General features: G+C 43.2%; 1 long non-coding RNA gene across 1 annotated transcript; it reads right to left on the bottom strand.

Annotated features, from left to right (window-relative positions):
- Window positions 1-21,606: 21,606 nt before the first annotated feature.
- Window positions 21,607-51,034, bottom strand: LOC147917018 (uncharacterized). The gene is made up of 3 exons (XR_015552360.1): window positions 50,926-51,034; window positions 24,329-24,431; window positions 21,607-21,807 (listed from the first exon to the last, which is right to left on the bottom strand). It is a non-coding gene; the product is annotated as an uncharacterized LOC147917018 (long non-coding RNA).
- Window positions 51,035-72,089: the final 21,055 nt, after the last annotated feature.

The raw sequence follows: 72,089 nt of genomic DNA, 5'->3' as shown, positions 1-72,089 counted from the left end.
CATTTCCCAGGAGCTATTCATACATGATCTCACGTAATCCTCACAGTAATTCCAAAGTTAGGAGTGATTATCTCCATTTCTCAAGGTCACTCAAGGTAGAAATTATAGAGCTAAAATTCAAGTCCAGGCCTCCAACTCTGGAGCCTCTATGTTGTCACAGTTGCATGCTTCCCTAAGGATGAGCCCTTGAAGTATTTAGAATCTCCTTCCTTCCTCTTCTATCTGCAGCCCGAGACCCTCCCAGTCCAGGAGGGCCATCGTGTTGAGCCACTGTGGTTGGTCAGGTTGGGGTGGAGGCCCAGATCACTGGAAGGAGGCAAAGCTGGAGCATTTTCATGCATAAGCCCCTTTCCTTTCCCCTTACCACGACCACAGGGCACCAGCCTCCTGTAGGACAACATCTTTGCCCCCACCTCCACCCCACCCAGATGTATCCTGGATTCACTGATGGAGCCTCTTTCATGTGCTGGGGACCATTGCCTCAGAGCTCAATTAGCTACAATAGCCAGCATTTATTGAGCAGTTACTGTGACAAGGTTGTTACTTTTGATCCCCCTATTTTATAAACCAGGGAACAAGGCTCACAGGTGGAATAAGGTGTCCCAGAGCCTAAACTTGAACCCACTCCAGCCTGGCCCCAGCACCCAAGCTCTGGAGCACCAAGCTTGGCTGCCCCCAGAGAGAAAGAGAAATGGGCCATCATTTCCTGGGCAGGGTGTTCCCTCCTCTGATTCCTTTCTTGGCTCTCTCAGGAGAGAGCAGACCCAATGCCCACGAGCAGTGGTGCCAAGTGTTTGCTGGAAGAGAGCGGGGAATCGGCCTCCTTATCAGTGCTTAGCTGTGCAGCCTCCCTGTGGTCTTGTCCCACCCCAGCCCAGGCTCCTCCTGCTCTGAACTGTGTGGTCAGGGTTTACCTCTGCATGCTGGAGAGCATCTGCAGGGTGGAAGTGTGTGTGTGTGTGTGTGTGTGGCAGGAGTCACCATGCCTGCCTGCCACCTGTCCTTCATGCCAGCTGCCCCACCTCTCTTGAGTACAAGTGGGCTCCCTGAGCCTTTGCACACTGGCAGTCATGTGGCCCACTGCCATTCCCTTGTCTTCAAAAGCATTCAGTGAGCTGTGCCAAGAGGTGAGAAATTTCAGGGGCCCAGAATGGTGACCAGCTTTCCCAAGGTCACAGAGCATGACCTGCGGTAGCCACCTGAGACTTCCACACCTCCCTTTCCTGTTCCTAAGTGAACCAAGAGTGCTGTCTTTTCCTTCTGTGGGAGACCACTCACCCCAACCCGATGATGTCTTGTTACCCAGAACCAGGCCCCACCCCACAAAAAGCCTCCTTGTTCTCCTGCCTTCAAGCTGCTCCTGGTTAAGGAAGCCCAGCGAGTGTTTCTGTTAAGGGGCTTCCCAGCCCTTGAGCCTGCCACTCCCTGACTCTCCTGGAGTTGAGACCCCTCCCTCACCCCCACACCTAGGCCTGGGGTGTGTTGCCATCTCAGCCAGGTAAATGGCTGTGACCCAGGAGGCTGGGAGTCAGGTCCAGTATTCCTCATGGGACACCCACCTGGCTCCAGCCATAGACGGAGTCTACTTCATTCCACACAAGCCTGAGCTTCAGTGTGAGGCATTACAAGCCTGAGTCTTTGACAGATTGAAACAATTCCTCTGTAATCACTGCAACAGCCTCTTGGCTCTATTTTTACAATCCCTGCTTTGGATCTCTTTGAGGCAAGGCTTTCCTGGGAGCTTGCTGAGTCACAGTCCCCAAGGGAATGCAGGGGAACATTCACCAGGCGAAGCCACCAGTGGAGGCCCTTCCTAGTGGGCCCTGTGGTCGCTAGCTCCTCCTGCACGCTTCCCAGAGACGTGGAGGGGGAGCGCTACAGTCAAAGAACCTTGACCCTTCACTGACCCTGGATTTGGCTAAATCCACATGCCACAGCCTGGAGAGTCTCCTGTGGGCTGGCCCCTGTTATGTGTGCTGGGACCTCCACGAGCTGGTGCACACCCCTGCCGTGACAGGTGAAGACACTGAGGCCCGGACAGGGTCCAGTCTCCACTGGCCAGAGCTTTCCTGTCTGCCCCACAGCCCCTCCTTGCAGGAGGCTGGGGTTCTTCCTGCATCATCTCCTCCATCATCTTTCCCTCAACTCCAATTTCCCTTCTTTTATTTTTTTGTAAAGAGATTGATGTGGAGCCAAACTCCATTTGCTACGTTTAATTTGTGTTCTATTCATGTGGAAAGCTGGCCTGGCTGTGTATCCTAGAGAAGAATTTTGGGCTTGGTTCTGCTCAGGACCCACTCCTGTTAGCAGCCACTTTCTGGGCTTCTGCCGGAGGAGCAGTGCCTTTGCCCTCGCAGCACTGAATGTGCTGGGGTGAGTAGGCTTCGGGTGTTGATTGAATTCTCTGAGGCTCGAGGGCCCATATGACTAAACCAGGGAGAAGGGACTTGGGATGGTCTCATAGCAGGGAGGCACCACTCCCAGGCCACCAGGCTCCCATCCCATCCCATCCCATCCCAGAGGGCATAATTGCTTCTGCCTGGTATAAAGGGAAGTTTTAATTGAAGCGAACCATCAAGTTGGTGTGGACAGCTCACAAATCACAACAGGAAGTACATTACACCATTGGGAACAAATGCTGTGGAAATTTTCTTCAGAGAAAACGGAGGGAGAATGTTGCATCCTGCCGGACGTCTGTACAAAATGGTTAGATGAGGAAACAATCAGCTAATTTATGTTTTTCAGGTTTCAAGTTTCGTATTTGTTTGTTTTGCATTATTCTAATGTAATTCTCTTTAGTATAATGGCATGGTATTTATATATAAATGTGTCTGCGAGCCTGCCGATTAGAAGGTCATCCTCCCCTCAGAGGTTTTTCTTCTATTCTGCAACCAGCAGGCAGCGATGAGCCCACTGTCTCTGGAGACCGTTTGGCCTCACTCCAGGATCTCATCACACTCCTGACTTCTGAGGGAATGTGATCCCTGTGCTTGGCATGGGGACCATCTTGGACCCTCTTGATGCCATTTTCACAGCCAAGCACATTGAATTTGCATTATTTCTTGCACAATGCTGTTTCATTTAGTATTTTCTAAAATGGGGTGAGAAGAAAACCAGCTATTAATTTAATTAATTAGTTAATTAATTTCTCTCTTGGTTTGGTTTCTCCCCCAAAACAAAGCCTGAAACAAGGACTTAGGTGCTGGTAGTTTTTTGAAAGGTGATTCCAGGAAGTAGAAGTGAGGAAGTGGGGAGACGAGGATAAGAGAAAGAAGAAAAGCCAATAAAGGGTGAGTTATTGAAGTAAATAAAAACTGGTTATTTCCACGGGCACCTGGAATGCAGTCTCTCTGGGGACCCTCTAAGGAATTGCGTAGAATACACCTCAAAATTGTCCCTTTGGCCAACAGGAGGCTGGGGCATTTATATACCAATTCTCATCCTCCTTTGATTGAGGGTTTCTTCTGGGGATGCCAACTCCCCAACCCTCTGGGCTGCGCTCATGTGGACTGAGTAAGCCCTGGTTGCTTTGGAAAAAAGCTCCAAGGCAGAAAACCTGAGAGAAGCTCAGCGAGTTGGGATGCTGTTTCATGCAAGGATTAGTCCATCACAGCTACGAGCTGAAGTTGAAAGTTACAAACACATCTGCTGCAATTCTTCTCATTTGAAAGAAAAAGAAAACAAATTTGCAATGGTGTACACAAATACCTACAGTACAAGACAAAAAAGGCGTGAAGAAATTGGGCAATGAAGGGAGAAAAGAACAGAGCACTATTTCCCTCAGGTCTTCCCAGCAGCCAGTACAAGGAGGGAAACCAATCAGTTATACAATTCAGTGTCCATGAAACAAAAGCAAATCTCAGGCAAAGTTAAACTTCCCCCTTCGTCCTCAGAGCAAAGGCAGTGTACACCTAGGTGATACTGACATCTCAAAGGTGAACACAATGGCTGCTCTTCTCTGTGTATAGTCTGGTGGATGAAGAGTTGGCCCTCAAAACAACAAAGAGCATAATATTCTCAAACCCATTGCTTGGACAGCACTCTTTCAATTAAGTGACAGGAGCCCAGCTCAAATTAACCTTAGCAGGTAGGGGCATTTGTTGGCTTCTGTGCTTTGAAAGTCAAGAGTGCACTGACTTCAGGCAAAGCTGGATCCAGGAGTTCACATGTTTTCACCAAGACTCAGTCTCTGTCTACTCATTCCTTGGTCCTACTTTCCTCAGTATGGCTTCATTTTCCAGATACTCTCTTCCTGTGGATGGAAAGTGGTCTTTGGTGGCTGCAGGCTTACATGGTTCTAGAGACACCCAGTCTCCCATCATCTGTATGTGAGATCTCATGAAAAGATTACAACTGGCCCTGTTTGAGGCACATTCTTGCCCCTTAAATATTTAATCATTATGTAAGAGCTATGATAGGCCTGTCCTGGACTACATGTCCACCTCTGCAGCCAGAAGACAGAAGACAGCCAGAAGTAATGCAGGATGGCAAGAAGAAAGCTGAGCAGGCCAATGCAACAAATCCACTGTACCCACCATAACTTTTCAGAGTCCAGGTTGACTTCAATACTCTAAGGGAGGGAATGACAGGATAACTGTTCTCACCATGTATCATGATTGGGGATGATTTTTGAAATGATCCAAGTGATGTAAAAACAAATCTCCTGCTTGCTTAAGGAAATGGATGAAATTCCAGTCTAGTAATAATAGGGGGGTGGCAGAGCTATTGGTGCCCTACCCATAGTCCCTTGGTGTTACCGTTCCCATATATATTGACAGCACTTGCAACTATTCTAAGGGCTTTCTCTTGCCAGAGTATTGTGTTTGACTTATTCATGGGAAGTGTAGGTAGTTAATGTCTTCAGGAACATCCATCAACAAATGACAGTTGGGAGTTGGAGGACAAATACCCCAGGTCCCCCATCCCAATGACACTGAAGCATGGTCTACATTGTCTCCCAGAGGATCGTAGTAGATTGAGCCACAGTCAACTATAGCTGTACCCTGCTCATTGGTACTTCCTGCATTGGCTTCCTTCCCTTCTCTCTCACCTTCTCATCCCATACTTGTTCATTCCTGGGATGCTTCCTGGGATCACCTCCCATATAGACTACTTGTATTAAAATCCTTGTTTCAGGATCTGTTTCCAGAGGAACCCAGCATAATCACAGGTACTCTTATTTCTTCCTCCCTTTTCCAGGAATGTTAATTCCACCCTCTCCCGACCTCCCCACCACACACACCAGTTTTCCAAGGTTAATAAAGTTCACTCTCTGACTTGGCAGATTTGTGTTGTTTGCTTAGAGATGAACTAGGTCTCCCAAAGGTAGGAAGAGGTCAAGATAATGCCTCTTAGATCTGGAACCCCCGGCAATAGCAGATTCCTGAAAGACAGAGAGATGGCCCACCTCTAGCAAACATACCTCCCATTACAGCTTACGGTCTGAGTTTTTTGCTCAGTGTCCAATTACGGTAGCAAGACTTACTACTTGGCTTTGAACTGCTATTGGTTATTTTAGATACAGCACAGCCAAAGAAAGAGTGGAAGTCAGCCCTCAGCAAGGGTTTACAACCTGGATTCCTAGCTGAGAGACCAAATTGGCACTCTGTTCCTAAAGGCACAGGGAACAGCAGATTTGTAATAATTTCCAATGGCATCCAGACAGGTTATATTAAGAGAATGAAGATAACTCCTCTGCCTGAAATATACGGATTTATTTGTAGGCATGCCTCTATCTGGTTGAAGTAGGATCTTCATCTAAATGCAAATGTGGGTTTTCAATGTGCTCCTAGAGAAAGAAAAGTACTGAAGCTGATGACATCCAGGGCCTGGGAGAAGGTGCTCAGGGTAGCTTGTGTGAACTAAAGCACAAGGGACAAGCAGTAAAAAAGACAAGTAAAATGAAAAGGGAAAGATAGATAAACCGAGGACCAGAAAACAAGACAATTTATTGTAGGATGAGGAGGCTGCAGGGCCCTAAGGAAGGAATTCATGGACTGACTAGAACAGCATTGTCCAATAGAACTTCCTGTGATGAACAAGTTCTCTACGCTGTTCACAAGAGGCTATTGAGCACTTAAAATGTGTTACTGAGGAACTGAATTTTTAATGTTATTTAATTTTAATTAATTTAAATTTAAATAGCTGTATGTGCCTAGAGGCCATATTGGACAGCAGAGGACTAGAAGCTTGTAGATTAAGGAGGGCTTGAAAACAAATCATCCACCCTGGGATATTAGGCCTCTATGGCGATTCTCCATGTAGGTAGAGGGGGGTAGATCAGAATTACTTGGAGGTCTTTTTCAAGCAACACACACTCTTATTCTGGTAAGCACCACCTCCCACCACAAGAAGAGACTTTCATAATTCTGCAGTGAGCCACTATTATCTAAGACAGTGTGAGCAGCAAAGAAGATTGAGAACTCCTGGCTTAGTGGGCCAGAAAAATGGAAGTCTCCTTCCTCTATCTGTCCCACAGGGTCTGGGAAGGACTAATCTTATTTAGAGTTGATCTGGGTCTGGAGGATCCTTAATGATTGATTTCAGTTTTCTATAAAACAAGGTGGGAAGCCATATGTATCCATCCTGTCTATGTTGAAGGCCTACTGTGTGCTCAGCTCTGTTTTAGGCACAGGGCCTATCATGGAAGAGGTGGGGAGGTAGGGAGGCGAGCCATCTGACTCTGGCCACACATTCATGAAAATCCTCAAATTGACACTTGTAATTTATTCTTATTTATAAATCCAGGCATTCTCTTGGGAATGTCACAGTTCTATTTCATTTTATTTATGTGAGTTAGCATAATTTGGTAAATATAAACACTAAAATTATATCAAAATATTTGTGAACCTCAATTGGGCATTTCTTCCCCTCTTGGCTAGATTCAGCTGATCTTGGCTGGGCTCACTCACGCACTCGTGGTCACTTGGTAGGTCTGCTGGAGCTGACTTTGTTCATTTTGACTGTTCTCTCTTATATGTCTGGGACCTATGCTGTGATAACTAGGTGGACTCTGTTGTTCCTCATCCTCCAGCGGGCTAGCCTGGGCTTGTTCACATGGCGGAAGCCAAAGGCTCCCAAGGGTGAGCAGAAGTATACAAGGCCTCTTGAGACCTAGTCTTGAAACTCCCACACATTGATTCTGCCACATCATATTAGTCAAAGAAAGTCATGTGGTCAGCTCAGATTATAGGAGTGGGGAAATAATTCCACCCTTTGATTGGAGGAACAGCAAAGTCACATTGCAAAGGGGGTGTGGATATGAAGAGTTGAATAATTGTGCACATTTTTTGCAAACAACCTATACCCAAGGCTCAGTGGAGATCATTCTGATGGGAGTATAAGGTGATCCAGAGAAGTGGTAATATTTGAGGTTTTAACAAGAAATTTGCATTCAGAAGAGGGAGAGATACTCTTGTGCAGAAATGTACGATTTAGCTTAGAAGGAAAGCAAGTACACGTGGCAAATAAAGACCCGGGCATTGACCCTACCCTCATCAGGAGAGCATATCTGGAAGGTTTTCTTGATAGAGGGGAGGGTTTAAGTTAATCCAGCCTTGTATTTCTTCCTGTCTCCTTTTTGAACATTGATACAAATTTAGACTTTTGCAAGACAGCTGGCTATGGTTTAGATTTTCCTAGACAACTCTGGAATAGAAAGAAATTGATATATTTGGGAATTAAATTCCCTTAAGGTCCTAGAGACTTAGCTTTTATTTATTTCCTTTTGTTTTAATGACTTTTGGGTTGCTGTTGTTGCATCATCATATCTATTTGTGTGTTTTGTTTTTTTTTTTAATTTTCAGCTCATTGGTTCTCCTTTTTGGGCATTGATAAGATATAGATAAATAAATTAGAGCAATAGTAAGAAAGTTGAGTAGGTATTGTAAAGCAATATAATGGTTACTGCAAATTTGGAAAGAAGGATTTATGCCTAATTTGATAAGAAATAGGGAGATATGTGTGCTCAGGAGAAGACATGATCAGCAGTCAGTGTCTTGAACGCTTGGCAGACTGCAGCCCTCTGTAACCACCAGCTTCCTTACCCAGCATGAGATGGTGGTCCCTGGATCCACTGGCTCACAGGCACTGTCTCTTTAATTTCTTATAGGGAAAACATCTCTGAAGTGTGGAATCCTCCTCTGAGTAAAGCACCTTAAAGAAACAGAAGGGAGCAGCCCTGGCTGATCTCTGGATTTTGAATGACATCAACTCTACCCAGATACTGGGGAAATAGCAAAACCATTTCCTCAGCAGGTTTTAAGGGAATTTGTTTAGACAGATCCAGGAAACACAATTTGATAACTCAGGGTTTATCTCACCCTCCACTGTCAAATTGTGATCTTTCCTAGAGTGAGAAACGCAGTCAAGAACTGCAGTGTGAGTTAAAGTGTGTAACTGCACAGGAAGGAATCATCGACTACATCTCTCATTGGCTATTGGGGAGCAGGTGTTCTAAGGCTGGAGAAAGAAGAGGGCAGAGGCCAGAAAAATCTCTTTCTTAGTCCCTCCCACATTGTTTTTGGGATTTGAGCTTATACTGGGTAACGGAGACCCTCTTTCTCTGATATAGTCTATGAAAGCATTTGTTTTTATGTCAGCTAGACCCTTGCTTTTAAGTGGGACCCATGGACCAGCAATAGCAGCATCACCTGGGAGCTTGTTAGAAATGCAGACCCTGGACCCTATCCTATACCTGCTGAAACAGAATTCACATTTTAAAAGATTCTCTGGTGATGAGCATACACATTAAAGTTTGAGAAGCCCTGGTTTAGAGAAGTCTTTTTGTTTGAGAATTAAAGATAGAGCCTATTCTAGATAGGATTTAGCTTTGATTTGGGTTTGAGTCCCAGTACTGCCCATCACTAGCTTCATAACTTTGAAAACATTTCTTTGTCCCAGACACTGTGCCAGGCAGTGGGATGCTTTAGCAAGCAGAAAACAGTCCTTCTTTTCAAGGAACATATAATCAGAGAAGTAAATGGATCATTGAAAGTCATCATGATGAGAGGAAAAGTCAAATGTTATGGGAACATAGATAAGAGCTATGTAACCCAGTCTTAAGGTCAGAGATCGCTTCCCAGAAGTGATATTTAAGCTAAAACCTGATTGATGAGTTGTAGTTTTTGAGTTAAGGAGTGTGGTAGGGGGTGGCAAAGGGAAGTGGTGCACATTCAGCAAAGTGATTGGAACAGAAGCCACATTGATAGAGTTGAGGAAAAAATGGGAGGTGAGGAAGTGGAAAGCATTTATAGACAAGACTTTTTAAATGTTTGGCTCTGAGGATTAGGTGGAGAGAACATGGGTTGTCGGAGGATTTATTTGTTCAGATGGAAGAAATCCATTATGTATGAATACTGATGGAAAAGAACCAATGGAGTGGGGTAGAGGATAATTGACTGGGGGAGATCCTAGAAGTTGGAAGGGGAGGGATCTAGAGCCCATGGGTTTGGGACTGGTCTCAGGCAAGAAAGTGGCTCCTACATTTTAACTAGAAGGAAGGAGAAGAAGATGGGAGCAGATGTAGGTACGTTTGTAACTTCAGTAGCAGGAAGTCAAAGGAGTCCCTCTCTGATGTGTTCCATCTTCTATAGGGAAAAGGAAGTATTTGCCAAGAGGGAAGAGGTTTAAAGAGAGTGGACTACCATATGATCCAGCTATTCCACTGTTGGGTATTTATCCAAAGAACTTGAATACACCAATTTGCAAAGGTACATGCACCCCTGTGTTCATTGCAGCGTTATTCACAATAGCCAAGACTTGGAAGCAACCTAAATGCCCATCAAGGGACGAATGGATAAAGAAGCTGTGGTATATATACACAATGGAATACTACTCAGCCATAAGAAACGATGAAATCCAGCCATTTGTGACAACATGGATGGACATTGAGGGTATAATGCAAAGTGAAATAAGTCAGAGGGAGAAAGTCAAATACCGTATGATTTCCTTCATTAAGTAGTAGATAATAACAACAATAAACAAACACATAGGGACAGAGATTGGATTGGTGGTTACCAGAGGGGAAGGGGGGAGGGAGGAGGGCAAAAGGGATAATTCGGCACATGTATGTGGTGATGGGTTGTAATTAGTATTTTGGTGGTGAACATGATGTAATCTATGCAGAAATAGAAGTACAATGATGTACACCTGAAACTTTTACAATGTTATAAACCAATGTTATTGCAATAAACAAAAAATTTTAAAAAAATAAATAAAAAAAATAAAAAATAAAAAAAATAAAAATAAAGAGAGTGGAAAGAAATTGAAATAGATGCAGTGAAAAATAGAAAAGGGCTGTTCAGGGGCACATAGCAGTCTTTCTGGGCCCCTCTGATGTTGGAGAAATTTCCATGGCACCAATTTGTGAGGTGGAGTGATTTTCTTTAAAAGTGATCAGCAGCTCAAGTATAGGCTAAGAGAGTTAGACTGATATAAGGTTGGATATTTTTTCCAGGTCGATAAAAAGACAATGATACAGGGGTTGAAGATTTGGTGAGAGAATGATGGACATATTATGAGCAGTCATAACAGCCCAATATTTCCACCAGGACGGGATGTGGGAGGGAATTGAATGACTGAATCATGTCCTCTTCAAATTTGTATGTTGAAGCCCGAACACTCAGTACCTCAGAATGTGATTGTATTTGGAGATAGGGTTTTTAAAGAGGGAATTAAATTAAAATGGGGTCATTAAGGTGGGCCCTAATCTGATATAACTGGTGTCTTTACAAGAAGAAGAGATTAGGACTCAGACAACACAGACAGAGGGATGACCATGTGAGGACAAAGCAAGAAGGCAGCCACCTAAAAACCAAGGAGGGAGGCCTCAGAAGAAACAAACCTGCTGACACCTTATCTTGGACTTTTAGCCTCCAGAATTGTGAGAAAATTAATTTCTATTGTTTAAGTCACCCAGTCTTTGATACTTTGTTATGGCAACTTGAGCAGACTAATACACGGTCAATATGTGCTGTTGCATGAGCTGGATCACATGACCGTATCTCCCTGATTGAGCTGTTGGTGAGAGGCAAAGGTGGGCACCTGACCCAACTGAGGCCTGGCTACAGGCTAACCATCAACCCATGGCATGGGAACTGAGTCATCAGAACCTCTACTTTGGGAATTTTAATCAAAAGACATGGGCATGTGGACATTGCTGGTCTGTGCTGAGCACTGGGAGTTCTATTAGGCTTGATGCTGGAATGGCCATCTGGGGGCCCTGGACAAGTGAATGAGTTGGTAGAAGAAGCTGATTTGTAGAGAGAGGAGGGAGCTGATGGGTAGAAAGAAGCAGAGGTGAGAAGACAGTCCCTAAGATATGGAGAGTGTGGCCCTGACTCCTAAAACTTCACTCCACACAGCCCTAGCTCAGTTTCCTGACTTTGAGTTCAATAAGGCCTCTCCATAACTTTATAGTAACCTTCCCTGCATCTACTCCTTAGATGGATGGAGAAGGATGTGAAGGGAAAGGATGATTTACAGCAAGAAAATGGAGAAATCAAGGGCCTAAAGTTCCCAGTGAGGTTGAGAACAGGAAGAGTAGAGGTATCTGAGTGACACATTCTTTCTATCAAATCTGCCACCTCTGAACATCTGTGCCTGTTAAGTTCCATTGGCCCATTATCATCCCCATGTGCTATCCCTTACAAAAGTATCATTTTTTACAGGACAAATCTTTTATTTCAAAAGAGGCAAATCAGAGATTTTGGAATAAAGAGTTTCTCCGGTCTCAAAATCAGGCCAAGTGGGCCACTGTCCTTTTTTCCTTTGTATAAGTGGCGTTCATCTCATCTGCACTTCCTGGAACCAATAAGCCAGCATCTATAGAATCTCTATGGGTCCCCATAGTCTCCACAGGGAGATCTCCTACATCCTGCGTAAGTGTTGTTAGCAGGGAAGGGCTGTGGTATTACAGGAACATCCCAGTAGTAGGGCCCACGTCAAATGTAGGGGTACAGGGGTTGGTTCACACCCTCTGGTCCAGGCTTCTGGGTTGTGTGCCATCCCCAGCACTTCCTTAGTGCCTGTGTCATTTCCTTTTATGGAATTAACATCTTATGCTTCATATTTTATAGCTGGTTGAATACTACCTTGGTCCATGACTAGACTGCAAGCTCTGTGAGGACAGGACCATGTCTTTCATTATCACTGTGGCTCCTTTAGTCAGAGGACAGGACTTTACTTGGAGCATGTGCTCCATAAATATTTGCTGACATAAAAAGAATGCCCTGTTCCCAACTATTGGTCAAGGAATAAGATTGTCTGATTCTTTACTGGGAGCACCACAGTTGTCAGAACATCATCCTCTGCTCCCCAAATTATGTCCTCTCCTCCGTTTAACGCATTCCCGTCAAGTCTTGAAGAATCCACGGAAAGAGATAATGGCACCCACAATTTGTTTATCTGCTTTGAAACACGCAGGTACTTTGTGGTTATGAGGCAGTAAATTTGCCGTCGTTCTTATTGGAAATGGTGACAAGAAGGCAGTGATTAGCTTTCATTGCTGCCCTGGGATTTCCTTCATGATCGATGGTGCGGCCACTTTTCCTGTCACTATCAAATATTGCTTGGCCTTTTGCCGTGGGAATTATTGAAGTAGGGGGAGTGAGAAGGGTCATATCCAGGCCTACCTGGATTTATCAACCTGGTTTTCCAGCAGAATATGGGTCAAGTTTCATGATCAATGAGAGACTATTTTGCCCACAGCCCTGCTGTGTTCAAGTGGCTCCTAAATGTTCATTTGGGATCCTGGCAGGCCACAAGAGCAGACCATAGTGGAATGTTGGCTGATTGGTGGCATTGAACTTCTGTTTGGGAAAAAGATTGGCTCTGGAAAATGTAATTACCTTTGAATCCCCCAGTTCTGCAAATTTGTGTAAAATCACACAGGATCAAGCTGGTTTGTCCTCAGGATAGCTGTGAAGGAAAGGTTTGCTAACAAAACAAAGAGATTAAACAAAAATGCAGGTGGCATGTTCAGACATCTTAGGGAATCATTTTTCAAGCACTTTAGCAAAGGCTATATGTAAATCAACAGTGAGTTATAATATTAACTTATTAAAGCAGCTGATTTTTAACTTTGCTTTTTTAGACAGGGAAAAAATGTTTTTAAGTCTTAAACATAGCAGAAAAAGGGGAGTTCTTTGAGGTCAAGGTGGGCTGTGGGACCCTGTGAGCTCAGATGCCCTCTTACCATCTTGTCCTCCTTCCACTGCCAGTGTTGGCCCCTCAAATACCTCTGCAGAGACCTGGGATGCCAGAGAGGCCAGTTTAAAAACCACCAATCTGACAGGTAAGACCTATATTTGGAGCTATTTGATGAGCAGTTAGAGGCACTGTGCATGCTTTACAGAAACAAGATTGTTTCTGCAAAAAAAAATCCTCTAACCATGGTTTTTCTTTCACTAGAGACTTGTCCTCATTCAAATAATTCAAATATCCTTTGCAATTAGCCCAAACAATCATTTGGAGCTCTTCAAATAAAACAAGTACAGAGGAGGGGCAGGAGAGATAATAATAAGCTGGACTGCAAGTGATGGAAAGTTCTTGGAAGAGCAGCAAAGTGAAAGACAGGTTACTTGTGTCTGTGTCTGTGTTAGGAAAGGAGGCAGGAAGGAAACAGGGGGTATGGAGTTAAGAGATTTGAAATGGTTATTCCCTGGAGCCAACGTGAATACATTTTCAAATGCAGTCAGTCAGCTAGGAGCATGGAGCAATGTCACCAGGAATGGCAGCTGGCAGCATGCCTGTGCCATATGCCTCCTGGAGGTTGTTCCGGATTACATGGTCCCAGGGCCGGAGATTGAAGTCCAGCAAGGAAGTGCCTCTGGCCAAGGAGCTACAGCTCCTGCATACCCATGCTTGGATCAGCCACCTAAGCTGGAATGCCAGGCAGCATAGACCAGGGCCCCTGGTCTGGTTGCTCTGATCTTGCCTGAAGGATTAGAAAGGACACTGTGAGGGACAGCCTGACCAGCATTCCAAAGCATCTGTCTGCAGACAAAGTCCCCAGACCCTCCGAAGACTGTGGACACTTCCATCCTCATGTCTCCACGTGGCCACCAGGATTTACTGCCGATATGCCCTGGAAGATCAGGGGATCAAGTGGTCAAGGATGCTTAGGGTGTGTATTGTTTAAATAACTCTCGTATTCTCTGTGTGTTAGTGTGTCCGCTCCTCAAGAGCAGGGCAATGCCTTATGCCTTCTGTCTCCGCAGGATCATTGTGTGGGATATCCAATGTATGTTTGAGGATGAATGGAAGAGAAGGTAAGAAGTGGGACAGGAGAGTGGGGGGAGACAGCGTTTGGATCCTCGTCTTTAAGCAATGATCAGCCTGGTAGGCCCCCTTTAGGACTGGCTTGCCCAGTTGTTGCACAAGCTAGCGCCCCATCTGCCTCAATTTTTGTGCTCACTCTGCTGCTTTGAACACCCCCACCCCCCACCCCACCACAAAGTAAGGCAGCAGAAGGCTCTCAAGATTCCCTTCCTGAAAAGCTGCAACTCTCATAGCACTTTCTTTCTGTTTATTTGGAAACTTACTCTGGAAATTTTCAATGTACACACAAGTAAAGAGAATAGTATACTGAAAGCTCGTGAACACATTACTCAAGTATCAACATTTATCAACATTTTGTTAATCTTGTTTCATCCATATCCACTATTTTTGCTAAGGTATTTAAAAGTGAATCTCAGAGCCAGCCCTGTGGCGTAGTGGTTAAGTCCAGCATCCTCTGCTTCAGCAGCCTGGGGTTTGTGGGTTTGGATCTCTGGGGGCAGGAGGGCTACACCACTCGTCAAAACATGCTGTGGCAGCGACCCATATACAAAATAGAGAAGACTGGCACAGATGTTAGCTCAGGGCTAACCTTCCTCATGCAAAAAAAAAAAAAAGTGAATCTCAGCTATTTCATTTTAGACGGATAGATATATAGAAAGATTATAGATAGATATAGATAGATAAAGGATTTTTGTTTTTAACTTATCTATAATATATTATCACCAAGATTATCTAACAACCTCTCTTTGTCCAAATTTCCCAGATTTTCTTAAAAAATTTTTATAGTTAGATAAGATCAGGATCCAAACTAGGTCCATACATTATGTTTTTAAAATATATCTCTTAAGTATCTTTTAATCTATAATGTTCTCGCCTCTTCCATGTTTTCAATGTCATTTATTTATTTATTTATTTTGTGAGGAAGATTGGCCCTGAGCTAACATCTGCCAATCCTCTTCTTTTTGCTGAGGAAGACTGGCCCTGGGCTAACATCCATGCCCATCTTCCTCCACTTTATATGGGACGCCGCCACAGCATGGTTTGCCAAGCGGTGCGTCAGTGTGCGCCCGGGATCCGAACTGGCGAACCCCGGGCCGCCACAGCGGAGCGCGGGCACTTAACCACTTGTGCCACCGGGCCAGCCCCTCAATGTCATTTATAAATGAGGGGATAATGTTCTTTGTCCCATTTGAGTTCCCCATTTTCTGGATTTGGCTTCTTTCTTCCTTGTAATGTTGTTTAGCACGTTCCTCTATCTCCCAAATTTCCTGTACACTGGCAGTTATATCGAGATGCTTGATTAAATCCAGGTTTAATTCTTTCTGGCTAGAATACTTCTTAGGAAGTGTAGTTGTATACTTCCATTGCATCATATGAGGAGACACATAATGCACATGGCAGCTTCTCAGCTCACACCCTTATTCCATGCATGCTGCTGTTTTTCTTAAACTTAAGATATTTTTCTTAAATCACAATCTGGCCCCACTTGTAGGTTCTTACTGTTGACTTTAGGTTTTAGTTCAGAACCATCAGGAGCCACTGGGTACTCCCGGCAGCTGGACACTCTTGAGATCAGCATGTCTAACATAGGAGACTATTCCTGAAGTTCATTTATTGTCCACATTTATCATTATACCATGCTGCTGATTTTTAACCTCTCAAGCAAAGACGAACTTCTGCTTGGAAGGAAATAGTTCATCGCATCAAACCAGATGCTTGTGTTACATACTCATCCTCAGAGCTCCAGAGTCAAGCATGTTCATATAAACAAAGCAACCCACATTCACAGATGTCAGTTGTTGATACTGATAAATAGTTTGTAAGTTTGCATATATTAGTTAAAAATTCCCAGCTACATCTAAACAAGTTTGCATAAATTGATTAGCAACAATTCCTAGCCATGATAATACATAATTATTGTCCTGAAAGTCACAACTATAGTTTTGAGAACTAGATCCAAAAATGTCTTTCATCCTGCCAAGATTTTTATTGGTGTCTCCAGAAATTCAGGCAGACACGTGAGGGCTGTGGTATCTTAAAGCATAATGCTTCTGCAACTGCAAAGAACAAGGCAACTGTGAGCTTAAGCCCAGGACCTGCTTGTCTTCTTTCTTCCTACCCAGGAACCAGGAAAGTAATTTTCACTTGTTAGGGAAAGTTAACCTAACCACTCAAATTAAATGGATGCAATTCTCACAATCAAGGGCTTAAAATCCGCATGTAGCTTCAAATGGTCTACTGTGCAGACCTGTCTTATGGAAACATGATCCATTCACAGAGGAGATGGGATCCCTCTTCCGGATGCATTTTGAGTTTTATGAAGATTCCCTTGGGAATTTGGAGCCACCAAGGAATGGGGCTATCAGGCACTGGAAGGGGATATTCGCCAACCAACCCAGGTTAGATAATCTTTGCAGAAGAAGTTGGTGCTGTTTACTGTGCTCCTAGAGTCATATCGGACTTGGACCCTGGACTTTGCTTTGGTTGAGCATGTTCTTGTGACTACATCGGGAGGCTGAATCCAGAGAAAACTTCTAGAGGAGATGTGCATTGTCACAATCAGCTGCTAAATCCCAAAGTGGGTTTTCAGGGCCCTTCTCCAGGTCATGGGGCAAGTTATCTTTGTGTCTTAGTTTTTCCACTATCACAGCGATAACAGCAGCCTACTTTGGAGGAGAAAATGATTGGATAAGCAAAGAGAGAGTGTTTACCACCACATTACTCACAATTCTCTGAACCTTAGGGCTCCGGTGCACCACAGAGGAAAGTTTTGTTTACCTTTCCGTGATCAGAAAACACTCACCCCTAATGGCTTCGCCAGCTCCCCGCCTTCCAGATTGAGTCAAACTGCATTGGTGGGAAATGGCTGGGAAGCCGGCTATGCAACAGTGAACAAGTGTCTTTGTGAGAGAAGAAGGCTGGCCTGGGCAGTGCCTAACGGGCCTGCACAGTGGAATTTTTCTCCCTTTTTAACCAGACTGAGCCTTGCTCCTTTCTGGCAGGCAGACAGGCCTCCTCTTCCAAGTACGCAGGAAAGTTCTGTTTTGACAAGCACACACATTCTTTTTCAGAAAGCCACAGAGGCAAACGCCTTTGTTGCAGACAGACCAACTCCCTTCCAGTCCAGGAGGTGAAAACCCTTTCATGAGCCACATAATGGGAGCAGCAGTTGCCCTGGCTGATGCAGTCCCCGAAAAGTACATAACTTCCATTATGCGGCTTCCACATACGGAATGTACTTCCCCTCGCAAATCCAAACGCTGGCAGGGCTGTTTGTCCAGCACTGGGACTGGCAGAGAGCAGGGGCTTGGCAGGAGTCATGAGGCATTTTTCTGTGGGCTTTCGTTTCCTGGCCAGTTGAACTCAGTCCAATTATTGTCCCAAGGTTCTGCCAGATAAAACAAGGAGAAATCTTTTCTAGATGCCTGGTGACTAAGAGATGGGGGAGGGAAGGCACAAGCTGAATGGGTGGTGGGGCACCCAAGTCACAGCCAAGGCCACAGCCTAGGAGACCCCTCCCCAAACAAGGGCTCTGCCTCTGCCCCATGGAATGTGCAGTGGCCTCCAGAGACCTTGCCCTTCCGGTGAATGCCTGGCACTCAGGCCATTCTCATCCTGGCAGGGGACCTGATCTTAGCACCCTTTGTGACAGAAAGTCAAATTCCCTGGAACGTGTTTTTAGTATTTTCATCAAACTAATCCCATTTGCGATATTTAGTATTTTGAGCAGAGTTGGCCCTACTAAGAAGCAGTCTGGAAGGCCGCTTCCTTGAGATGGTATCAAGAACGGTATGAGATACTGTCCACTTCCAAAGTACCTCCCTGGACTGCCCATCCACTATGCTTGAACTTCCACTGATTGGGAGTCACTCAAGAATTGTCTCCAGAAAATTCTATTTAAAATGCACCTATTAAATTCACAATTATGCTCTAATTCAAATGCATAGATACATGTAGGCAAATTACAAAATATATATAGGCTTAACTCTCCTGGAGGTCTAGTGGCTACGCCCCATGCCTCCTTCCTAAGGAATGGATGCATCTTTTTGAGGGAGGCGGTCAGGGACAAGTGTCTGCTCTGGGACTTCATTTCTCATATTGTCCTAGTTCCACGTTCATCTCACTTCCTTCAGTAGTCCATGAAGAGCCTCCTTCCCCATCGATCTAAACAAATCCCCATTGGATTGACCATTTTCTCAGTGTCTGAGCTGAGGTGCTAAATGCAGAAGTTGTTCAATGTCCAGTATTTAAAGCATGGAGACTTTCTGTCTTGGTTACAATTCAGCAGTTCTATTCCTGCTGCTCTGTTATTTTGGTACCTAGGTGTGATTGCATAGATCTGTGAAATGTTGAAAATTCAGGAAGAGCTCATTTCTACTGAAATATAAGGGCTCTATGATATTGCTTCTTGTAAAAATGTCTTTGAAGGCCTTCTACAAAGTCCCCGTGTTCAGCCCTGCAGAGGTGGGGCAGGGTGAGAGAATGAGACCTCTTTGATGATGGGCAGGACAAGGGACATCATCCGGGCTGCTGGTTGCCAAAAAAATTCTAATTACTCAAGGCCCTTCCCCTGAGGTCACTTTAGGTCTCCCACTATCAAATGCCCTTCTAGCTCTAACAATTTTTCTCTGACCATAAATGTGGCTTTGCCAATACTTGATGTTTAATTATTTCAGTTTCATTAAGTTTAGGCCACACAGATTGTCTTCTTGTCTCTCAGTCCTCTCAAATCTGACCTGAAGAGTATTTGAGACCCAGGGCTTAGGATCAACATGGGGAGGAAGGTCCAGACTTCTAAGTCATTCCTATTTCTAGATAAATGTGTAAAAAAGAATAAAACAAAAAGACTATATACTAGAAAGCTTAAGGTTTTCCATTGATTTTCACTTTTATTTTTTTAAATGAAGGAAGGATAGGGAAGGGAGAACTAAGGGGTGCACTAGAAGAAAGAGACGAAAGGGAGAGTGGTGCCAGTTTAGGCCAGAACCATCGGTACTACTGGTCTGGCAGGAGCAGAACTGGATGCCCTCTGCACTGGTCAGAGTGCAGCACAAGCCTTCAGAGCCCTGGTGCACCGGTTGGCAGCTGAGCCAGTCTCACCTCTGAGACTAAAGATGACCTTGGGGAGCAACCAAGTTCAAGGTGAAGCTTCTTAGTGTGGAGACAAGTCCCAGGGGCAGGAGCAGAGGCCAAAATGGCAGGCAGAGACAAAGGCTAGGAGCCTGGAAGCTGGAGTGGAAACAAGGCAAGAAGGACCCTGAGAATGGACATTCTAGGCAGTTGCTGGAAGCTTCCCTTTATCAGCAGTCAGCTGCCTGGAATGTGGATGGCACAATGTTGGGACAGACAGCGGGTTAGACGAAGGGAGAAAACAGCCATATTCTCTTAGAGCTGTGCACAGAGGAGGGTTTCAGGTTACGCTTTATGAAAAATTAACATTCACAGACTAACATTGTTAGCTCCTTGCGGCTTTATAGGAGTGTGTGCCTCCCCACTCCACCCCCCGTTTTCTGCAGCTCAACATAGCTGCTTGGCCCAGATCCATCCCCAAGCCAGATAAAAACCACGGCTGTAACTGTGACAGGAATTCATCCACTGGCATATCTCCTGCATCTGGGGTGCCAGAGGGCTATTCCGCTAACTGGGTCTGTCTTGCTCTTCCTCTGCCTTGTTCCAAATCTCATTCCTTCATTCAATAGATAGTTATTGAACAATTATGCTATGCCTTGTGCTATGCCAGCCATGTCTTGCTCTAGCAGTGGTGAACAAGACAGAATTGGTCCCTGTCCTCATAGACATTACAGTCTGGTGGGGATTTCAGACAGTAAGGAGGAAACAAAAATAATTACAAGTTATTACCAATTATGGTCATGGTTTTGAAGATAAGACTAGGATGCTATAAGAAAGAAAAAGTGGGGATACCTCCTTCAGATCAGGTAATCTAGGAAGGCCTCCTCGGAGAAGTGGCAATTAAGTTGAGCCCTGAATGAAGAGCAGGAGCCAGCCTCATGAGGAGGGAGAGAGAGAGCATGCAGGCAGAGGGAAGAGCGTATGTGAAGGCGCTGAGGCAGGAAAGAGCTGGGGTCATCACAGAGCCAAAGCAAGGTCACCATGGCTGGAGCAGTGAGAAAGGGAGAGAATAGCATGAAAGGGGCAAAGTAGGTCATGATAAAAAGTTTGAAATCATCGGTAAAGAATCCAGAAGGACTTGGAAGATTTTAAACAGGGAGAATGATGCAATCCAAGCGACATCTTAAAAAGCTCACTCCGGCAGCTGTGCAGGAAGACAAGTAAAGACGCTTGCATAAGTCAAGACAAGAGAGGAAGGTGGGAAGTATGCTGAGAGGCCTGGATCTCAGAGACATTTTGGAAGTGAAATTGATAGGATTTGGTAATGGGCTGATATGACCCCAGGACTCCAGGGCCTTTATCTGAACTTTCATCACTTCTATAGGCTCCTCCAGGAGCCCACAGAGGCTGACTCAGGCATTGGTGCCCAGCTCCTGAATTACCCCAGACCACTTTCCACTTGTGCACACCTGCTGTTCCTAATTCTCAGTTTTACTGAGCCTCTAAGCCTCTCTTTTTTTTCTTTAATCCCTTGGTTCCCATTATGTGTCTGGATCTTACACATGTCAGGCTTTACCCTGACACCTGCTCCAGGGTGATCTAGAATATGGCTCTTGCCATTCATCCTTATGGCCCTACACTGTGGGAAAGATGTGTCCCCCACCCTAGCCCAACACGTGTAAGCCTAACTGGCTGGTCTGCCCCTCACCAACCCCTACCCCCCAATCCTGCATGGTCCTGACATGCTGCCCAGCTTTTCCAGAATGTCTGTTTTGTTGGGACAATAAACTCCTAGCCACTGACTGGGCCTGCTCCAATCTGGATTGCCCTTGGTTCCATGTGTTGTTGGCCTCCTGTTTCTAAGCTCCTTCCTTGAGAACTCTTGCTTGTCTTGTGTCCTAAATTAGACCCTCCCTTCCTGTTCCCCAGGACACCACTAATCCAAACCAAAACCAAGCTGCCAAGTCCTTTGGCCTGCTGCCTTCTTCTGCCCTGGGTGGCAGACTGAGATAAGGGTAGGGAGGTCACCATCTGAATGTATTTTCTGGGCTAGCCTTGGCCAGACCAAAGTTCCTCCTATGTGGTGAGATGCTGGCCTGCCACCTTGCCACACCCACCCCAGTTAAAACAATGGGAGCATTATACAATGAATATACCTAGGTACATATGCCTATACAGGCTGACTCATGTGCATATATATGTGTGTATGTCCGTGTATGGTTTTTCACACGTATTCATAGAAGACTACAATGGCACTGCTCTGTTTTTATTACGATTATTTTATTACACTCATCTGAGGTCATATATGTTTGAATACACGGATTTAAATTCAAAGATGTGGAGAGACCCTCATTATTGGGTAGAGTCATGAACTGATCACAAGGTAATATGTCCTTGGATTGGTTCTACTCCAATCTTGCTTTCCTCTTCCTGCACAGCATTATTCAGGTAACTTTCCTTTAAAAAAATAAAAAAGATAAGGTCACTTCAGGAAGTGACCTTAGTTTTCCACCTCCCCAAAATTAACTCTTTCCTTGGTTCATCTGCCTTTTTCTAATAGTTCATAATTGCCTACTTTTGTATCAGTTATCTGAAGTCACAATAATGCTGCATAATATACAACTTCAAAATCTAGAATTATAAGCATCTATTTAGTTCATGGGTCTGCATGCTGGCAATTTAGGCTGAGCAGTTCTGGTCTCAAAAATCACTCACTTTTCTGGTAATTGTCTGACTATTGGCCCACCTTGGCAAAGATGACTCAACTCTGCTCCCATGTTTGTGTCCCATCCTCCAGGAGGCTAGACTGGGCATGTTGTCACAGTGGTGACAGAAAGCAAGAGCAGAAATACAAATAGAAATATGTAAGTGCTCTTTCAAGCATCTGCTTGTGTCACATCTACTAACATCCCATTGGATAAAGCAAGACTCATGGCTGGATGCAGGGAGAGTGGGAGGTCATTAGAGGTCTTGGCAAAGTGCAGGACTACAAGAAGGGGTGAGGAATTGGGGCCACTGATGTGACCACTCTACCATACCTATACTCTCCTTTTTTTTTGCTTCTTGAGTAAAGGAGGAGAGCTCATTTCATTAGGTATTTGGCTTGATTTAATATTGGAGGATCACTGACAATTTTTTCCTTTATATTTTTTAAATTTACATACAGTAAAATTTGCCTTTTTTGTTGTAGAGTTCCATGATTTTTAACACTTGCAAAGACTTGTGTAATCACTACCACAAATAAGATACAGAACAGTTCGATCAGCCCCCAAAATTTCCTCAGGTCATTGATATTTTGAGAGCTCAATGTCTTGATGCTAGTTTCCAAACAAAACTGGTGGCTTTGAATGAAAAAAGTTAAAGTTTTAGCAACACTTCTAGTGTATTCTGTAGTCAAAACTTGAGATTTCACTGAGTAAAATGACCTAGTCAAAGGAGCAAGCCATCAGATGGAATGCCTTGTGAATACTATGGTAATAAGGAATCAAAAAATCTTCAAGCCAGAGGGATCTTAGCTTGAAGAAATCCCCACCCCACCCTTTTACAAAAAAATGAAATCCCTGAGGGGTTTGAGAGCATCTTCAAAGGGAGAGAGAAAGAGAGCTAGAACAAGAACCCAAGTCTCTTTCTCAGTCCAGGTTTCTTTCTGTTGCTCAAAGCTTCTCTGGCCATTGCTTCCCTATAATGTTCCTCTCTGCCCTTTGTCTTCATTTTCCTATCACCTGGCCCAGTGAGAATGGACTGGTCTCTCCAGGGCTCTATTTTCTTAATTCTTCTAGTAGGAGTGGAAGACAGTTTTTCTCCAAGGAACCCTATTTGGTGCTGAGTGATTTGAGGTGCCTCCTCTAGGTTTACAGAGAGAGCAAGGTTTTAGTTCCTGGAAAATTTAATGTACTATTTGATCTTTGCTCCTCTACTGAACTCCTACTGAGTTTGCCTTTCCTTATCTCACAGCTCTCCCAGCTGCCAGGTAATTTGATCTGGGTTTGTCTTATCAGTCCTAGGGCAGCAAGCAGGTGATGAATGAGGGACTGGGGAGGCAGCTGTCTCTTTTTTGAGGCCACTGGCATTTTTGGAAGGGACTGTGCGTCTGTAGCAGTTGCTGGAAGTGGGAGTAAAACTCACTCCCTCGCTTCTTAGTCCAAGGCCTGTAGTGTTCTTCTGTCTCTGCTCCCTCCAACTCGCTTAGAGGTAACTCTTTCTTCTTGAGGTTTCTTGCCATTCATGGGGCGTTGCAGTGGCCTGGTCATTGTGGCTCTCTTCCTAGAGGACAGCATTTCCCTGGCATGACCTTGGTTAATCTTAAAACAATAGCTTACACTTATAAATCATGTTCAGAGTCTTGAACTGAGTGTGGAATGGTGCAGCAGGTGGATTATTCAATCTTCCAAGAGAGATGCCCTGCTGGCATCATGGTTGTGCTGCCCAGGTCACCTGGCTAGGTCTCGAGCTTCAGATGTGAGATTAAAGGATCAAAGGGAAGCTGTTGAGTCATGGCATCTGACCCACTTAAACCTGTTATACTCTTTTCAAGAATCTGATATGTCCTTTGAGAGGAATTGCCTGTAAGTTGTAACTCTTCTGCACTGCTGCAAGGAGAGGGCCCTCTATTTCCGCCGGAATAAAAAAGTAAGCAGGGAAAATGGAATCTAGGCTAAAAGATTTCCAGACCCAGCTGGACAAAGCCCTGTGATGATGAAGCCACCAGGCCGACTCTCTAGGACATTGTTGCCACCATGTCCTAAACAGAAATGTACCCAGCTCGCCTACTTGACACCTCAGCATCCCTGTGCCTTGGGGGTATGATGTCACAAAACAAGTCAACCATCATTTAGTGGAGTCATTTCAAGGTTTCCAGTCTCTGCTGCCCAGCTCACTTTCCCTCTGCTGCTGTCGCCAGGATGTCAGCACCCAAATTAGTGTAAGGCCCCAACCCAAGCAAGCACCAACTAGATTGTCAGCCCAGTGAATGACCTACCCTGGGGACCTGCCATTATAGCCTTGCCTCAGCTGTCACCTTCCTGTGGCCTTCCACTTTCCCCAGGCATGAAGAGATGCTGAAAACAGCGGTCAGCTTCTCCCTGAGGAAGAAAAGGCTGTGCTCAAGGCCAGGTAAACACAGGGCCTAAGAAAGCTGTCCCATCCCCCATCCTACACACTCTGCATCTTATCCTCGCTCCAAGCTAAGGACCTCTAAATCCAGCCACAATGGTAATCCTAGGATGGCAGGAAAATGTTCAGTCCAGAAACCACATCCTCTGCAGTGCCACAGCCAGCACCAGTGAAGGACACAGAGGTAAATGGAAAAGGAATTTGAATGACAAAGTGACATGATGTCCATCTTCCTAATGATAGGACAAGCTGGTCTTCTGTCACTGGCAAGGCAAAACTGCCAGGCCCAGATCTGTATTTAAAAGCTATCTCGTGGGCCGGCCCGGTGGCTTAGCGGTTAAGTGCACGCGCTCCGCTGCTGGCGGCCTGGGTTCGGATCCCGGGCGCGCACCGACGCACCGCTTCTCCGGCCATGCTGAGGCCGTGTCCCACATACAGCAACTAGAAGGATGTGCAGCTATGACATACAACTACCCGCTGGGGCTTCGGGGGAAAAAATAAATAAATAAAATCTTTAAAAAAAAAAAAAAAAAAAAAAAAAAAGCTATCTCGCACGGTTTTAAGTCACCAGCTCAGCTCAATACCTAAAACAAAGAGAATGAATTATGGAACAGGATGAAGGGAGCTTGTTACTTTCCCACTGATGCACTGTGAAATGAAAGCTTTATCCTAAGAATGGTATATCCTCAGGGATCTCTCTGGAGAGACGCTGACAAATCCAAATGTCCTCACTGTTTCCTTTACCCCCTACTTTATTGCTTTTTCTATACACATTTACAAAATATGCATATTTCATAGTATTTCTGTATCTATAGGCCTCGAGGAGTTCAAATCTGTGATTCTCTTTAGGGCTTCTTTGACAATAAAGAGTGCTTAGGTGATGTTATTGATGAACACACACACACACACACACACACACATACACACACAACGTGTATTGGACTGTGTGCAGCCTGTCTGTATATATTATAGAGACATCCATGCAGGCTGCTAGCTATTGTCCATATTGGTGAGCTATACCTCATCTCCAATTGGAACCCAATGAAATAATCATGATAATTTTGCCTTCATGTATCACCTTTCATCAGGGAGGATGAAAGGACTTCACAAACTCTGGGTTCCTCTTTGATCCAGGCTCCTATCTGGTGCACCAATCACCATTGTGTATTCTGCCCTCACTCCACAGATGGGCCTCCCATTGATGGTAATTGAACTTCCATATGCAGAGCACCAGCCTGGGCAGAGAGCCTCCTGTCAGCTGCCAGAAGGGAGAGGGCTGCTTCCAGAAGGGCTGGCGTTGCTGTTCTGCATTTACAACAGGGCATTATAAACGCGGGGAAAGAGGGAAGGAATTCTTAAGCGACAAGTTTACTTTTGAGAGAGGGGTGCTGAACGGGAGGTGCAGGAAGGTTCCAGGCAGCAATAAAACAAATCTCCAGAATGTAGGTGTTAGCCTACGGCTCTGGCCTTAGCTGTCTTCTCATCCACAACCAGGACTTGAGCTATTAGTTTTATGGGAAGGACTCTGAAATATATATCTCAGGCTCAAACTCTCCCTTCGGTCTAGCCAGGCATCTCCAGCTGTCCCCTGGGCATTTCCATCCGCATATTTCACTGGAACATCAAACTCAACTTCTACCAAATATAACGTGTGATTCTTCCTTCTCCTTCACTCTCAAATAGCTCCCTTTCCTGACTTTCCTACTTGTAGTGGCTGGAGTTGCAGCCATTAGTAAGTTAGTCAAGATCTGTGTTCTCATGGATCTTGCATTTTAGTGGGGGCGAGGGGGAGTGCAATAAACAGGTAATAAATGAAGAAGAGAAATATCAGGGGATTGTGGGTTGGGTGGTGATAGGTTAGGGGTGTGGACCTCCTTGGACAGAGTGCTCAACCTTGGCTTCTCTAGGGAAGTGATGAGGAAGGAAAGCATTCCAGGCGGGGAAGGAGTAACACCAAGACCCAAGGCAGCAAGGAGATTTACCTGTTTGTGGAACAGAAGAGATACTGAGCTGCTGGAGCATGCTAAGAGGGTGAACGGTAGGAGAGTAGGTAGGAGGGGTGGGCAGGGACCAGATGAGGCAAGGTTTGCAAATGTGATGCTGCCATCCATTACTGCATCTCTCAGCTGAGGTTTTAAGTTGCTTTGACTCCTTTCTGTATCACACACCTCTCTCTTTCCACACAGGCAGTGTCTATGCGGAATGAGGTCAAGGTTTTGGTAATCCTCCAGCTCCCTGCATCTCCCCTCCAGGGCCCCAGAGAGTCTTCTGTGTTCAAAAAGACTGGCAGCCAAACGGAAAACAAAGCATCCCTTTTGTGATCACTGGGAAAGCACCAGATACCCCGAAGGCTGTGACTGTGGCTTAGGCTAGTGGACCAAAGTGTAGTTTTCTCATACTCTGAGAATTTAAATCTTGGGACCCATTTGCTCAGGTGGGCCTGTTGGAGGAGAGGGTGAGAGCAGGGTGGTAGATGGAGACGGTTGGTGCATGCACTGCCCAGCTGTTAGGAGTGTTGGCTGCTAGGGGGTCACAGCTGCTTCTCCAGAGATTGCCCTCTGGAGGTTACACACCTCCCCACCAGGGCAGCAGGCAGCCCATGACTGACTGGCGTGGGGATACAGAAGGCCGGCCCCTTACTTCTGGATGAGACAAGTCTGTGGTGCAATTCATGCCCCAGAGCTCCTGTGGGATCAGGCCAAAGCAGTCTCCAGCTGAGACCCCATCTTCCTCTGTCCTCTGCCTTCCCTCCCTCCCCTTTGCCTGAGAGCATTCCCTCAACAAACCACGTGCACTTGATCACCTTCTCAGGCTCTGCTTCTGGGGAAGGTAACCTAAGACAAGTGGAGATACAGCCAGACCTCATAAGGAGCCTGGACTCAAGCTCTCTGCGAAAATTTTCTTTCATCTTCTCTTTTAAATCCATTCATTTATTCAAAAAACACACTGAAGCATGTTTCATACACTCTGGCACACGAGAAACCCGATGGGCATAGCCCGTGCCCCCGGAGAATTTACTAACCTGGGGAAAGGCGAACAGTAGTCAAGTGTATGCATCCATTTGGGAACATGGTGGCCAGATGGGTCTTCCCCATTGTAATGGGATTGTTTGCCTCCAAGGCCATATTTCCAAGATGATGGAGGAGTGGGAGTGAGCCCAGGAGAAGCAGAGCCACCAGAATCTTTCTCCTGCTTTGGGAGCTGCTGGGATGTAGTTGGGATTAGGGGCCAAAATGGTGTCGTTAGTCTCACCATGTTCCTTGAGCTGACTCTTACCAGTGAACCCATGTAAAGATGCGTGGTCAAAGGAGTGAAGATTCTGCAGGAGGCCCCTTGAAGGTGCTCCTTTTTCTAATTATTTTACATTTTTTAAAAACTTGCTCTTTTCAGCCTCTCAGGAGGGTCTCCTGTCTATAGGGGATATGGCTGCCTCCTAGAAGAATCTGGCCTGGATTTTAACCATCAGCCCACAACATCCTAAACAGCTTAGGACCAGCCCATGCTGTTATGAGCTGAGAATCACTGCAGTTCTCATGATTGAAGGTGAATGTTCCAGCCATGCCTGGGCTCTAAAGTAGAGGCCAGTATTCTTCCAAAGAATTCTTTTTGCCCTGAGACCACGACCACATTGCTGGGTGGAGACTTTCTGGTGCCCATGGGCTCTCCTGCTCCAGCTGGCACTAGTCATCTCCTGTCCCTCAGTTTCCCCCCTGGAGATAGAGGAGAACTGTTGGCTGCTGCTTGTTCAAGTCACTCTGAGGGGTGCAGTCTAAGGAAGATCTCCCTGAACCGCTACCAGATTCCAGAATCTTCTATTAGTGCTTGTTAATGAAGGAGATAATTTGGGGTCAAGGCCAGCTTCATGTGTGTGTGCCTTGTGCAATTACACAGGGCTCCCTGCTTAGAAGGGCCTATGCTTGCTTTAATGCTCTATTGCTGCTGTCTTGAAATTCTTAATAATTTTAAACAAGGATATCTGCCTTTTTATCTTGCCTTGGGCCCCACAGATTATGTAACCCATTCTTTTTGTGGTCCCACATCAAGAGTTGTTCAGGGTTGCCCGCCAAGAGGCAGAGGGAAAGGTGAAATTTCCCTGGGATATCTTTTACCCCAAGATGCTGGTGAATCTTGTAGGCTCTGTGGCAGATTTCTGCAGTTAGATGGTGTCTCTGGGGAGGGTATATTCACAGTACAGAGCCATCAGACTGTACAGAGGCCAACACGGTGCACAGTTCATGACCCCCAGGGTGGTCAGCAGAGGGGAAATAGAGGAAAAGTAGGGGCGGGAAAACTCCTGCTTGATTGTGAACAGAACCGGGTCTGTCCCCTATTGCTCTAGCAGATGTTTGGAACTGACCATGTTTCTTAGGGAGCTCTTCTGGGCTCCTTGGAGGGTTTCCTGCCTGCCCTTCACTGGGAGTTTCCTTCATCCAGACAGGTGTCTCTGTTCTGAGAGTCAGTCAAGGCTCTTTCCACAGCCCCTGGAGATCCAGCATTCCCCCTCAGCTCCTGGGGCCTCTGTTGAGATGAACACAAGCAAACCCCACTCTGTTCCTCTCTTCTACAGGATGCACCTGCCTCTAACTTCATCCCCTCAATCTTGCAGCCATGGATTGGCTAGTCATGCAATTAGACACTGATCTTTCCTTCCATACTTCCAAATGCAGGCCACATGTCACAGCTTTCTGAGTGGTCCTATGGAAACCCCCTCACTAAATCTGAGGCAAAAGTAGCACTCCCTACTATTTCCCCTTGGGTGGAGTGGAATCTCATGGCATAGCAACAGCTTTCTCCATAAATAAATAAACACACACACAAACACACACTCACACATCCCTTCAAAATTCTCTCTCCCTCTCCTCTATCTGTACTATTTTTGTATGTTTTGTGTACAAAATATAGTAGAGTGGTGGGTGAGACAGGACTCAGGAGTTAGGAAACCAGATCCTGACAATTTTCTTTGTAATTTTTGTGTGAGAGATCTGGCTTTGGAATTCACACTATTGTGTCTCATTGTCTCTGTGGAAACTTCAATGTTAACACCTTGTTACAGGTACAAGGCCCTGAATTAAGCACCATAAATTGAAGAACATATTATTTACACAGCTCTGTAAAGTTCACGAAGCATCTCACATAACCTTTTTCATTTGGTTCTTCCAACAGTCCTGCAGTTGACATTATTGTGCCCTCGCTTTACTGGAGAATCTATTGAGATTCAGCTGGCTGTATGGCTTGCTCTTGTCATTCAGCTCATAAATGAGACAGTGGGGCTGGAGACTCCTCCCAGGTCTCCTCATTTCCAACTGCCTGCTCTGCCTTGGCATCTCTGCCCAGGAGACAGACATGGATGTTGGTGACCGGCAGAGAGCAGCCTCCAGTTAGTGCTGTATGAAGTATGGAGGTAATGGGTATAAAAATACTTTGCAAACTAAAATAAGGGATCAAAGGACCAACGGAATGTGTTACTATTTCTGTGGTTATTACTTTTAGCTCCTGGGCTATCTGGGTTGACTGTTTAGGGTGCCAAAATTCACAGTCACCTGTAATGGTCATCCCACTGCTGGACTTTGTCTGGACAACCCTGAACACAGTCTACCCTTGTCTTCACCTTATGTACCCTGGTTGCTTTTGGTATTTGGGGGGTTAGCTGTACCCTCCCTGTCACCAACTGAAGTTTGCTTTTCCTGCCTCTCAGTACTTCAGGCCTCTGCTCATTCTCTCACCTAACTACCTTGCCCTCACAAAGGTGAGAAGGTTGAGAGCCCTCAAATCCCATGTAGGTGACCAGTTATCATTCTTTCAGTGGCCTTTCAGAGACCATGTCTCCTGACCTGGCAAGTCCCACCCTAGTCATGCCATCCCAAAGAGTGTCCAACATGGACACTCCAACACGGTGGACAAGGAGACAGAAGCATGGGATCAGGCTTCTTGGAGAAATGCACGTGTGGGCAAGATCTTGCATCTTCAGATCTTACACTGGATGATCATCTACACAGAGGACCACCCAGGCCTTGAGTGGGAACAGCTTTGTAATTGCTGAGGACATTGTGAATGATCTAGAAAAGTTATCAAAAGGGCAGAGGAACCCAGTTAAGGAAATATTAGCTAAGAACAAGAAACAAAGGATAATAGTATTTATATGTAATGTATTTAGTACATGTTAAGCAATTTTATGCATTCTTTTTTATCCTAACACTTACCTCATGGGTCTATGAAGTGTGTATAATTACCCCCACTCTACAAATCAGGAAACCGTGCTACAGAAAGGTTAATTAACTAGCCCAAGGTCACACGTGAGTGGTAGATCTAGTATTCAAACCCAGATCCTCTGAGCTTGCAGCTCATGCTGTTAATCTTTATGCCGTGTGTGATCCCCCGCTCAGGGACACGGGAGAGGAAAATTGTAGATGTATCAATGTCGGTAAAACCATAAGAGCTATTTTAAAAAAAGAATAAAGCACATGTGTTCCAAACTTCCACCAGTAAATATGCCATAAACACTTATGTGATTCCTCTAGATTCTTCTCTGCCAGTTTCCCAAGCACTCTGCCTTGGATCATAATGTAAATAATGGCTCTTCACTTGAAGTTTTACAAGCCAAAGCATCTTTAAAAGAACTCTGGGTGTGTTACAAAAAAGCAATTTTCCAAAAATATTCATTCCTTTAAAATTTTATTCTGAGGGGCAGTCATGAGGCCTACTGCTCCCCTGGCCAAATCCACCACATTAAAGCAAATGAAAACATAAATCAGATGATTAATGTGAATTAGTCTTTCGGTAACCTTTTGTATCATCAAAGTGCTTTGCCCTGCTGCTGTTGGTTTATATAAACTAAGTGATTCAGCCAGCCAAAACACCAGGAAGAAGGATTTCACCAAGCTTTGATTGAATTAAATAGTCCATCATTCTTTGGCCAATGCTAACGTTTTCACATGAAATTGAAACAAGAGAAAATGCTCAGGTTAAGAAAGTCTCATGACCATAAAAACCTCTGGAATAATATTCTCACTACAGTCAACCAAGAAAATATTCAAGGCCACACTACTCCTCCCAACTAGGTAACATCTCTGTAAGAAAATAATTGATGGGCCTTTGTTCTCCTCTGTGCAGAGTGAAGGCACCATCCTTTCCCATTTGGTTGCAAGGCTGTCATGTTTGAGAGCTTTGTCCCCAAATACGAGGTAACCTGAAGAGTAGTTCCTTGGTTTGGGTTCTCCCAGCAGCAGACCCTGAGACAAGAATTTGAGTGTGAATGGTTTATTTGGAGAGGATCCCAGAAAATACTGGTAGCAGAGTGGAGAATTGAAATAGGAAAGGGAAAGCAACCAATGAAATGTCCATCATCAAACAAGTTACCACTTTGGGAGACCGGAGGTTAGTCCTGCTTGGGTCCTCTGTGAGTCAATGAAGAACATGTGCCTCTGAGTTTGTAGCCCGAGGGGTGAGGACCTGGGGTATACACACACCATCTCCCACTACTTATGAGTTAAGAGCTGCTGGATAAGGATATCAAATCCCCAGCAATTCCAGCTTCCCTCATGCAGGCAGAGATGGCTCCAGCAACTAGAAACAGCCCACAGGCAAAGTGCCACAGGTGCTAGCTGTGGAAAGATGGGCCAACCTGTATGAAAATAGTGAATGCCAATGCAGGCTGCATCTTGGGGAGGAGTGGTAAGGAAGAAAAGGAGAAAAGAACAGAGGCAGGGCTGACTCATCCATTAGGCATAGCATTTGGGGCCCATGAAAATATTTTAATTTCTTTTAAGATCAGAAGAAAGAATGGACATAATAATAATGAATATATAAAAATAAATCCATCCTGGATTAATTTGTCTTTATACCAGCATAGTCATAAAATATAATTTTTAATATTTTTTAGTTCAGGAAGGGGCCCATGAAGACCCACAAAAGTCATACTGCGTCCCTGGGCAGAGGAGGAGTTTCAGTTATTTTTCTTGATTGTTGGAATGTTCTCCCATTTCAGATGGCTCACAGTGGTCCAAACCACTCCACTCCCTCTGCTTCATGTCTTTTCTTTTCTTTATTTCCCTTCTGCTTCTGTGCTCCTATGTCTCTCCTGCTGTATTTCTCTTTCAGTATCTGCAGTGGACATCTGTTATTTTTGTCTGCCAAGCATCCATTCCCAAATCTTTTGATAAAAGCCTCTGAATTTGCTTTTGAAAAGCCTGTCTGTCCACCTGCCCCTGGCCAAGAGGTAGGCACTTGACATAAATCACATGCTCATTCCTTGGAATTTGACTTCTGAACAGAATAATGTAAAAACTACATTACTTCCTGCTCCCAGATCCCTAGAGTGCCCCAGCTCTGTCCTCTTTGAAACCTGGAATTGAAACAATTCCTTCCAGTCTGTAATGGGTAGGGTATATGTATGATATATATGAGAGGCATATATATATATATATGTGCGTATATAGGCATATATAAACATATATACATATGCATAGGAGAGGCATACCATGTTCATAGATTAGAAGCCTCAATACCATAAAAGACATCAATTCTTGTTGAATTGATATTCCAAACAAAATATGAATAGGTTTTTCTTTTTGTGAAAATTAGTAAGCTTTTTCTAGAATTTCTATGGAACTGAAAGAGCAAAGAATAACCAAGACACTCTTGAGGAAGAAACATAAAGCAGGATGATTTGCTTTACCAGATGACAAGAATTATTATAAAGCTCTAATAATTGAGGTACAGTTAACTAAGGTAAAAACCTAGTCAAATACACCAAGAATACAGAATAGAGAGCTAAGAAACAAACCTATACATATATAAATTCTTGATTTATGACAAAGGTGGCACTACAGAGGATTAGAAAAAAGACTTTTCAATAAATGGTGCTAAGACAATGAAATATCAATATGAAAATAAATTAACTGGATCTCTACTTCATACTATACAAAAAATCAATTCCAGGTGGATTTTAAACCTAAATATGATAGGCAAAAAAATTAATTCTTTAGAAGAAAATATAGGAAAATATCTGCATTTTCTTGGAGGAAAGAAATAATAGAGAAACAAAGTAATTAATGAAATAGAAATTTGTTAAGAGAGTAGATCTTATGTTAAGTGATCTTATCACAAAAGAAAAGGGAGGAGAAAACTTTTAGAGGTGAGGGTTAAGTTTGTGGCATTGTTTATGGTGACAGTTTCATGGGTGTGTTTGTATTTTCAAACTCAAGTTTCAAAACTCAAAATCAAAATGTGAGAGAGTCTTTGCCTCCCTGGCTCCCAACCCACCCCTCTCTTGTGTACTTTGCACAGTTCTTGAGTTAAACAAGGCATTAAAAACACTGACCATAAAGGAAAAGATTACTAAGCTGGACTCAAAATTAAGAACTTCTGTTCATAAAAATCACCTTTAAGAGCATGAAAATGCAAGCCACTGAGTGGGAGAAAATATTTGGAACACACAGAACTGACAGAGGACTTGTATCTGGAATATAAAGCACTAAAAGTTAATAAGAAAAGGGCATACAACCCAACGAAAAAATAGGCAAGGGACATGAACAGCTCATTTAGAGAAGAGGATGTTCAAATGACCAAAAATACATGAAAAGCTGATTAATTTCATTGTAAAGAGGGCAGTGTAAATTGCAATCACAATGAGATACCAACGGAAGTCTCTGATGAGGGAGACCAAGATTCTCTGAGGTTAAGAGGAAATTTACTTTTCATTGTATACCCTTTTGCATTGAGTTTATTTTACATTATCCTCATATTTCTTTAAACTAAAAGAAGGAAATAAAATTGCTTTTAAACCACAGAAGGAAAACCATGGAGCAAAGAACAGAAGTGACAAGACAGACCCTATCTCCTTGCTGTGCATAAGTGACAGGCATCAGCTGATTGATGTCCTTGAGCTCTGACAACTACACAAAGATAAATTAATGGCTGAGAAATCAATTGATGAAGCCATCCAACGGGTAATTCAGGCTCCCAGACCACTTCTTTTCTAATACAAGACTAGATTAGTAGGAAAATCTGGTTTTTTTAGCTCACAGAGGATCATACTGGGCTAGAATGATACCTCACTGACTTGAAATAAAACGCCTTTGAAATATATCTGTTCTAACTGAAGTATTTATGGAGGGGCTAATTTTCCTGTCTTGATGGTCCATTCATTCACCTAATATTAACTGTGCCTACCGTGTGCCAGCCTTGCTCTAGATAATGGGGATACAGCAGTGAGCAAAATGGACAAATTCTCTGCCCTCTTGAAGCTAATATCCTAGAAGGAGAAATCGAAAATGAACAAATATACAGAATTGTGCCAGAAATAATATCTGCTATGAAGAAAACTCAAGTAGAGTTAGAAAAAGTTGAGTGTCATGCTATTTCAGATAGGGTGGCCCTGTAAGGCCTCTCTGAGGAGGTGATGTTTCAGCAGACAGTTGAATAAAATGAGAAAGGGAGCCACATGTCCTATGCAGAGGGAACAGCAAGTGCCAAAGGCCTAAGGTGGTTTGCATATTGATGGGCTCTACTTGGGTTTTTCTTGTTTCACGGGATTGGATGTTGTTTTGCTGGGCTGTTTCCTTTGAAGAGGTCAAGTTACGAGTGGGTTTGATATCTGTTATTTGTCTGGATGCCCTCCTCCAGACAAGCCTGCACGTTCTAGGTTGGGGGTAGATGTTGTCAGCAACCTGCTATGGAAGAACAGATTGTCTCCCCTAGTGTCATGGCCATGCCATATGTCCCAGAATAGCTAACGAGGTGCCTTCTTCTGGTATAAAACTAGTGTCTGGGGATTTTCAGACTAATTCTGCAATGTCTTCAAAGTAAAGACATAACCACTATCACAAACTGGGGGTCTTGGGCTCTATCCCCTCTGTTCTCTAGGTGTTCAGAGGGCATATCCCCAGCTTGCTTCCAGGTCCCATCCAGGACGCTTGCTTACTCCTATTCCCACAGTCTTCCTTTGGGTTCTGACTAACTCTTGTTTCTTCCATACAAAAGCCCTATTTTCTTTTCTTTCATAATTGAATTTGGCTCATTAAAACCCAAAGCTCAAACATTTAGCAACCAAGAAACTGGTTTCCCTGTCCTTGAGGGCAGGGAGGGCTTACTCTTCAAAGTCTGCCAGCAAGTGATGAGATATTTGCGTTCAGTCCTGGTGAGTGAGAAGTGCCCTCCACTTCCAGAGTGGATTGTGTCCCACTAACGGGACAAACAAAAGGGAGGGGAAACAGTTGTCAACATGTAAAACCAGGTTGAATTGGTTCCTGCTACATTTTCTCTGCCAGCAATCTGTTTGTGCATCTCAGTGTCCCTAGGACAGACTTCCTTTCATTAGGTAGACACACCGCCCACCACTGTGGGAGGGACTCTCTGGCTTCCTTGGGTGTGTGCATTAGCCTGGCCCCTAGGAGAATTGCTCACCTCCTTTGTGCTTTGTCTCCCAGGGCGTGATTTCCTCATTATTCTGTCTCTTGTCCACCTCTGGGCCGTCCCTGTGTGTGTTGTTAGGCTCAAACATCATCATGCAGGTGTTAACTGAAGCTGTGGGAAAGTCTCTGCCTGCCTGGCTTCCTAACCCACCCATTTCTTGTGGCTGTCTCCATCTTCCTCCAACTCAGACTCGACCTTCCTGCTACAATCCCTGGGGAGTCCATCGTCAGACCCACCTTCTAAGAAAATGCTCCTCATCCCTTCCACCACCCAATGGGCCCATCAACTTGCATACGTGGGGACAGTTTTCCCATCATCTTCCTTAAGAGAAATAACCAGGTTATTTTTAATCTGAAACACCTGGGTGTGCCCTCCTCCACTGCTCCTCCATGATTTGTTGCAGGATCAGGCCTTACACGGGAGACTTTCAGTTTTGATCCTTTTATTCCTACCATGCTGTCCTCGGTTTTGTACCTGAATTTGTCACCTTCTTGCAGCTCCTGGCACCTTACTGTGGCAACATAATTTAGTCATGTCCCTGCAGTGCTGAGCAGCAGTGGTGGCTAACTGGTCCTCTTCCTGTAACTTGGCTCTAAGGCCACTTGTGCCCTTGATCCAGTGGCTCACCTCCTTTGCTTATCTTCACGCAGAGATGGCTGATAACCAAGGTTTCCAATCAAACCTAATGGCATCTTTCCTCGTGGCATTGTGCATATAGTAAAAGCACCACACAGAGTCTCTATTGCTTCTTCTGCTCAGGGAGAAAGTGTTCCTACCTGTGTAGAGGGTGAGAGGAGGGCGGGGCAGGCAATGGAATGGATGACCCTCCCTCCTGAAGACAAGAGAATATCTGATGTCCTATGATGCTCCTGGTCCAGTATGACCAGGCAGTGGATCTCAAGATGGAGTATGCATTAGAACCCTTAGGGATCTTGTGAAAATGCAGATTTCAGGGATCCATTGAGAGAAAAGGAAACTGAGACATAGAGATTAAGGAACTTACCCAACATTTTACAGTGAATTAACCTCTATATTATACTGTCTCTATTTAATACTTTTATTATCCAAAGTCTGTAGGAGTCTAAATCTTCTGTAGGTGAGTCTGAGTCTCCTGACTCTGGCTCATGGAGTTTTGTTTCAGCATGTGTTTTATAATTTGAAAATTGTAGCTCATGTTGGGTGGGCTGTATCTGTGGTGTCCTGCAAAGACAGGTTGGGGTGAGAGGAATCTCTCCCAAAGGGTTTTAGTTCTGCTTCTTTCCAGATGCCCCAGAGATAGTGTTTACCAAGGATCACTTTTTATTAATTTCTAGGTTTGGAGTTTCCTGAGATAAATTTGAACCTGAAATCTATATGAGGCAACCCTGGGATGCAAATTCTCCAAGGAGAATCTTTTCCATTCAGAGGAGAGTTGAGAGAGATTCAAGCTTGTTAGTCACTTTCCTTTGATAATGATTAGACTTTCCTTAGTTCACTGTTTGTGGTAGCATTCGCCAGAGAAGCAGAACCAACAGGATGTGTATATATAGAGAGAGAAAGATTTATTTTAAGGAATTGGCTCACGTGATTGTGGAAGCTTGTTAAATCCAAAGTGTTCAGGGTATACCAGCAGGCTGGAGACCCGGGGAAGAGTTGTGGTTCCAGTCCAAAGGTGGTTGGGCTGGCAGAATTTTCTTGCTTGAGAAGGTCAATCTTTGTTCTTAAGTTAAGGCCTTCAACTGATTAGATGAGGACCACTCACATTATGGAGTGAAATCTGCTTTTCTCAGTGTCCACCGATTTAAATGTTAATCTCATCGAAAAAATACGTTCACAGAAACATCCAGAATAATATTTGACCAAATATCTGGGCACTGTGGTCCAGCCAAGTTGACACATAAATTAACCAACAAACCATTTCATGAGTGTGGGACATTTGAGGATACTGGTTTTAGGCAAGGCTCTCACGTCTACCTTTCTGCTTCACACAGACCCAAGCACTTCATCTCTTACCCTGCATAGAATTAGTCTATTTTTAGGATCAGGTTTCTGAGTTCCATTTAGGATGACCTAATTCTCAAAACTTGAATTTTCATTTGGAAGCCTATTATTTTTCTCGTTAAATTACTCTTCTCACCTGATGTTCTTGACAAAACCAACTCTTTAATGATGTGGAGGGATTGTGGTAGTGTATTCCCTTGGCCCACAAATTTCAGACCAAATGAGCTGGTAATGGATTTTAGCACCTGCAATTCACACAGTCTTTACTTGATATATTAAAGGAAATTCGAGTTAAAACGTTGTCAGCTCAGAGAGCAATTGTGATCTGAGCCAGTTGATTAAGGCATCATGTAAGCTCTGGCTTTATAAAACCACAGCCATAGATTAATCTAGAACCCACTGCAGAGTGTGAATATCAGAGTCACTGAAAAGGACCCAAAGGATAAATCTTGTAGTTGTATTAATACTAGTGATGACGAGAAAGCCACCATTTATGAGCACTTTCTAAATATGCTAGGCACTGTACTTAGTATTTTATGTATGTTATTTCCTTTGAAACCCACAGAGCCAGGAGCTCCTTGCTCCTGGCAAGAAGTAGGTACTCTTGTTCCCATTTTATAGATGGAAAACAAGCAAAGCTTGGAGAGGTGCCTTAATAGCTAGGTTTGTATTGCAATATTTCTGTGTAACAAACAAGCCCCAAATCTCAGTGGATTTCAATAAGCATTTATCTGTCACTCAAGAGTCTGTGGTTCAGCTGCAACTGAGGTGGGCTCCATCAGCTCCAGGCTCCATGCTTCAAGTTGCCTATTTTATTGTCTCAGGACCCAACCTGCAGGCCCAACAGCTTCGTGGAGAAGGCTATTCCTATGGTGAAGGTTAGAAACCCTAAGATGGGGAAGAAACAGTGTATGATGCCTTTTAAGGCCTCAGCTCCGTATTGGCACCCTGTCCCCTCTGCTCACATTCCATTGACCATGGCAAATCCCACATCCAGGCTCAGAGCCAATGGGGAGGGGAAGTAAACACCACCACACAAAGAACAGGAATGGAACAATCATAGACAAATAATACTACCTACCATGTTAATCATTTATGTGTGCCTAGCATAGTGCCTAGCCCATAGTACTCTCTCAACTAGGAAGTTTTTGAAAGAATGAATGAAAATATTTATTGAGCACTCTGATTTTAGTGCCTTGCTAGTGTTGCGGAGCAGATCAGTCAAATAAAGCCACCCTCTCTGTCCTTTGTTTGCCTACAGTCATCACCACATCCCCAGGGCTAAGCCCAGAGTAGATGCTCAATAAATATGTGTTGAATGAAGACAATGTGTTGAATGAAAGCCAACCAAGAAATCTATGAGGCTCATGTAAAATGTTTGCTGTCCCTAAAGGACCTTTGTTTGAGAACTTGGCACAGACATTCACATCCCTTGATGCAAGACACCACCTCAGAGAGCCTACAGCAAGGCAGCTACTGAATCAGGTGCAAAATCATCCCTGGGGCCCAGGAAATGAAGGGTATCTCCTGGGCTCTGCCTTGTGCTGAGGACATAGGAAGAGCTGGGCCATCGGACCCATACATAGGGAGACAACTCAGCTAAAAGGTAGGGCATGAATTGCTTTGCCAGCTTGTGTAAAAGGGTCTTGAGGCTTACACTTGGTGATTAATCCATTAATTTCCACTCATACAACCCACACATGAAAGGGTGAAGACAGAAAACACAACAGCTTAGTGAGGGGGCGGGGAACAGTAGAATGGATACTGACACAAGGAGTCATCCACAGAGCATTTCTGAAAGCAATGAGTGGAGAAGGAGACACTTCTTCCACCAGCACCAAGATTAGATAGAGGATGTCCCCTTCCCACTAAAGCCTGGGAGGTCTATCAATCCATTTGACCACAATAATGCAGAGGGCAGGTGGTGTTCTGAGCTCTTTGCAATCCTATTTAGAAAATTAGAGGTGAGTCCCCACTCCAAAACTTTGCACTGAATAGTGCAGTGCCAAATAGGATCAATGATGGCAAAAAATATAGAAACTGAATTGATGAAGATGCTCTACTGAAAATTCTCGAGTGAAAAGTCTGAGAAAAGAGACTGTAGAACTCTACTCACTTAGTATATCAATAAGCAGGCTACAGGAAGTGACCAGCCGAGGATCAATCAGCCAAGGATCAACTAGCATGAGCCACAGAAAAGGATCCAAAGCTGATACATGTATATGAAGGCAAGAGAAGAGAAGAGAAATAGCCCAGAGACTTTTCCCAGTCTCTCTCTACTGATGGCTTCCCTAATGGCTTATGGAGAAAGGATGGGAAGGTGACATGTAACTCACCATAGAAAATTATGTGTGTTACTTGTAGTTTTCCCCCTATATTGTGCTGATCATTTGCCTATTTGGCCTAGATCTGTTCTCTGCCCTTCTCCTGTTCTACTCTATGTGGCTACTCTATGTGGCATCAACTGCCTAAAAGCTCCCTTGTCCACTGGCTTCCTGTTAAGTTCAGCAAATAGGAAGAACCAATGGGAAACTGAGAGCACGTGTGACCATATTTCTGTATGGTACCAGCTCCCATTGGGCAGCTTCCCCCATGTTTCCAACTCCAAGGTTCAGCTCCACTAGGCAGCCTTGGCTCCTAGGTTCTGGTGACACCATCTCTGCCCTTTGTCCCTCTAGCCCTAAGGGTGGTTACATCTTTCTAATCTTTAATTTGCATCTCTGTCCCATTTTCAGCTCTTCCAAAACTTCTGTAACTAGGTCCCTTTTAAAAATTCCCTTGATTGAACTACTTGGCATGGGTTCTGTTTTCCACACTTTTATGGTTATGGCTATATTTTTCTATTTAGTAAACTGTACATGCTTCACTTATAGTGTGGATTCAGTTCTTACGAATTAACCCATCTTGAATCCCAAGTGTCTTAATTCAGGTTCCTTAGATGCAGAGCCTGAGATGGGAATTCTTGTGCAAGTGACTTATTGGGGGAAAGCTCTCAGGAAGGGAAGAGTAAAGGAAGCAGGAGAGGGCAGAAGGCAGAACTAATCAGAGATATAGTCTCATCTGGAGTCTGCTTTAGCCTGATCCCACGGGAAACTCTGGAGTGTGAACTGAACCACAGAATTGGTCCCACCTGGAGGCAAAGGGCCTGGACTTTTGTAACTGTGTCAGTCATCCAATGACTATAAGCTGCCCAAGGGTGGTGCTGGTGGGGATCCATAACCTCCAATGGCCTAAAGAACCCTGTCTAAGTGATGTGCAGTCCTCATGCATCAGCATTGTAGCCAAGAGGAAGTGAAGATGCTTCCATTGTACAGGAAAAATATCAGGATATCTGCTACCAGTGGCTGTGAGACATTGAAACTCTCGCCAGAGTTGGGAGAACATTCAGAATAAAAAGTTCCGTCTGGGATGACTTGAGTGAGGCCTTGCCTGAAGGTAGAAGTGGCTTTGCACTAGGTGATGCTTCTTTGAAGATGTGAAATATTTTAATTAGATGTATTACTATGAGAAATCCCTTTTCCTTATTACACAGTCAAAAGCCAAGTGCTTTGGGTTATTCTTGAGATTTTTGCCTGCATCTATTCCTCTCCACTCCTTGTATAAAAACCTTAGTTCTGATCCACATGGTCTCATTCTTGGATTGCTATGTGAATTTCTTCATCATTCTCACACCTCCAGTTTCTTCCTCTTCCATCTGGCCTTAGTGCAGCTTCCAGCCTGATCATGAAACACTAATACCATCACATCTTTGCTAAAATCCTCCAGCTGAATATCTAAATTGCCCATCTGGCCTTTCACACTGTCTGTGGTTTGGCCCAACCTGCTTTCACCACTTTTCAACCCCATTACCTCCCCTTCTGCTTCAATGGTTCCTGATCATGCTCATTAGTGTCTTTGTTCCATCAGCCCAGCTTGTGCCCACCAGCAAGCCAGGGTGTCCCGTGTGCAGGAGCCAAGTTAACAAGGCCCAGCATATATTGCCGCCCACAAGTGAGAGGTCCCATTTGCTGGGAGGGGATGCAGGGGTTGCATTGAAATGTAAGACAACATAGAAAGAGGGAAGGAGCAGCCCTAAAGGCAAATACCTAGGCTACTCCTGAGGTCATGGAAAGATGTGGGCTTTGGGAGGTGAGCACAGAACCCCGCTAGGCTGGAGACAGAGGAGAGCTGAATCTCAAATGTCTCAACATTGCAGAGCCAAGTCAGGCATTGAGAGACAGCGGCAAGGAGAGTTCTCCTCAAGAGCCTAGAAGAAGGCATCTCACAGTGCAGGCCAGTTGGGCCAATTATGCCAGCTGTTCCTGCAGGGTACAGTTTTGGGTGCTGACAGGAAGCTGTTCACTCTCTGTCCAAGTTAAAGCAGCATTCTTGATTGGACAGATAAAGGTTGGCATGTGTGTGCGGTTTCCCAGAGCGAGGTAGGTTCCTGTAGACACTTCTGGTTGGGAACTCCAGCCCAGAGCTCTGGGTCTTCAGGGCTGGAGAGACACACAGCTCTAACAGGTCTTTTAACTCTCTAAGCTACTAGTTTCCATTTCTGTAAACTAGGAAACAACATTACTTAGTTCATAGATGGGATGTCTAAGTGAAACACTGTATCTGCTACTTGCCTTTGCCTAGCACAATAGTTAACACATAGTGGGTGCTCAGTCTTCAGTCTTCTCATGTCTCCGTCACATTTTCTCCCACGGGGAGTACTGCTCCACTTCCCCTGGGAGTGAACGTCAAGAGTCTATTCTAGTTATGCCTACCCAGAACCTCCTGGGCTGCCCTAGCACCAACTGTATCTTTTAGCACCCACTAGACTTGCACAGTCTTATCATAAACTAACCAGCAGAGCTGATTAAATTTATTGCCTAACCATCGCTATGTGTTTGCCTTCTCCCTACCCTGCAGCATTATGCCAGTCATCAGTGGTGCAGACATACCCCTTGCCCAATTTGACTCCTCCAAATGTTAGAATAGGTTCTAAACTAGCCCATCTTGATGTCTTAAGCTGGGACAATGGTTAGTAACACCTCCATTATTCTCCCAATGAAAGGAAAGAATTTGTACCTTCCTCTGAATTTGTGCAAATTTGGAATTTCAGACTATGCTGGCTGGATATAGATTTCAAAATCTTTTTTCTTTTATCCCAAGTCCAACCCTCAAAGTCCAGCTGAAAAGTTCAGCTAACATGGTTTGCTTTTCATGACAAAAGAGTATCTTAGGAGACGTTTGCCTGTTGGAAAGAAAGGCTATGAAAGCCCAAGAGTTAAACTCTGCTAGTGCAGCCACAGCTCCTCCACTGCCATATTGCATTAGCTTCCTCTTCCCTTGAACAGTTGATAATATGAGGTAGGGGGGAAGAGAGGAAGATAATACAGTCATCTTTTTAAAGTCAGCTTTGCTTGGGCTGTGAGAACTGAAGACTATGAAGATCAGAGCAAGTCCATATTCCAAGTCTTCAATGGACCATGTCCTTTGAACATGAAAGCCTCAACTTAGGCTCCCCAAGGCATGGAATCACTTAAGCGATGGTCACCCTAGGCTCAGATCCAGCTGAGAATAAAGTCAAAGATTTCAAGGCTCAAATCTTTATGAGAATAGGACATTTAACTACATGATATATTTTCAAAAGTATGCTAAAGATCGGAGTGGGAGGAGACCTAGTGGCTTTGGTTTCCTTCCAGATGCCATCCAGGGCTATGTCTAGAGAGCTCTGCCTTCCCTTCCTTGTTGTCCACTGTAGGACTATCTGAGCAATGTCACTCCAATAAAAAAGGGCCCCAGCCCTTAGATCTTTTTGCTACTATTTCTCAATTTTAAGAGAATTTTGTGTTTTGGAAAAGAATGTTTTAGAAACTTTTATGCATCAACTCCTCTGTCTTTTGTTTCCTTTCCTTTCCCTCTGGATGAAATATGTTCTGCATACAATTCACAGAAGAACGAGACCCTTCTGCCTTCTCACCTCCTGCAGTCTTTTAGTCTCCATGATTGGAGCTACTTACTACCACTTCCAAACTCTGATACCAATCTTTTCTGGATCCTAAGATAATTAATGGGCTTCCAGGCCAGGTGCTCTGTTCTACCCACCAAAGACTTGTGCTGGTCTTGTACTCCATTCCTTGTAGTAGGGACATCCCTTTGGTTTTTTTTTTTTTTTTGGAACCAGGCTGATGTTTACTTCTATCAGCTTTGCTTTGGCTTTCTTTCTCCCACCTGGCTTAGTCCCTACAGGAACTTTCTTGTTCTTACCCATCCTGTGCTACCTTGCTGATACCCTCCTGTCTTCCCATTTTCTTCCCATTCAGCCTCCTGCCAAGACACCTTGCTATTCATTCACCCTTTATCTGGATACCCTACCCTTCTACTTCCTGTCCAGGACATATGTTGCATCCTCTTGGGCTTTTCTGTTCACTACCAGCCTTGTAATATATTTCCAGTGCCTTAGATGTCTCAACAGTCTGCCCTGCCAGACCCTGGGATCTGGTTGGATAAGAGGTTGTGACTGAGCCTCAATGAATCAGCCATAGCTTGTGTTCTGGACCAAGAACTGCGAATATAGGCTTGGAAATTTGGCCACTTTTTGATGAAGTTATGGTAGGGTTTATAATGGATATGAGGGACCTGGGTTTAAGTCTCAGCTCCACTTTTCATCTTCTGGGTCACTCTGGCCAAATCCTTTCCTCTTATTTTCCTTATTTGTGAAATGAGAGTTGAAGAAAGAGAATCCCTAAAGACACTTCCAACTCTGAAATGTCTTGACTCCTGTACACTTTTGTCCGAGGTAGTTCTGCTTTCAAGGATTCATGAGCTCCTTGTGAAACTCCTCAGCTGGGTGGACAGAGCTGACATCCTGCACTTGGTCTTTGTCTAAAACTTGGTCACTTAACGATCATCTTTTCCCAATGGCATTTTATTTTGTATTGCTTTCTTTAGAGTCTCATCAAATCAATTCAACAAATACCTATCATACGTTGGCATAAAAGAAGAATAACTTTGAGCATGAGATGAGCAATTGGCACACAAGTGTCTTCCTCCTTAATGGAGATGAAACCACCAAAACTGCCATCTGCGGACCACTCCAAAGCAGCCAGAGCTCCCAGATGACCTTGCTCTGCCTCTTATAGACCTAGGGCTAGGGATTTTATGAGCCTTCCTAGGTGTATATTTCCCCTCCCTATGGATGAAGAAAATAATTAACCTAGACCTCAGGAAAGATCAGAAAGACCAGAGTCCTTAAAAGAGTAACTCTGAGCTGACCCAATCAAGACAGGCTCTCCTCCATGTTTATCCTGAGAATTCTCCTTGTAGTATAACTGGGCCAAATAATGGCATCTCATATTTCTATAGTGATTCAAACCCATACATTGTTTTTGTCTACCTTATATGAGCCCTAAAATAACTCTGTGAGATAGGCTAGGAAAAAAAATATATATTTCTATTCCCATTTTTCAGATGAGAAAACTGAGGCTCCGAAAGATTACACGACTTGACCAAGTTACTCTCCCAATCCCTGATCCTACGTCCTCTCTTCTATACATTATAATCTTGTTTATCTGGGAACATGTGCTTGCCTGCTCAGCCATAGCCTGAGCCTTGCTTTGCAGTGATGACCAAAGAACCTCTTCAGACAGTTTCACAGATCATTTTCAGGCAGCTGTGGAGAGGACAATAAACACCATCTTACAGCTCAGTGTGCAGAGGAACAAGCAAGATATGGTATTATATATGGTCATGGAGCCAGGAGCCCTGGATCCAATCTTCCTGGTGGAATGACAGATGACTTCATAGATCCGAAAATATTTTCAGTCAGTTTCTCATAAGCTCCAGTTGTCCAAAGCTTCCAGAAGCATTTATGAGATGGGGTGAGGGGTGGCAGGAATGGTGCTCATTGCTGCTTTGCTTTAAACAAAATTAAAAAATGAGACTGTTAATTCTCCTGCTTCTCTAGCAGCTCTCCCAGCACACCTGGGTGGGTTAACAAGGTCTTCCTTTCCTCTCCTCTACTTTTTAATAGGAGAGTCATTCTTGGGTGAACCAGATGCTACAATTACTTGGCAAAAAAAGAGGGGACTAGCCAGGTGTCTAATTACTAAGCCAGCCGCACATACATGTCTGCTTATCTCCTAATGTGTAAATAGCCAGAAAGTCCTATATATGGGGACCAAAGTCCACATAAGCTCACAGACACACCCATGCATTGCTCCTCCCAGGAGGACTCTGAGGAGGGCTCCCCACAGGGAAGTGGCAGGGCTGAGCCTTTAAGACCTGGAGGGAAAGGATGGTCCTCCCCAACATGGCAGACTGCTGATTCTCTGGTCTTAGCATGTCAGAGGAGGGAGGGCCTCTTAAGAACTCTGCTGTAGCCTCCTGGTTGTAGTGAGAGGAAACTAGAGACCAGAGAGGGGCACGCTGAGGGGCAAGGACAGACACATCCCATGGGTGGCTGGTCACGCTTCCCCTCCCAAGGCAAGCCCACCGAGGTAGCACAGACTTCCAGAGCCTCTGCACCTGCTGTGGGTCTGAGTAAGAGGGAGCATTCCAAAGATGCCTGCATCCCTTGTGGGCTAGGGACACAGGCAGGAGGAAATGGAATGCAGGAACAGACAGGGCAGACTACAAGGAACACAGACAACACTCAGCTGGTCCCCACAGCCTCTATTCTGAGAGAGAGCACGCACCGGCTATCCAGGCTGACTCCCAAGTAGCTAGGAAACCCGGAGGAAACTGGGACAGTGCTTGGCTTACTGATGGAGGCAGCACACGGTGAGGCCTGTAGGGTGTGAGTGTGTGTGTTGTGTGTGTGTGTGTATGCATGCCTGTGTATGTGTGTGTGTATACCTTCACAAAGGCAGACAAAGTCCCAGGACGCAGGGAAAACCTTCCTCTAAGTGGACAGAAACTACAAGCCACTCTATAGGGCCCTGGCTGCTCTGGCGGACTCGGGCGTCTTGGCTGCTGCACCTTGGAGGAGCCATAATGTGTCAAGGGCAACTTTTAGAGATTGTTTTGACTTCTCAAAACATTTTAAAGTTCCTTGGAAACCCACTCTAGCAAATAGCAGTCTCTGCTACAGGTGTTTTATAGAGAGAAATGGACTGTGTGTGAACACGAGGCCTCAGGACCTTGCTGCTAGTATCAGGCTCCTGGCCAGTGTCAGCCCCTCTGCAGTGTTCCTTCCAACGCCTGCTTACGTCAAGGGCCGCACCAAGGGTTTTTCTGTTTTGTTTTGCTTTCCTGAATAGATTTGTATTTCAATTAGTTCTCATTTGTCTTTCTTTGAAACATGTTGCTTTTCCTCTGTTTTTACCCGCAGGCTGGCTTTCGGCTTTGGCAAAACCAGGACGTTGAAAAATAAAAGGCAAAAACTGAAAACTCCCTCACCTCTTCCATTAAAAATCTCAAAGTTGTAAATATGATACAAACCTCAGGTCTTTGGTTTTAATTAGCTCAGAAAGACTGCAGACTTAGGAGCTGGACAGCCTTGCAGTAAAATCCTATCTTCGATGTTTCCTCCCTTGTGACTTTGGGCAAGTTCCCTAACCTCTCTGTGTCTCAGTTTTCTCATCTGTGAAGCAGAGACAATTGTGCCATTCTGATTAGATTGCCTAAGGGTTAAACCAGCCAGTCATGTACAACAAGCAGCACATGGTAGCTATTCAACAAACGCCACTTCCTTCCCCAGCTGTCCTCTTGTCCTCTGTGTCCCTGTCAGCAGCTGCCATTCCCAGACATGGTTCACATGGCCACTACCCATCTTCACAAAAAGCCTGACATGGGGGTTTCTTTTAGGGACACGTGAAAGGAAGGGGTAGTCGGGAGCCATAAGCATCTGTTAATCCAAGCATGTTAACAGATTTCCTTTGAACAGAGGACACCCCTATCACGTACCATGTACATGGGAGTTTTCATTCTCTGTGGAGAAGCACGAACATATTTTTGCTAAGTTATGAGACTTTGGAATCAAGCAGGCCTGGGATCATGGGCCTGCTCAGCCATTTACTAGCTGTGTGACACTGGGCAGATCATGTAATCCTCAAAACCTCCATTTCTCATTCGTGAAGTGAGGGGAGCAGATTGCACCTCAGGGGGTTGGTTGTTACATTTATTAAATAACACATATTAAGCACTGTTTCAGTTATCTGCTACAACACTACACACCATCCCAAAATTTAGTGACTTAAAACAACAGTTTATGATTTCTCACAATTCTGCAATCTGGGCTGGCCTCAGCTGGTGGTTCTCCTGCTCCATGTGATGTCTCTTGAGCTGGAATATCCAAGATGGCTTCTTTGCTCACATGTCTCACACCTCACTTGGGATGGCTGGAACAGCTGGGGGCCATCCAAGCAGCTCTCTCTCTCTGTCTCTCTGTGGCCTCTCCATTTGGTAACTTGGGCTTTCCTACAGCATGGTAGTCTCAGAGTAGTTGTACTTTTTATTTGGCAACTGGCTCCCAAAAGAGAGAAGCAGCAGAAGCTGCCAGACCTCCTAAATGTTAGGCCTAGAACTGACACAGTGTCATTGCCACTGCATTGCACTGGTCAAAGCCACCCAAAGGGCCAGCCCAGATTCAAAGGAAAGGGAAATAAGCTCCATCTCTTCAAGTGAGAGTCAACATGTGCATGCAGAATGGGAAGGAACTGATGGCGGCCATATCTGGAGACCAGCTACCATAAGCCCTTAGTCCAGTGCCTGGAACAGTAGGAGTCATTTTTTAAAATGCTTAGTTGAGATCAGATTGAGATCTTGAACACATCAGAAAATGAAACACAGACTCTACACCGGAAATTTCGGGAGACCTTGGGTTCTTCAGATGGATGAACAATAAATAATTCCAAGCAGACATTCCCAACCGAAGCCCCAAGAATTCCACGTTCCTCCTCATTCCTTACATCTATGCCTTGAGCCTATGTAAATGGCCTTCTCATAGTGTTGTAAGCAGTACAGAGGATTTGCCATGAGGATTAATGCAAATTAGTGCAAAGAAACATGGGAAGAGGTGGTTCTTGCAATGTAGAGCAGAATGTGGATCCCATTTTAAAGGAGACGTATGGCCAGAGATGTGTCAGAGTAACTACAAGAAATCCATTTAGGTGAGAGATTTCTACTACAATAAGGAATGATTTTGTGTGTTTTTCATTCTGTCAGCCGTTAGACAATGATGGATACGGAAGAGTACATTGCTTCAGCAAGTCGAAGATGGAGAGAACACGGATATTTTCATTAATCGGACTTCAGAGAAAACCATGCAAGCAGAGCCTTCATAAATGTCAGGTCAGATCTGCTCTCATAAGAATTGGTTTTCTCCCACCTGTCCCCCAACAAGATTGGCAAAGTTGTATAATGTTCTTCTTAAATAAGAATGGAATAAAGGATAAAGAACGAAAGGAGTGGTTGGTGTGTATGCTCAAAGCCCAAAGATGGTAACTATGAAAAATTTCATTAATTTTGGAGAAATTGTTTGAGAAAACTGACATATCTGCTGGGTGAAATACCAGGTTTTGCTCCCACAGCTTATACCAGTATATTTAATTACAGGAGGAAATAAAGCACCAAGATGATACACAATCCTGCCTTTTGAGGTTAGGCAAAATTTAAAGTTTGTAGAGTTAGGAAAGAGATTGTGTCTGTGATCCATGATCCGTGTTTGGACCCTGGACAGATTTAAACGTGTTTGGCTACACGGCCTGTGGTCAGGATGGAACTGTGAAGCAGGCACCTTTTCTTAGGCCCTTTCTCTCCTTGTAATCACCAATTTTGTGTCTGAGTTGGCCTTTCTTTCTCCCTATTCCTGAGTGCCTCATGCTCTCGTGATGCAAGGTCTCTACTCTCATATCACAACAATTTATATTAAAAGAGTAAAAAAAAAATTTTTTTTAATCTACTGGTAAAATAATTTCTTTTAGGGAGGAAGTTGTCTTCATGTACGAAATACCTCGATAAATTGCTGGAGGATGGAAGGGAACACCCTGAGGACATGATCTGGGAGGAGGTGGGGGAAAGAGATGACTAAAGTATTCTGCACCGGAAATAATCAGAAGTTGGAAAATAGAGACAGCAGAGGAGAGAATAAAATGCTGAGCCCCTTGAGGAGCTGGAGCCTAAGATGGCAGAAATGGCCCAGCGACTTTTTTCAACAGTGTTAACTTCCCCAACAGCAGTTCCCAAACTTTGTGGGGTCACAGCACTCTTAGTGTCTCTGTAATTTTTTCGTGGCGCCCCAAAGCCAAAAGAAATACCTAACAGTTCTTTTATTAAGTCGTAAGCCGAAAAGGCTTAATATGTCCTAACAACTTAGTAGCAGTTTGAAAAATTAATACAAATTTAAAATGAAAAATATTGGGGGAGGAGTCAAGATGGCGGCTTAGGCAGACTCTGAACTCACCTCCTCCCGTGGACACAGCCAATTTACAACTACTCGTGGAAAAATTACCCCTGAGGGCCGGCCCTGTGGCTTGGTGGTTAAGTGCGCGCGCTGCAATGCTGGTGGCCTGGGTTCGGATCCCGGGTGCGCATCGAGGCACCACTTCTCCGGCCATCCTGAGGCCGAGTCCCACATACAGCAACTAGAAGGATGTGCAGCTATGACATACAACTATCTACTGGGGCTTTGGGGGGAAAAAATAAAATAAATAAAATCTTTAAAAAAAAAAAGAAAAATTACCCCTGAGACAGAACTGAAAACTGGATAAGAGGAACTCCTGCAACAACGGACAATCCTCACTGGGGAAGAAGAGGCAGAGACTCCCTTCCGGAGAGGAAAAACTCCGCCTTCACAAGCCGCCAGCTTCACAGCCGCCGGGAGCAGCTCACAGGTACGCACCCTCCCTGGAGGCGCGGGGTCCTGAGCCGGGGAGCGCCCCCGCTGTGGGCATTTTGTGGACCCAGCACAATCGACACCAGCGGCATAATATCTGACTTTGCCTGCTACTAAAGCATTGGGTAGCACCCCCAGAAAACCCGGTTCACAAAGAAACTAAAACTGGCTCTTAGAGGGCCCGCGCACAAACTCACCCGTTCCAGAAAGCATCCTAAAATCACCAGAAAGAAAGGTGCACAGTGCTTCGGTGACAAGAGACTCACCTAATAGGCCCTGAGTACATCTCGGTGAGGGGTGAGACCTCTCCAGGGACTGGGACATTGGCGGCGGCCATTGTTGTGGCCTGGTGTGAGCGTGCTGACACAGACGCCATTGGAGTTCTCCCTGAGACCTGCTAGCCCAGGGTCTGCTCCACCCGCTAGAGCACCAATTTAATCCAGCTCAGCCAAGGCAGGCAGCCCACCCTAGAGACTGGCCCCACCCAACAACAAGCCCTCAGGCAACGTGTGGGCCTGCATAGATTGGTGACTGGATTCTCTGCAGCCTGGCAACTGAGCCGACTTGAGCAGGGCAGGGTGTGCACAAGGAGCGGGTGGAGAGTGTGGGGTGGTGGCGGAGTGTGTGGGGCTCCCGCCGTGGAGAGACTGGGTCCGCTTGGGGAGGTCGGGGCGCTCACACGGGGCAGGACTGTGTTGACTGTGTGTGTGGGCCTGTGGGCAACAGGGCTTGTCAGCTGCAGAAGACTTGTGCTTCTCAAAGACCCACATAGGAGGTTTGCCCCACCTTCCAAAGCCTGAAACAATTGGGTGCTCCTGTGCCTGAGGGCAGCCCCACCCAGCTACAATCCTCAGAGAGCTGACAAGAGACCTAATAGGCTAGAGGTTTACAGCAATTGTAAGGCCCTGAGACTAACAACCTGCCACACTGGGGGCCTACTCACTTAAAAGAAATACTGCAACACAAATGTGGTATTAGAACTTACAGCCAACTGTGCTGGGGCTCCCCACACCTGATAAAGAGACTGAAGGGCCCACAACAACTACAAGCAGCTGAGCATTACAACAGCTGGCCAGGAGCATAACTCAGCCTCCCTGGGCCCCTATAGGGAGAGCTAACAGGCCACAATAGAAGGACACATGTAGCCCACATAGGGGCCACCCCTGGAACATTGAGAACTGAGGGAAGCACACTGGAAGCCTCCTAAGGCATCACTTACATAAGGTCACCTATCCAAGAGCAGGAGACGTAGCTGACCTACCTAATACGTAGACACAAGCACAGGGAAAGAGGCAAAATGAGGAGGCAAAAGAATACATTCCAAGTAAGGGAACAGGACAAAACCCCAGAAAAGGAACTAAGTGAAACAGAAATGAGCAACCTACCCGACAGAGAGTTCAAACTAAGAGTGTTAAGGATGCTCACTGATCTGGGGAGAAGAATAGATGAACTCAGTGAGAATGTCAACAAAGAAATGGAAGATATAAAAAAGAACCAATCAGAAATGAAGAATACAATACTGGAAATGAAAAATTCATTAGAGGGACTCAAAAGCAGAGTAGAGGATACAGAAGAATGGATCTGTGAGCTGGAAGAAAGACTAGAAGAAATTACCCAAGGTGAACAGGTAAAAGAGAAAAGAATTAAAAAGAGTGAGGACAGTCTAAGGGACCTCTGGGACGACATCAAGCACACTAATATCAGTGTTATAGGTGTCCCGGAAGGAGTAGATCTAGACAAGGGGGCAGAGAATCTATTTCAAGAAATAATAGATGAAAACTTCCCTAACCTAAGGAAGGAAACAGACATCCAGGTACAGGAGGCACAGAGAGCCCCAAACAAGATAAACCCAAAGAGGCCCACACCAAGACACATCATAATCAAAATGTCCAGAATTAAAGAGAGAATCCTAAAAGCCGCAAGAGAATGTCAAGTTACATACAAAGGAAACCCCATACGGCTATCAGCTGACTTCTCAGCAGAAACCTTACAGGCTAGAAGAGAATGGCACGATATATTTAAAGTGCTAAAAGGAAAAAACTTACAGCCAAGAATACTCTACCCAGCAAGGTTATCATTCAAAATGGAAGGAGAGATCAAAATTTTCTCAGATAAGCAAAAATTAAAGGAGTTCGTCACCAAGAAACCAGTGTTACAACAAATGTTAAAGGGACTGATTTAAGGGGAAAAGAGAAGACCACAAATAGGAAAAATTATCTATTTCCATGATTAGAACGTAATGGATACAAATGCACAAAAAAGAGGTTGGATATGATATCAAAAACATAAAAGGAGGGAGGAGGGGAGTTAAAGAGCACAGCTTTCAGACAGAGGTCAAACTAAAGTGACCATCAATTCTGTATAGAAGAAGAAAGGAACAGAGAAGGACTACTAAAACACTGAGAAAAAAAAAAAAAGTTAAAAAATGGCAGTAAGTACATACTTATCAATAGCTACTTTAAACGTCAATGGACTAAATGCTCCAATTAAAAGGCATAGGGTGGCTGAATGGATAAAAAAACAAGACCCATATATATGCTGCATACAAGAGACACACTTCAGACCTAAAGACACTCACAAACTGAAAGTGAAGAGATGGAAAAAGATACTCCACGCAAATGGCAATGAAAAGAAAGCTGGGGTAGCAGTACTCATATCAGACAAAATAGACTTTCAAACAAAAACTGTAAAAAGAGACAAAGAAGGGCATTACATAATGATCAAGGGAACAATCCAACAAGAGGATATAACACTTGTAAATATCTACGCACCCAATGTAGGTGCACCTAAATCTATAAAGCAATTATTAACAGACATAAAAACAGAAATAGACAGTAACACAATAATAGTAGGGGACTTTAACACTCCACTTACACCAACGGATAGATCATCCAAACAGAAGATCAATAAGGAAACATTGGCCTTAAACGACACACTAGAACAGATGGACCTAGTAGATATATACAGAGCATTCCATCCAAAAACCGAAGAATACACGTTCTTTTCAAATGCACATGGAACATTCTCCAGGATTGATCACATACTAGGCCACAAAACAAGTCTCCATAAATTTAAGAAGATTGAAATAATACCAAGCATCTTTTCTGACCACAACGGTATGAAACTAGAAATCAACTATAGGAAGAAAATCAGAAAAGCCACAAATACATGGAGATTAAACAAAATGCTACTGAACAACGACTGGGTTAACGAAGAAATCAAAGAAGAAATCAAAAAATACCTGGAGACAAATGAAAATGAAAATACGACATGCCAGAATTTATGGGATACAGCAAAAGCGGTTCTAAGAGGGAAGTTTATAGCGACACAGGCCTATCTCAACAAACAAGAAAAATCTCAAATAAACAATCTAACAATGCACCTAAAGGAACTGGAAAAAGAAGAACAAACAAAGCCCAAAATCAGTAGAAGAAGGGAAATAATAAAAATCAGAGCAGAAATTAATGAAATAGAGACCAAAAAAACAATAGAAAAAATTAATAAAACCAAGAGCTGGTTCTTTGAAAAGATCAACAAAATAGACAAACCTTTAGCTAGACTCACCAAGAAAAAAAGAGAGAAGGCACAAATAAGTAAAATCAGAAATGAAAGAGGAGAGGTTACAACAGACACCTCAGAAATACAAAAGATTATAAGAGAATACTATGAAAAGCTATATGCCAACCAATTCGACAATCTGGAAGAAATGGATAAATTCTTAGAATCATACAACCTTCCAAAACTGGATCAAGAAGAAGTAGAGAATTTGAATAGACCAATCACCAGTAAGGAGATCGAAACAGTAATCAAAAACCTCCCCAAAAATAAAAGTCCAGGACCAGACGGCTTCCCTGGTGAATTCTACCAAACATTCAAAGAAGACTTAATACCTATCCTTCTCAAACTCTTCCAAAAAATTGAGGAGGGGGGGGGAAGCTCCCTAACTCTTTCTACGAAGCTGACATTACCCTGATACCAAAACCAGACAAGGACAACACAAAAAAAGAAAATTACAGGCCAATATCACTGATGAACATCGATGCAAAAGTCCTCAATAAAATACTAGCAAATCGCATACAACAATATGTTAAAATGATTATACACCATGATCAAGTGGGATTTATTCCAGGGATGCAGGGATGGTTTAACATTCGCAAATCAATCAACGTAATACACCACATTAATAAAATGAAGAACAAAAATCACATGATCATCCCAATAGATGCAGAGAAAGCATTTGACAAGATACAGCATCCATTTATGAGAAAAACTCTGAATAAAATGGGTATAGAAGGAAAGTATCTCAACATAATAAAGACCATATATGAGAAACCCACAGCTAATATCATCCTCAATGGTGAAAAACTGAAAGCTATCCCTCTAAGAACAGGAACCAGACAAGGATGCCCACTCTCACCACTCCTATTTAACATAGTATTGGAAGTCCTAGCCAGAGCAATCAGGCAAGAGAAAGAAATAAAAGGGATCCAAATTGGAAAGGAAGAAGTGAAACTGTCACTATTTGCAGATGACATGATTTTATATATAGAAAACCCTAAAGAATCCACCAGAAAACTTTTAGAAGTAATAAACGAATATGGGAAAGTTGCAGGATACAAAATCAACATACAAAAATCAGTTGCATTTCTGTACACTAACAATGAAGTAGCAGAAAGAGAAATTAAGAATACCATCCCATTTACAATTGCAACAAAAGAATAAAATACCTAGGAATAAACTTAACCAAAGAGGTGAAAGATCTGTACATCGAAAACTATAAAATATTTCTGAAAGAAATTGAAGAAGACACAAAGAAATGGAAAGATATTCCGTGCTCTTGGATTGGAAGAATTAACATAGTTAAGATGTCCATACTTCCTAAAGCCATCTATAGATTCAATGCAATCCCTATCAAAGTTCCAACAACATTTTTCACAGAAATAGAACAAAGAATCCTAAAATTTATATGGAACAACAAAAGACCCCGAATAGCTAAAGGAATCCTGAGAAAAAAGAAGAAAGCTGGAGGCATCACACTCCCTGATTTCAAAATATACTACAAAGCTATAGTAACCAAAACAGCATGGTACTGGCACAAAAACAGACACACAGATCAATGGAATAGAATTGAAAGCCCAGAAATAAACCCACACATCTATGGACAGCTAATCTTTGACAAAGGAGCCAAGAACATACAATGGGGAAAAGAAAGTCTCTTCAACAAATGGTGTTGGGAAAACTGGATAGCCATATGCAAAAAAATGAAAGTAGATCCTTACCTTACACCATACACAAAAATTAACTCCAAATGGATTAAAGACTTGAATGTAAGACCTGAAACTGTGAAACTTCTAGAAGAAAACATAGGCAGTACGCTCTTCGACATCGGTCTTAGCAACATCTTTTCAAACACCACATCTGACCGGGCAAGAGAAACAATAGAAAAAATAAACAAATGGGACTACATCAAACTAAAAAGCTTCTGTACAGCAAAGGAAACCATCAACAAAACAAAAAGACAACCTAACAATTGGGAGAAGATATTTGCAAACCATACTTCTGATAAGGGCTTAATCTCCAAAATATATAAAGAACTCATGCATCTCAACAACAAAAAAACTACCAACCCAATTAAAAAATGGGCAAAAGACCTGAACAGACATTTCTCCAAAGAAGATATACAGATGGCCAACAGACACATGAAAAGATGTTCAAAATCACTAACTATCAGGGAAATGCAAATCAAAACTACAATGAGATATCACCTCACGCCCGTCAGAATGGCTATAATTAACAAGACAGGAAACAACATGTGTTGGAGAGGATGTGGAGAGAAGGGAACTCTCATACACTGCTGGTGGGAGTGCAAACTGGTGCAGCCACTATGGAAAACAGTATGGAGATTCCTCAAAAAATCAACGATAGAACTACCATATGATCCAGCTATTCCACTGTTGGGTGTTTATCCAAAGAACTTGAAAACACCAATTTGCAAAGGTACATGCACCCCTGTGTTCATTGCAGCCTTATTCACGATAGCCAAGACTTGGAAGCAACCTAAGTGCCCATCAAGGGACGAATGGATAAAGAAGATGTGGTATATATACACAATGGAATACTACTCAGCCATAAGAAACGACGAAATCCAGCCATTTGTGACAACATGGATGGACATTGAGGGTATAATACAAAGTGAAATAAGTCAGAGGGAGAAGGTCAAATACCGTATGATTTCCTTCATTAAGTAGTAGATAATAACAACAATAAACAAACATAGGGACAGAGATTGGATTGGTGGTTACCAGAGGGGAAGGGGGGAGGGAGGAGGGTGAAAGGGATAATTTGGTACATGTGTGTGGTGATGGGTTGTAATTAGTATTTTGGTGGTGAATTTGATGTAGTCCATGCAGAAATAGAAGTACAATGATGTACACCTGAAATTTTTACAATGTTATAAACCAATGTTACTGCAATAAACAAACAAAAAAAAAAACAAAATAAAAAACAAATTGGTCATATACTTAGGTAACATTATCTAAATATTATATAATTATAATTTATATTGCATTTTATAATTATATAATATATTATTATTAAAAATCATTTTCGGAAAAAAAAATAAAAAAAATAAAATGAAAATTATTTGATTTTATTGTTAAATAACCACAATGATTTACCAATCAAATGTGTGCACCTTGAGTGTGTGCACTTCTGAAACTCTGGAATCAAATTAGACACCCTCATCTTCATTCCCTGTTCCATGTTGATTTTCACTAGGTATTTGCTTTTTATCTCAGCAACCCTAAACATCCAAGATTCACAAAGATAAGATACCATTGAAAGGAACGTAGCGCAATCTACTGTTGAAGCAGTGAACTACTTCAAGCTAGTAACTTGCAGTGCTCGACGGATATCGGATATTGCTTTGCTTGCTTTGAAAATTTAAAATATCCTACAGCACCATTGTGAGTTTGCTGCAGCACCCCGGGATGTCTTGGTGCACAGTTGGGGAACCATGGTACTATAGGATTCACTTTTTTTTTTTTTTTTGAGGAAGATTGGCCCTGTGCTAACATCTGCTGCCAATCTTCCTCTTTTTCTTTTTTTCTCCCCAAAGCCCCAGTACATAGTTGTGTAGCATAGTTATAGAGTTGTAGCTCTTCAGTATGAGATGCCGCCTCAGCATGGCTTTGATGAGCAGTGAGTAGGTCCACGCCCAGGAGCCCAATTGGTGAACCCAGGGCCGCCCAAGCAGAATGCGCTAACTTAACCGATATGCCACCAGGTTGGCCCCTGAGGGATTCACTTTTAAGTTGCTAGTATTGACTGCCGTGTTGTCCTTCTATCTCTCCCAACTTTCAGCAAGTTCTAATACACCTGAAAAGGCCTTGTGTGAGTGTCTGAAAGTGGATGAGTGTCAACTTCAGTGAGGCAGGCTGGGGTCAGCATACACGGGTGGGAAGAGGAGCCGAAAACAGAACTAGTTCAGCAGAGGCAGGAGCTCACCATGAGAGGTGGCCCTGCAGATGTGACCTCTGGCATCTTGTAGAAATCTCAGGGTGGCATTTCACTTTCTGTAGGATTTGGAATGGAATTTGAGCCAATCTCTTGACAGAATGACTCTGTTTGGCATTTTTTTAAGAGTTGAACATCTCTTATCTCAGTTGTTGGCAAGGTTTGTATTTAATGTAAATTACTATCATTGCTTAGCCTAAAATTGGAAATGTGTGTCATGGGGACAAAAAAAATCCTTCTATAAAATATATTTTGAGGACAAAGAGGTTGAGGTGGAGGCCAGCCTTGAAGGTTGTCATTTTATATTAATTGTGCAATAGTGCCATGCCTAGCTAGTAACCTGCACTTCTTTTGCTGAATCCACAACTGTGCCTCACTTTCCTTGTCCTGTATGAACTGTCCTGCCCATCTGTTGTCCTATGAAAGACAATAAGAATTAGCTCATATTTAGTGACCCTCTGAGTCCATACTTCCAGTTCCGAGGTCAGGGTCAGGTCCAGATTAGAGATTGGTAAACTTTTCCTGTAAAGAGCCTGATAGCAAATATTTTAGGCTTTGCAGGCCAGACTGTCTCTGTTGCAACTACTCAACTCTGCTGTCAGAGCAGGAAAACAGCCACAGACGACATGTAAAGCAATGAGCATGGCTGTGTTCCAATAAAACTTTCTTTGCAAAAATAAGCAGGGGGCCAGATTTGGCCCATGGGCTATAGTTTGCAAAACTCTGGTCCAGGAAGTGACCATCTGTAAAAGAATGTGTGTGGTATCTTTCAGTTAGAGACTGTGATGAAATATGTAGCTGTAATGAGTTTGCCAAACCGGAGGCTAAGGACAGAGTCCTCCACAAGACTGTCACGTCTGCCCAAGACTTCAGATACAGCTGCAAGTTTGAAGGTTGGTCCTTAGGGCCACCCTCACTTCTGACCAGGTGGCTACAAATTCGGGGTTCTCCAGAGACTCCCTCAGATTTGATAATTTGCTAGAATGACTCATAGAACTCAAGAAAGTGCTATATTTATGATTACAGTTTTATTACAGCAAAAGGATACAAATGAGAACCAGCCAAAGAAGAGACAAATAGGGCGAGGTCTGGGAGGGGCCCAAACACAAAGCTTCAGTCATTTTCTCTCATGGAGTCCTGGATGGACTTCCTCTTCCCAGATACCATTTGGGACAATACTTGAGAGTATTGCTAACCAGGGAGGCTCACTCAAGCTTCGGTGTCCAGAGCTTTGACTGGGGCTCGATCACATACTGACCACGTACTGGGCTGACCTTTGGTTTCCAGCCCCTCCAGGAGGTTCGGGCTAAAACCTTTAGTTGTCAGCTCCTCCAGGGGCCAGAACTGATATGGCATGTTCCAGAGCCCCCAGTGTAAATCACATTCTGAGACTATCGGTGGTCAAGGCTCCTAGGCAAAGACACCCCTATATGGCAGGACGTTCTAGGGACCTAAAGATCAGCTTGCAGAAGCTGAGGGCAAAGGCCAGACCTTGCTTTGGGTAAAGATAATTCTTCACTACATATAATATGTAACAGCTTGAAAATATCTTAATTATTCCATTTATTATTTTGTTTCTTCATTGATTTCTTCATTAAAGCAGCACATTTGTACCATTCTAAGAGCCTTCTAAATGGTCTCCCTGCTTCATCCTTTCTCCTCAAAACCTAAGTCAGATCATGTCATTCCTCTGCTCAGGACCCTCCAATCTTTCCTATCCCAGACAAAAAGCCAGGGTCCCTACAATGGTGTATAAAACCCAGACGACCTGGCTTCCATCCCCTGCCTGCCTGATCTCCCTTGTCTCTCCTCCCTTACTCCACTCCCATCACATCGACCTCTGTGGTGCTCTTCACATACACCGGCTGTTCCTTTACATTGGTTCTTCTCTCTGCCTGGAACGCAAATATCCCCCAGAAATCCAGGCGGCCATCCCTTGCCTTCCTTCAAGTCTGTGCTGCAATGTTACTTCTTCAGTGAGGCCTATTGTCTTAGTCAGCTCAGGCTGCTGTAACAAATTACCATCCATTGAGTGGCTTAAACAACAAACATTTATTTCTCAGAGTTCTGGAGTCTGGGAAGTCCAAGATCAAAGTGCCAGCAGATCCAATATCTGGTGAGGGCCCTCTTATTGGTTTGAGATGGCTTTCTTCTTGCTGTGTGCTCAACATCATGGAGAGCAGAGAGATCTCATGTCTCTTCCTCTCTTATAATGCCATCATAGTGGCTCTACCCTCATGACCCGATTACTTCTCAAAGGCCCCACTTCCTAATACCATCACATTGGGGGTTAGGATTTCAACATATGAATTTTGAGAGTACACAAACTTTCAGTCCATAACACCAATTCTAACCACATCATTAAAATTGAGACCTCCCTAACCCCCTACCCTCGGCACTCCTGATCCACTTTACTCTCCTCTATTTTTTTTAATTATTTTTTATTGTGGTTAAAAAATGCATAACATAAAATTTACCATTGTAACCATTTCCAAGTGTACCGTTCAGTGGTGGTAAGTAAATTCATAGTGTTGTGCAACCAATCTCCAGGATGTTTTCATCTTGCAAAACTGAAACTCTGTACCCATTAAATGACAACTCCTTCCCACAGCTCCTGGCAACCACTGTTCTATTTCTGTCTCTATGAATTTGACTATTTTAGATACCTCATGTAAGTAGAATCATATAATATTTGTCTTTTTGTGACTGCCTTATTTCAGTTAACCTAATGTCCTCAAAGTTTATCCTTGTTGCACAATATGTCAATTTCTTTTCCTTTTAAGGTTGAATAATATTCCGTTGCATGTAAATACCACATTTTGTTTACCCATTCATCCATCGATGGACACTTGGGCTGCTTCCACCTCTTGGTTATTGTGAATAGTGCTGCTATGAACATGGGTGTGTACTCTCCTCTTTTTTCTCATTGCATTTATCACTTTATACCATACTATAAAATTTACTTATTTAATACATTTACTGCTTGGTGTCTGTTTCCCCTCACTAGAATGGAAGCTCCATGAGGGTAGGGATTTTTGTCTTTTGTATTGTGTATCCCAATCAGAACAGGGTCTGGCATATAACAGACACTCACTAAATAGTTAAGAAAATAGTAAAAAGTACCTACCATGTACCAGGCCCCATGCTAGGCCTTGAGGAAGCACCAGCAAATAAGACGTGGAATTTACAGTTTAGGGGAAGAGTTAAATAAAATTAATTAGTAGGTTCAAATTTGATAAAACAAGCTTACTGATATTAGTTCTGCAGCTTACCTTTGTCTTCACATGGCTCCTCTTGCTTGAGTATCACTACCTCTATACATATGTGTCTAATGACTAGAATAAGTTATTTCTATCTCTACATTTAAATTCTACTTGATCTGAAGATATTTGAATAATTTAAACTGTGATTGAATAATGATTCTATTTTTATGTTATCTCTGCTGGAACATTTCCACCCACCGATCTGGCTTAATTGAAGAGTGTATTGCAGGATTCTCCTAAACACTCTTCATTTAAGATTAACATCCATGCGAAGAAAAGCTTTAAATGTTTTTCTCATCACATCTCTGTAGAATTACTTGGAATATCTCTAAAAGGGAATTATCTGATTTCCAAAGCCCAGGTGATAGCTATTTTTTTTAATCAGTATTTTTACTTGAACAAAATTCCAGTGTTCCTTAAAGTAACTAAGCACCCTCATGGGCTGGTTTCTGGGAAGTTTGCCTGTGGAGAGCTCAGAAATTCTGTTCCATTCTCTGGGTGTACATGGCCAGTGTGCTTGATTCTCGCTTCTGCTTCTGCATGATCTGATATTAAAATTATTCTTGAGGGCTGGCCCCATGGCGTTGCAGTTAGTGTGTGCGCCCGCTGCTGGCAGCCCGGGTTTGGATCCCAGGCGCGCCGATGCACCTCTTGTCAGGCCATGCTGTGGCGGCATCTCATATAAAGTGGAGGAAGATGGGCACAGATGTTAGCCCAGGGCCAGTCTTCCTCAGCAAAAAGAGGAGGTTTGGCATGGATGTTAGCTCAGGGCTGATCTTCCTCACACACACACACAAAAGTTATTGTTTCTACTCCCTCCTCTCAGTAAAGTTTCTTTGATTATTTTTTCTATGAAAAAAGTAACACATGATTATTCCAGAAAACACAATAACAGAAAGAATATACAGGACACTGATCTTTCCAACTGCTATTAAAAGCTTGGTGAATATGATTCTAGATCTGTGCTGTCCAAATCAGTAGCCACTATTCCCACGTGGCTATTTAGCACATGAAATGCAGCTAGCCAGAATTGAGATGTATTGTAAGGGGAAAGTAAACATCAGATTTTAAAGATTTAACACACACATACACTCAAAGATGTAAAATATCGCAATAATTTTTATATTGCTTGCATGTTGAAATTAGAATATTATGAATATAATGGGTTAAATAAAACATATTATCAGTTATATTAATTTCTCTTTACCTTTTTTTGTATGTAAGGAAGATTAGTCCTGAGCTAACATCTGTGCTCATCTTCCTCTACTTTAAATGTGGGATGCCTGTCACAGCATGGCTTGATAAGTAGTGCATAGGTCTGCGCCCAGATCCAAAACCAAGAAACCCCGGGCAACCGAAGCAGAGTGTGTGAACTTCACCACTACGCCACTGGGCCGGCCCCTCTTTTTACCTTGTTTAATGTGGCTACTAAAAAATGTAAAATTACATACGGGACTTGCATTATATTTCCGTTGGACATATATTTCTATTTGCAGCTCAGATGATCATTTTCTGTGCATCTCTATACATATATACATAAGAGCAAGATCATGGTACTTTCTATTTCATAATCCACACTCGTCACTTATTAATATATTATTGACGTACTTCCATGTCTGTAGATATATTTCTTCAAAATCATTTGTAATAGCCACAGTATTCCATTGTATAAACGGGCCATAATTTCTTTAACTAATATCCTATTACTAGACAGTGGAATGTTTCCATTTTTCACTATTACAAAGAGCATTATAATAAATATCCTTGAACCCACATCTTTGCCTATGTGAGTGACTATTTTATTAGACTAAATTTCCAGAAGTGGAATTGCTAAATCAAAAAACACACATTTTTAGGACTTTTGTTACAAACTAAAAACTATCAAGTCACTCCACCAAAATGTGGTGCTAATTTAAACATCAGCAGGTATACCTGGGCTCATTTCCTCATAACTTTCCTTTACTGACTGTTATAGTTTGAAGAAAACTCTCGGTGTCTTCATTTTACTGCTTCTATTATAAGTGAAATGGAAGTTTTTCACATGTTTATTAGCACTTTGTAATTCATCTTTTGTAAACAAACTGTTCATGTCTGTAGCCCAGTTGTCTTTTGGAGAATTCATCTTTTGTTATTGATTTACAAGGATATTTTTATAGATTAATTATATTAATCCTTGGTCACACATGTTTCAGATATTTTTTCTTAGTTTATTTGCCTTTAATCTTTTATGTTACTTTTTGATGTTCAGATGTTTTAATCCTTACATAATTTTCTTTTAAGATAACTGCCCTTGAGCTTATGTTAAGGAATTCCTTTCATACTTTAAAATTATGTGGTTATTCAAGTATAACATCTTCTAGTATATTCTTGGCTAAATTTTTTACATTTATTCCCTTACACCATATGGAATCTATTTTTGTATAGAAATTATGAGGCTTATCTTTTTAAAATGTTTAGCTAGACAACCCAACTCCATCTATTAACAATCCATCCTTTCCTCATTGGTTTAAAAGTGAGATAATGTGGAAGGATCATACTAGGTCAAATCCATGGAAATTTGCACAAGCAGGAAGAAAGAGGCATGTACTTGGGTCTAGGATACAGGTAGGCAGGGATCAGAGTAAATCAGATGGGAAGATCAGCAAAAGGGGCATAGGCTGCCAGCCTTCTACACTGTTCCCAGATATGGGTGACCTTAGTTGGGCCTATGGTTTTAACCTGTTATGAATCATGTGCCATTTTAAAAATCTGAGTAAAGTTAAGGTATCTTGACCCAGAAAAATGTGCAAATACAACCAACACAGTACATAACTGTGTGAGGTTTACAACCCCCCTAAACTCTGTCCAGTGGACTTATTGGGATGAACAGATGTCAGCATGAAGATCCCTCTTCCTTGTGGAAAAGGAAATCAAAGACCTAGAGGTGAGTCATACTCCAGCAAAGGCGGGTACAGAGGTGCTACTCCCCTCTTTGTGTAGCACATTGGGATACTCACCAGTCCCCTCAGTCTCAGGCCTGTATTCTTATTGATACCTTGTCTAAAATGCCATTTCTCCTGCAGTGGATATTGCTGATTGCCTCTGTAACATCCATTCTCCACCCTGAAATTCCTGTCAGTGGCCATAGTTTTGTTTGCTTATCCACTATCCCACTCCGGAAATAGACTGCACCCCACCCAGCACCAAGGGGTGGGTCCTGGTTGACTCAGACCAACCAAGACACTATATCCTTTGACCCTAGTGATTGGCCCAGGAGTGGACATATAACCTAAGCTATTACTCAATGGGAATTGAGGTCTCTTGCTTGGGCAGAAGCTGGGGTAGAAGCATTCTCTCTACCACTGGACATAACCGGTAAGCAAAGCCACCACCTGCTTCTATCAGTCATCAACCAACCAATCTTAGAACAAAGACAGTACTGTGAAAGGTGGTGTGAGGAGAGTGGCGGAAATTCCTTAGTGAGATGGCTGAGCCACCTGATCCATCAACCTTGAGGGCTGCCCTGACTCAGCACTTCTGTTACTTGAGTCAATAAATTACCCTTGTTGTTTAAGCTATTTTGAATGTGGTTTCTGTTCCACATAACATAAGATTCCTAACTGATACATCCTGGCCTGGGGAAAGCTGGCTTAGATACTACCTTCTCCATGACTCCCATAGTCAAGCCAGCTAGAAGGGATCCCTGCCTCTGATGCATTTCTAAAGCCCTTTGTTCCTCCCTCTTGTGTGGTGTGAATGCCCCTCACTAGATTGTACACAGCTTGTAGGTCAGGAACCATAGCTTGAGACCTTTTGTATTCTCACAACATCTAGCTGTTAGCCAATGTTCAATGACTTTTTGAAATCTACGCTAGGATTGCCTCACTCCATGACTGGGTCTGTGTCTTCCTTTATCACTAAGATAAAGTTTTTAAAAAGGGCTGAAAGAGGTTAACAAGAGTTTCCCTGATGCCCAGAGAACCTGTGAGTTTCACAGGCTGTGATTCTCACATCTGACTGTACTTTTCAATCACAGGGGGAGTTTTTTATAAGTATAGATTTGGGGGCTGGTTCAAGATGGTGGAGTGGTCTCATATATTTACTACTAAATGACAATAAAATGGTCAGAAGATGATACACTAATACAGGAGTGAGAATGGTAAAGGCAACTAGAGACCTTGATGAATCTCTGGGCAGGGTGGGATAATTTGAAAGAATAAACCAGAGCAAGGGGCATCACAATTCAGAGGACACAGGGAGAAGAGCTTGAGAAAAGTGCTGGGTTTGAGTTGGTGGGTAAAAAGAAAGGGAACAGCAAAGGGCCACAAATTGAAGTGACTCCTTCCCCTAGTACATATGGTGTCAGAGTCTGGCCCTAGGAGAAGAATTCAAAATGAACAACATGCCTGACATCTGATGAAGAGGCTGCACCTTTGGGCTGGACTCTTTCTGTCTTGACATTTGAAGCACACTGAGTGATCACCTGATCCCTGCTGGGCCCCCTAAAATGAAGCTTGCTGGTTGATCTATCTGGTCCACTTCCACAGAACTTACAGGCAGCCTAAGAAGGAAAGGACCTTCAAAAGGGTAGAGAAAACCTGACTACTTACCTGTGTTAATTGCCATAGTTATTCTTTCATATAAAAGATGGAACAACCAAGATATACTAGCTGTTGAAGTAAACAAGCAGAACAAAGAAGATAGGCCAATATGAACAGATAGGACACTGGCCCTAGGGGAGCAGAAATAACTTTTAGAGGAAAAGACAACTTAATTTCTCCCCAGAGAAAGTTGAGTGGCTATACATCCATTAAATAAGAACATGCATCTATAAAAAGGAGCAACAAAAGAATAAGAATGAAGGAAATCATCAACAAAACGAAAAGGCAACCTACTGAATGGGAGAAGACATTTGCAAATCATACATCCAGAAGGGGTTAATGTCCAAAATATATAAAGAACTTACACAATTTAATTAAAAAAAAAGCCAACTAGATTTAAAAATGGGCAGAGGACTGGAATAGACGTTTTTCCAAAGAAGACATACATATGGGCAACGGGCACATGGAAAGATGCTCAACATCACTAATCATCACGGAAATGCAAATCAAAACCACAGTGAGATACCACCCCACACCTGTCAGAATGGCTATCATGAAAAAGACAAAAAATAACAAGTATTGGAGAGGATGTGGGGAAAAGGGAACCCTCATACACTGTTGGTGGGAATGTAAATTGGTGTAGCCGCTTTGGAAAACAGTATAGAAGTTCCTCAAAAGGTTAAGAATAGAGGGGCTGGCCTGGTGGCATAGTGGTTAAGTTCATGTGCTCCACTTCGGCGGCCCAGGGATCACGGGGTTCAGATACCAGGCATGGACCTACGCGCCGCTAATCCAGCCATGCTGTGGTGGCAGCTCATATATAAAGTAGAGGAAGATTGGCACAGATGTTGGCTCAGCAACAATCTTCCTCAAGGAAAAGGAGGGGTATTGGCAACAGATGTTAGCTTAGGGCCAATCTTCCCTCACCAAAATATAAAAACAAACAGTTAAGAATAGAACTATGATACAATCCAGCAATTCCACTTCTGGATATTTATCTGAAGAAAATGAAAACACTAATTCAAAGAGACATATGCACCCCTATGTTCATTGCAGCATTATTTACAATAGCCAAGATACGGAAACAACCTAAGAGTCCATCGATGGATGAATGGATAAAAAAGATGTGGTGTATATATATACAATGGAATGTTACTCAGCCATAAAAAAGAATGGAATCTTGCCATTTGTGACAACACAGATAGACCTAAAGGGTATTATGCTAAGTGAAATGTCAGACAGAGAAAGACAAATACCATATTATTTCACTTATATGTGTAATCTAAAAAAAAAAACAAATGATAAACAACAAAACAGAAACAGACTCGTAGATACAGGAAACAAACTGGTGATTACCAGAGTGGGGAGGGGTTGGGGAGCAGGTGAAATAGGTGAAGGGGATTAAGAGGTACAAATTTTTCCAGTCATAAAATAAATAATTCATAAGGATGTAATTACAGCATAGGGAATATAGTTAATAATATTGTAATAACTTTCTATGGTGATAGATGGTAACTAGACTTATCGTGGTGATCATTTTGTAATGTATATAAATATCAAATCACTATGATGTACACCTGAAACAAATAGAATATTGTATGTCAATTATATTTCAGTCAATAAAAGAATGAGTTCATAAATTATATATATAAAATTTTATACATAATGATTTCATAGTTGTAATAATTACATACATATGTATGTACATAGAATTTAAACTCTGTTTGCCCCACTCGAATGTAAGCTCTCAGAGTGCAGGGACTTTGTCTATTTTTCTCATTGCTGTGTTCCTATTTCCTAGAATTTGACACAAATAAATAAACTAAAAATAAAAATATAACCAACCCAAATCAAAAGTAATAAAAGGAGGTGAAAGAGATAGTATAGAAGAGCTAAAATTCTTGCCTTTCAAAGCAGAGAATCAATAGATATTTCTTAAAGTTGATAAATCAAGAAAAAATACTATAGGACTTCCAGGTCAAGACGGTAGATTGAGTATATGAATACATTTCCACCCTGTCTCAAAACTCCAATAAAACAGCAGTAAAGGGGCTTTTTAAAAGACATAGTCCAGAGCCAGCCCTGACGGCCTAGTGGTTAAAGCTCCGTGTGCTCTGCTTCAGCAGCCTGGGTTCCGTTCCCAGGCTCAGAACCACACCACTCATGTGTCAGTAGCCACGCTGTGGCAGTGGCTCACATAGAAGATATAGAAGGACTTACAACTAGAATATACATCTATGTACTGGGTTCCCAGCAAAAAAAAAAAAAAAAAAAAAAAAAACATAGTCCATAAGAACAAAGAGAAAGAGTAAAGTATAACGTCGGAAAAATTTTGGAAACTGGAAAGTGGTTTCCAATTGGATGGGACTAACTCGCCTACCTGATCTGGGTCACCTGAATCCAAGGCTGACAGATGAGAGAGTGGTGAGAGCTCCATTGGCAGCAGAGGGTGTGAAGGGTGTGTGGTTTGAGAGAGTGGAGGTGAGTAAAAAGAGGACCCGCATCTTCTGAAGAGGGAGGACAATAGATGCTGAAAGATTGAGAAGAAAATGTATATATATATATCATATGGAGGTAACTACCAAAAGAATCAGCCAAAAGAACAGAAAATTGTTGCCTCTCAGGAGAGCAAAATGAGAAGGGGCCTTCTATTGTGTGTAACAAACTTTTTGAACAACTTGACTCTGTAAGTTGTGTACTTACGTAACTATAATGATTTTTAAAGTTATTGAATAACAATAAAGAGTTACACACCACCAGATAAAAACACAAATAGTTAAAAGTAGTTACTTCTGGAGAGTAGGATTATGATGGAGGGGCTGGATAAAGCACAGAAATATTTTCAAAACTTTAAGTGCTGTTTGAACTTTTATCTCCATGTGTGTGCAGTAAATATCTATGTCTATCCATAGAGAAAGAGACATGGGTTACAAAAATGGTCACAATAATGGTTCTCCTTGTATCCACGCCCTTGTGTAGTCCCCTCTGGGTTTATTTCTGGGCTTGGCTATTTGGCTTGCGATGGTCAATGGGACAGTAGCAAATGTGATACAAATGTGACAGATCCTTGAAAAGTGCTTGTGCATCGGGCCCTGGCCTCTCTTGCTGCTCTTGGGTCCCCTGACACTGCTACCATGTAAAAAAACCCAAGCTAGCCTGCTGGAAGATGAGAGACGTGATGGAGCAGATACCAACCATTCCAGCTGAGGCTATCTTAGACCAGCCAGTCCCCATTCAACCCGGCAGCTGACCACAGATGCATGAGCATGGCAAGACCAGTAGAAGAACCAACCAGCTGAGGCCAGCCCAAATTCCCTACTTGCAGAATCATGAGCTAAATAAAAGTTTGTGTTAAATGTTTAAGTTTGGAAGTAGTTTATTCTATATCAAATGTTGACTGATAGGTGTAGACACAGAAATAGAAATAAAATAGAAATTTAAAAGATATGTAATAGGAATTCTGATTCCCAACCCAGATTTATGAGATGATGTTAGAGGGTGAATCCTGAGAATTTGAGTTTAAAAATCTCCACAATGACTCTAACACAACCTGGACAAGCATTCGAGAACCATTGGTATACAGCAAAGATCAAAGCGTTTGGAGATCTGGGTTCCAAGCCAGATACTTCTACTTACAAATTGTACAATCTTGGGCAAGTACTTTAACTTCTCTGAGCTTCAATTTTCTCCTCAGAAAAATAGAGGAAAGTCATAATGGTGATTAGTTAGGCTGATTTATGTAAAGTGTCCAACATCATACATGGAATTTATTTCCCTTCCTCCTCCACAAACCCTAATAGACCCTCACAGAGGAAGCCAATTCAGTGTAAAATTCTGGAAAGCCTGTGGGTGGTTGGCTGTGATATTGGATTCTTACTGCCCTTTCTATCTTTTATAAAGCACAAGACAGAGAGAGAGAGGGGTTGATGGAAAGGAACCCTCAGCAGGGTTTTATTTCCCTTATTTGCCAGGGTGACTTTAATAAAAACATTAGAGTGTGAAATGAGAAATTTCCACAAAAGAATGGAACAGGTCATAAGGGAAAAATAGGGCTGTTATCATATTCATGATTTTGAACAAATGATTTGGAAAATCTCAAATATAGGACCAGAATTTTCCAATGAAGGGGCAAGAAATCTTAGAGGCAGGGCCAATAGCATGGCAGCAACCTCAGAATGTCAAATTGCCCCCACTTTTTGTTTGAGTCTATAGAGTGAATTAGGAGCAGGCTCTGTGGCTTCATGGAAGTCAAGTCATCTCTATGGGCCTCAGTTTTCCTATCTGTAAAATAGCAGGCTTATATTAATTCATCTCTGAGGCCCCTTTGAACACTAACATTTTATTAATTTATGACCAGGACTTTTTCTCCTCCTTGCCTAACTGTATTGTACTATCAATCCTCCATTTTGAAAGGAATCTGGGCAACCATTAAAAAAATAAACTGTCTCTAGGTGTTGACCTGATGCCTAATTTTGATTCATTTTCATCCAAAGAGAAAGATCAGCACATGTGGCCTATCATCTATGTCTGTTTCTCATCCTTTTTTTCATTTTGTAGCACACTGTCCATCTGAAGAAGTGCTATATGCATTGCCTCAGTTTCCCCCAGCTAATCAGCATTTGTGAGGACAAAAACAAAATGGCTTGGTGACATCAAAAAAACCAAACCAAAACAAACAAAAGAACAAATGTGACAGTTGGCCGCTCTTGTTTATAAATGCCTAATTCCTCCCACGTCAGCCGGAAAACAAGCACAAACTCAGAACACTCGTTTTTATTGTATTACAAACCGCATCATCAGTTTATGTTGGAAAGAGAACATATGGCTCTGTGTGGGCTCCTCATGACCAGAGTCTCAGGCTTCAGCCCGGGTTTTTGTTGCCCAAGCATCTATCCTTGAGCTTGCGGGCCCTGCCCAAGATGGCGGCAACTTCTCCCACACTAGGGAGAAGTTATTATGCAAGAAAATTGGGACTGAATATTGTCAGACAAGCTTTACCTGTTCTGCACTCAGAGAACCATCCATCTGGTCTAAGCAATCTGTTCTAATAATACTTGAAATATGAAACTATTTAAAATCTTTTTCAAATCCTATCAAAGAGATTAATGGCATTTTTTTAAAAGTAAGAGTGAATATTTTCATATTAAGATTTGATGATCTTTCCTAACGTGATCATAAAACCATGCTGGAAAACAGACATGGACATGAACGCATTCACTGACTGTGTATCCCAACTAAAGGCATAGGCTGGGTGGCTCTGCACCCTTGGAAGAGACAGTACATTACCAGGGAGGCCAGCATAGCTCATCTTAGCAGGAAAAAGGGAATGGACACCACCCCATGCCAATGATTAGAACCCTGCTACTCCAAGTGTAGTCTGCATCAGAATCTGCATTGTAACAAGCTCCCCAGATGATCCATATACACGTTAAAGTTTGAAGACCACTGGGGCAGAGTATCTCCCTGTCCAAGTGGGATTATTTTCTCACTGTGACAATGTAAAGACTGGTCACAGTTCCTCCCACTTCTGTTGGCGTACCCCTTTGATCCCCCAGCAAGAGGGGGAGTCTTTTTCTCTTCTCCTTTGAATCTGGGCACTTTGTACCTTGCTTTGAATAATAGATTGCAGGAGAAGTGATGACGTTGTAGTTCCAAGTCTGGGCCTTGCAACTTCTTTTTTTTTTTTTTTTTTGTGAGGAAGATCAGCCCTGAGCTAACATCTATGACAATCCTCCTCTTTTTGCTGAGGAAGACTGGCCCTGAGCTAACATCCATGACCATCTTCCTCCACTTTATGTGGGATGCTGCCACAGCATGGCCTGACAAGTGGTGCCTCGGTGTGTGCCCAGGATCCGAACCCGGGCCGCCAGCAGCAGAGCTCACACACCTAACCGCTACGCCACAGGGCCAGCCCCTGTCCTTGAAACTTCTGCTCCCACCTTCTTGGAACCCTGAGAACACTATGTGAAGAAGCTCAAACTAGCTGGCTGGAAGATGACAAAACTTGTGGAGAGTGAGGCCCAGCCAAGAGCCATAACCAACAACCAGACATGTGAGTGAGTCATGTTAGAT

Source organism: Ceratotherium simum, chromosome 5 (assembly GCF_057802395.1).
Source record: "Ceratotherium simum simum isolate JZ-2026a chromosome 5, ASM5780239v1, whole genome shotgun sequence".
Lineage (NCBI taxonomy): Eukaryota > Metazoa > Chordata > Mammalia > Perissodactyla > Rhinocerotidae > Ceratotherium > Ceratotherium simum.
This window is presented reverse-complemented; position numbering and strand designations above follow the sequence as displayed.